This window comes from Macaca fascicularis, chromosome 17 (genome assembly GCF_037993035.2).
Source record: "Macaca fascicularis isolate 582-1 chromosome 17, T2T-MFA8v1.1".
Taxonomy (NCBI): domain Eukaryota; kingdom Metazoa; phylum Chordata; class Mammalia; order Primates; family Cercopithecidae; genus Macaca; species Macaca fascicularis.
The window spans coordinates 96,166,268-96,238,356 of NC_088391.1; the positions used below are offsets into that span (position 1 = coordinate 96,166,268).

Consider the following 72,089-nt stretch of genomic DNA (forward strand, 5'->3'; position numbering starts at 1 on the left):
TTTTTTTTTGGGACGGAGTCTCGGTCTGTTGCCCAGGCTGGAGTGCAGTGGCACAACCTAAGCTCACTGAAACCTCCGCCTCCTGGCTTCAAGTGATTCTCCTGTCTCAGCCTCCAGAGTAGCTGGGATTACAGGCCCTCGCCAACACACCCGGCTAATTTTTTGTATTTTTAGTAGAGACGGGTTTCACCATGTTGGCCAGGATAGTCTTGATATCTTGACCTTGTGATCCACCCACCTCGGCCACCAAATGTTCTGGGATTACAGGCATGAGCCACAGTGCCCGGCCATTTGTTGGTAAATTTTATGTCTTCATATTATTGAGGGCATTGTAATTTAGTAAAATCTTACAAAAAATAACAAATAACTGGATTTTCTCCTTCTGATTTTTATATAAAACAGACACGTGCCAAAGCAACATTATGTTATGTTTTATTGTAAGGTTTTGTAATATTAATACATTTTTTCAATATAATGTTTTATAATTTTTATTGTATAATCTAAGAGCCATTAGATAATTTTAAATATTTTGAAACTATAACAATAAAGATTATTCAGTTGTTCATAGCATGGCTAAGTTCAAAACCAAGGAAATGTAAATGCAGTTACTCACAAAATATAATCAGCCAAAATAAAACATGTTCATTCCCTCTCTGTGAGGCCATTGTCTCCTGATTTTTTAATATAATCAATAAATTATGATTAAATATAAATCGCCACATGCTGTGTAATAAACCCACTACGGCAACTAAAAAAATTATGTCATTATATTTGTTCTTATTTTCCCTGTTGCCCAGGCTGGAGTCCAGTGGCACAATCTCGGCTCACTGAAACATTGGCCTCCTGGGTTCAAGCGATTCTTGTGTCTCAGCCTCCCAAGTAGCTGGAACTACAGGCACAAACTACTACACCTGGCTAATTTTTTTGTATTTTTAGTAGAGAAGGGATTTCGCCATATTGGTCACACTGGACTCAAACTCCCAACCTCAAGCGACCTACCCACCTCGGCCTCCCAAAGTTCTGGGATTACAGGCATGAGCCACAGTGCCCGGCCTTATTTTCCCTTTTTAGAGCAAGGGTAAGAATGGTTTTCACAACAAAATTCTATTCTGTCAACTAAACTAATATTATTAAATTATGTTTGTTGAATACGTTAATCATTTTTACTTCTAAATGTGGTTTTTGTGGAATGATTAAACCTAAATTTCACAGAATGCAATTAAGTCTTAAATCAACATGATATTCTAACCAGAAAATACTATGTATTTTCTACTTTATATTCTGTATATTTTAACTGATTCTATTGATTTTAAAGATAGCTATGAATGAAAAGGATGAATTGAAAAGCAATATTAAAAGATGAATAAAATATAATAATGAACTATTTGTTAACTAAGACCTATCAAAAGGTTATGGTAATATCGAACTTCTGACAGAGACCTTGGAAATATAAGGAATGTTCCTCAGCTGTGCACACTTGTCATTTCTTTTTATTACAGTGCACACTAACACTTTTTTCTATTCCTACCATTACATTTTAGTTAATAGAGCTATATTCGATTTCACAATTTAATGATGTATATTTTATCATAAAGAAACTTGATTTTAATACAATTGGTATGGTTAGATGCTGAGATTTTCTAAGGAAAATGTCATCTTGGAAGGTTGTGCATTTAATCTGGAACCACCTGCTGAGTTCTCAGGGGTCTACTCGATGATTCAGAAACCATTTATCTGATTGTTACGAATATAAGAAAAAGAAGAGGGAACTTCATTACAAGGTATCTTTCTGACTCGTCTCCCTTAGCTGATACATCTAAAATGAGCCTTGGGGATAAATATTTGAAATAAATGTTAGAATTTATGGAAACATAGTAAAACATAAGGCTAGCAGAATGTCTTTTTTGAGTCTTTCCTAGAAGCTCTGAGGTTAAAAAAAAACCCAAATAAATAAAGGTATGCATTATATTTTGGTAAGGAAAATGATATCCTTGTGGATACATCTTAAGAAATTTGTTAAACCAAGTATATTTATCCAAGATCCAAGGTATCTTGCTTTTCTCTAACTTAAGCGCGTTACACTAATTTTAGCTATGTTTTATTCTCATAGGAATTTTCAAGATATATAGAACTCAACTACTATAAAAGATCAGGATAGAATGAAAATCACTGTCTTTATAAGGCAAAAGGATGGCTCAGTCATTGGCAAGGACTTAACATGTGCTTTTTATATTATGGTTTCCTTCATTTCTCATGTGTCACTCCAAAAATTTTATGAGAATATTACTTATACTATCAAAACATATCCTCAGTCAAGATATAACTTTTCACGGGATGGGCATATATTTCAAAGTTCCCCCTATTGATCCTGAAGCATGTCTCCATATGCTTAGCAAATCTAGCCCTTTGCTAGGGAAAATAATGCATCAACTGCTGGAAACTTCTTTTTCCTTATTCAATGTGTATTTGGTCTGCCTCTCTCTCCCGCTGTGCATACAGATTATTCTGCTGCTAATGCTTGACATGCTGTCAGATGAGTTGAAATAAGACATGATACATGAGAAAGAGAAGAAGACATAACCGGAAGGAGAGCATCCAAGACAACTCAGAAAATAAACAGGAACCAAATCCTGCCCGTGGTCTTGGAATCACCTGCTGTGAATGTCTGTTTAAACTATCGTGGACTTGTGTTGTCTACATAAATGTACTGCAAATACAAAGTTTACTGGAAACGTGATTTTGAACCTTGCTTTACTTAATGTATTTTTTTGTTTATTTTACTTCAAAACTTTTAATAGACAATTGAAGCAAATTTACTCAGTTTCAGAAATCTGTTACAGTTTTTGAAGCAATCTTCAGATCTTTGGATCAAAGTTCAAAACTAAATAAGACAAAATGTAAAATTATTTTTGAAACCTACCAAGAATTCAAAACTAAATAAGACACAATGTAAAATGATTTTTTAAATCTACGAATCATGTATGAATTGGGTTGATTTCAAAAATCACTCATTAGGTGGTTTCGAATTAAGCACAGCAGTACAAACAAACAGTAAACAATGTTCTGATTTGCAGAAACTCACAATTCACTTAAGGGGTAAAACAAACAAAATATAACTATAATAAATAGCATGTGATTTGACAGTCAGCTACGTATCATTTTCCTCTCCTTTGGCAAATAGCTGGGTCATTCAGCCATGCAACTAAACTAGTACCCAGTGGATCGTTGGAAAACTTTCCCAGTCTAAATTCAGTTACATTTAGTAGCTCTTCATGTTCAAAAATTATATCCCTGATCCAGCATTAGTACCAGATCTTCAGACATCTTATTTCATTAATAATATCTCACTTAGACTGTTTTCTACCAAGCATATTTACTTTCAATTGGCCAAACTAACATGAGAATTGAAATATGTTTTATGAAAACTATTGGCCAGTCAACATTCAATATATTATAACTTGTATTTACCATTGAATTATTTAATGTAAGTTATTAAGAACATATTATATTTTGAAAACTCCTTATAAAGGGTTACAGAAGAAATATGTGTACTCAAAAGTAATGTAGGCATGAAGCAGGACAATATTTTGGATTTAGCATCTGTTTCTTTTCTGGGTCAACCTGTGTGTACCTAAAATTTTGTGTAAGTGACAAATAAACACTGAAATAAATTTAATATTTTTAATTTGCCATATACTATACTAATAAAATGAAGCAGGTAAGAGTCTTCTATCTGAGGACTTTCAAAAGTATTATTTTTATTTTCTTTTTTAGAATAAGACAGCGTTTCACTCTGTCATTCAGGCTGGAGTTCAGCGGCAGAGTCACAGCTCACTGCAGTCTTAGACTCCAGGAAAAACGTGATTCCCCCATCGTAACCTCTCTAGTAGTCGAGGGTTATAGGTGTGCACCCACAATGGGCTAACTTTTAAAGTTTTTGTACAGATGGTGTCTCTTCATGTTACCCAGGTTGGTCTCAAACTCCTGGGCTCAAGCAATCCTCCCGCTTCGGCCTCCCAAAATGCTGAAATTACAGGTGTGAGCCACCATGCTTAGGCATACTTTTTATTATTATTTTTAATATACACAAACAATTTTTAAAGCTTCCCCATTGTGTAAGCTAATTCCTGTCCTTTGTCTCCTAGGCTAGTTCACTTAGTCTCAATTATTAACATACTGATTCTGCTTTCAAAACAAAACTCACATACAACCCTTCCCTTCCACGTTTGTTCTAAATGAGAGCCTTCTCAACTCAGGATGAGACTTCAGCAGGAGTTTCCTAAAGCACCTGTCCATCTATGGTCCCTACAGCAGTGATCTCTGATGCAAACACCTTTCTGTTCCAGGCTGACAATGGGGAGCAGGCCAACTTCGGTCACAGCAATGTGGAGATAAGGAGCACTGCGGAAAGCTGAACCGACTGTTTCTGCCAACTGTTGCCATGTGGAATCTATTCTACCAGATCTTTGCAGTTTCAAGAGACTAAATCTTCTGTTTGTTATGGACCTGCTGATGTTAGCATTCGGTTTTGTTTTTTAATCAAACACTCTACGGACTGCGGCATATCTGGAAATGATAGCTACCAGTTTAATCTTGCCCCTCCCAGACCCCCTGCTTCAGATGAATATTTTCCAAACACTCCTTTTCTCTGGGTCAGATAGCAAAGATTCCTGATTGAAATTTTCAAAGGCTTCAAACTCAGCCCTGTTATTTCAGTGTCCATGGCATTCTGTTACCTGACCTGATAGTCTCTGTGCAGAACTTCCATTTCCAGCAGTTGATGTCATCTTCTCAATCCCAGGTGATCTCCTCATGTTAATTTTTCACCTATGTTTGTTTTCTTATTCTCTTCATTTTTTTTTCTATAATAACCCCCACTCCCTCCCACCTCTCCATTCAGCAAATTCTTATCCTTGCTTTTAATACCAATCAAATGCTTGCTAATCCAACCCTTCTTTTACCACATCTGACTCTTCTTTTCCTACATTGTTGAAATTCCTTTAAGTCTTATTTTCTGGAATATATTCATTGACATTTTATAGAACCATTGAATTAGTAAATTTGGTTGGAATGTAGGCCAGTGTAGTCTTTTTTGCCTTTAGTTTGGCCTAGGCACAATAATTGACTTGTAAACACAAAAAATTAGAGATACAGGTAGGATTCAGATCCTGCTTATATAATTGCTTCTTCTACATTTCTTGACTCATCAACAAGATTCAAAACTTCTCAAAGGCAGAAACGATGCTTTGCATTTTTATATGCCTTTTATAAAAAATACAAAATGCAAACTGGCTGTATTTTTTTTTAATTTTAAAAAGCTAAAGAATTGTTTAGACTTTGTCCAAAATGGAAGCATTGATATTCCATCACAGACAAATAATAAAGCTGTGTTCTATAAAGCAGCCGAATACTGTGCATCTGTGAGCAGATTGCTTGTTGACTTTTCTGCTGATTTACTCTGCTTTCCCCACCTGTACTTTGCCAAATCCACCTTGACATTGCCCTCCCTTCTCACATGCAGCAAATCCAGGTGCCGTGTCTCTCTTGATTAAGCCCATAAATATTGATTATGCAGTTATTGAAATAACTGATGCTGATGTCAATGTCATCCTAGGCAACCATCATTATTTGACTACAGTGGCTGAGATGGGATTGATCTATTTCCTATCACTTTACATAGCTAGAGTGGCTGTTTCATCTGGAAAGCTAAATTTCTAGATATGGCTCACTATAGGTTTGTTCATGCAAGTTATAACTGTCCACCTCGTGTTCAAATATAACATTTGTGATAAATGCAACACATATACAGTTATGAGACACTCAAATGAGGCCACAATAATACAATTTTGGGAAACTGTTTATTTGTAACTCATTCAGTCTTTGTTTCTCAGTACAAACAAGATGAGTGAATTAATCCAGGCTGTTTAAATATCCTCTGCCTGAGCAATATATAAATACAATACCTTACTGTGATATATGCAGTGTATTTTCTTTCTTTACACATGCACACACACACACATTGTATACAATATTAGTGCATAAATGATTAAAAACATGTTAATCTGCTTCTCTCCCTGTTTCCTTTCAGTACATAATACAACTTCACTACCACTGCCCTCCATATGGAAATAGGCTTATTTTCTCACCTAAACAAAACAAGGGATGGACACAGTGGCTCACCCCTCTAATCCCAGCAATTTGGGAGGCTGGAGTGTGGTGGATTACGAGGTCAGGAGTTCGAGACAAGCCTGACTAACATGGTGAAACTCCGTCTCTTCTAAAATTACAAAAAAAATTAGCCGAGTGTGGTGGCACGTACATGTAATCCCAGCTACTCAGAAGGCTGAGGCAGGAGAATTGTTTGAACCTGGGAGGCAGAGGTTGCAGTGAGCCAAGATTACGCCACTGTACTCCAGCCTGGGCGACAGAGTGAGACTCCATCAAAAAACAAAAAAAAAAAACAAAAAAAAAACAAGGGGGAATTACAGCTAGAGAGACTTAGATTAGATAACAAAAAGACTTCCTGGATGACTACACTAATCATCTGAAAGATCACCTAAATAGTAGCTTTCATGCTCTTGATGGAGATTAGTGAGAAAGACACAGTTAACTTAAGAAATTCCATTCTCTGTGATTGCTTATGCAAAATCACATACCTTAGTATTTCCGTGATGGAGCCAGATACATTTTAAAGGCAACTTGCCATTAAATAATGGGACAAAATATAGATTTCTTTTTTTAAAAAAAAACAAAGTTAAAATGAAAACAAAATAAGATACAAAAGCAAGGCCTTGTGGCCTTGGAGTGAGCTTTAAGAGTGCCTTTAGATCCTATTGTTATAAAAAGTGAAAAGAAACAGATTCTGTTTCTAGGCTCACACACCTGTTATTCTTCCCCATTTTCCCATCACGATGTAAAATATGAACATTCTACTGTTCTCAACTTGAAGCTGTATCAGGGAAAATGGAGACTTGTGCGAAGCCTCCCACTCCTTTTGTTAACCTGACAAGTGCCACATGCTGGAGCTAATATGCTCTTCTGTTCTTATCTCTCAAAATTCACATGTCGGAGAAAACCAGCACACACTAGAAAAACAACCTGAATTCTGGCCACATCTCAAGAGTTAAGATAGGCATTAGTTTCTGCCTTAGAATTTCCTGACCGGGGAGTAAAAATGCCTCACTTAAGCCATGCTGTCATTTAGATGAGTTCCATTGTAATGGCATATCTACAAACCAACATTTCTGAATAGGTCCTTGTTTCATTTGGTGCTTTCCTGAGGAAGTTTTATCAGTGCTCTGATGTACAGTAGCCTGATAAGCCTTTATTTAGCACCCATATATCACTCCTCAACCTTTAGGGGAGACTGCAGGCAGCCAGACTTTCACCCATTTGGGCAATGATGGTGCATCCACCACTAGTTGAAGCAGATTCAACAGATGGTACCTCTTCACAGAAACTTAGATTTTAAGCTTCATTAAGATTTCTCTACCAAACACGTCACTCTGTGAACTGTCTATTTATAAGTGGGAAGGTTTGGAATCTTGTAAACTTAGGAATACTCATCAGATCATCTCTCTCTTCTCTCTTTCTCTCTCATACAGAAACACCCCCCCCCACACACACACAGAGCACACACACGAAATCAAATCTGATAAAATTATAATAATTTATATTAACACATTTCTTAATAAGAGAGAATTACACCAATACATATGAGAATTAAAATCTCTAGAGAATGTTGAGCTTTAAAAAAAATTTCATTCCTTTATACTGACTTTTCCTCCTATCTAAACTATTTGTATTTTAACTGTGTATCAATGTATAATGCTCAGAAGTGTTAAGCCAAATTTTTTTGTGATTTGGCACATTATTAAAATCCACATGAAAAACTCTTAGAGACACAAGTGATTCATTACATAGAAATCATTGTATAAAATAAAAAAGATATCAGGTGGACAATGAATACACTTCTGTGGTTCAAAATTCAATTTGAGTCTCATATCACTTGATGGAACCGCTGGAAGCACTTGGAACATTATCAGAATGATCTTCGGTTGCATTATGAAACAAATGTACTGGAATTTTGAGATTTCCTCAATCCTCAATTTTATTCTCTTAAATTTGGAAATAGGCAGCACTCTTCTTAGAAGAAACTTTATTGGAATGTGACCTTGAAGAGTAAGTGGCCAATTTCTAAACCGTACAGGTGGAGGGGCTTTCTGGCCATAAAATACAGCAAGATCAAAGTGCAAAGATACCAAAGAGAATGGTGTATTCAGAGAACAGGCAACATTTCACACACGAATGGCAGTCTACTGTAGAACAAGAGTAACATTAGGTCCCAAATCTACACACGGTGGTTGGTCCAGATTGTCATCCCTCTGTTGAGTCCTGTGATGGAGATTTTGACTTTATTCTGTTCATTGCAGAGGGTTACACTTCTTTTTAATTAGAAGATCTACTAAGAATAAAATCAATATCACCTTGGAATTTATGAAAAATGCAAATTCTTGAGCCCACCCCAGTCTTAATCAGCATGTCTAGGGCTAAAGCCCTGGATTCATTTTGAAATAAGACCTCCAGGTGAATCTAATACACCGTGTGTAGGGGTTTGTTTATTCAGAAAGCTAAAACCAAAGCAAAATAAGACCATTAAAGACCTTGTCATAAGCTTACATGTGGATTTCCCATTATTTATTTTGAGTAAGTATAAAGGCATTTGTTTGAATGAAGTATCCATACTTGCATCATTAAATGTGTCTACTTAAACTAAAATTACTCTTTCCTTAAATGTAGATATTATTCCTAGGAGTTAATAATAATTACAATGTTTATGAGATTTTAGCGGGTTTGTCTGAAAAAAAATAATCTATGGAAACCGTGCGTGTGTGTTTGTGTGTGTGTGTGTGTCTGTGTGTATCTCCACATTTATTATTTAATTATTAGAAATAAGAGAATGATGCCTTTCACGTCTTTGAAAATGAACATTTATATTCATCCTAGTTGGTGATGTCATCACCAAACAGTAGCAAAGTTTCAAAATCTAAAGTGGCCACAGGAAAGGTGTTAATAGATCTGGTGTCAGAGTTTCTCAACAGAGGAGCTATCCACATTTTTTGTAGGTCAAGATCTAATTTTTGTTCTGTGAGTTGAAAAAATGTTACCATAGTTGCCCTTATTCACTAAATTCTAACAGCATCTCAGGCCTCATTTCACTCAGCATAGGCATCTACATCCAGATCCCTCTGGAAGGGTGGGGTGGAAAGGACACAGCAAAGGGCACACATGGAAAGAGCATGGTGGTGGAGGATCCACTGGAATGCTCATTGGAAAATGTGAGCATAATTTTCTGCCTAATGCACGCGCACACATACACATACATACATATATTCCATGGTTTTTCCTGAACCCCAATATGCCTTTGTTGCATCGCTTATAAATGTACAGTTTGGATAGGATGACTGCTGTTTGCAGCGCACACTTAGCACCTTGCTTATATCATGGCACAAAGTAGAGACTCAGGAAACCTGAATTGAAATGATGTGAACTAATGTGGCATCTGCATCTTGACTCATACAATTCGTCTTATGGCAAAACCCCACATCTACAAAAACTATAAAAATTTACCGGGAGTGGATGCATGCACCTGTAGTCGCCAGCTACTTGGGAAGATCGCTTGAACCCGGGAAGTTAAGGCTGTAGTGAGCCATGATTGTGCCATTGCACTCCAGCCTGGGCAACAGAGAGAGACCCTGTCTTAAATATGTATATAGTCTGTTGGGTTTAAATCAGATTACTGAAAACTATGTGCCTAAGAGATGACTACTTTTACTTTGATGACTTTGAATGAGTTCATTTTTCATGGTTCAAAACTAAACACAAATTAATTTTAAAAATTTAAAAGAAATAATCGAAACATAGAAGATAGGAAACAAAGATATATTTTAAAAGATATAAGATTTGATGAATTTTGTTTTAACTTATTTGGAAACATGTCAAATATTAGATGGGGCAGATAAAATGAAAGTTTGTATAGAGAAATAGATAGTTTAAGCATTAAAAAACGATCATTGGAGTCTCAAAATCAGATTGTTGTATGGTGGATTCCTCCCAAATGTTAAACATTTATCTAATTTACATCTTATAGAAGGTGCTCCTGCAAATGAGAAAAGATCAGAAACTTTCACTCTATTTTATCAGGTTGGTATAATGTTGATTTCAAGATCACTTAAGATACATGCAAGAAAAATAAAACATAAGCTCAATATGTATATGAATGAATCTCTATATAAAACGTTTTACTTAAAACAGTAACGTAATAACATATATTTTTAAAAAGCTGTTTAGAAATACTGAAAAGCAATAATAATAGTAATTTAGTAGTAGTAGTAGTAGCAGTAGCAGTAGTCTAACAGCAAGAACAGATACATTGACCAGTGGAATGAAATTAAAAATCCTCAGAGACAGATGTATATATATATGGAAACTAAATATATAATGGAGTAAGGCCAGGTTACTTAGTAGAGGGTACATAGAAACCATAAATCACTATATGTGGAGATAAATGAAAATGGACCCCTAACACTGTATAAACATTTGGAATTCAGCAAAGATTAAAGACTAAAATGTGAATGGTTAAACTATAAATTAAGGTCCTACACTGTTATTAATAATACAAATATTAATGCTTATGATCATAATAATGTTTGGAATTATTTTATCTCCAAAAGCATAAAACATAAGGTAGAAATAATTAATGTTACTATGTCATAATTAAGAGTTTCTGCTCATTGAATCTTTGCCTACACCTTTGGATGGTGGCTGCTCCTTCAGCCAGAATTGGAAAGTAGATGAGTTAGGGATCAGGCTGTGAGATTAAATCCTAAAAATGTTAAAACCCACCTTCAACTGCACTGAAAGTTTTGTTGATTTTGTAGATTTTCAGAGAGAGTGGAACTCAAAAATAGAATACAGCTCAGCAGCTGATAACTAAAATAGCATGATAATGTCCATTCTAACATTAAAATTTTGTGATTTTTAAGACAAGCACACATCTGTATAAGACAGGTATGAAGGTAAATGAGGGTAGCAGAAGGAGTTAGATGTCAAAAGAGTACAGAGATTTCTGCTTTTACAGAACATGTTTGACTTTGTAATGAAAGTGAAGTAAAAGTGATTGAAGACTGAGCCATCACTTTCCCCCTCCCTATCTGGGTGACCTGTGCCAGATTACTTTCTCCACATAATTGCTTCATCATCGATGTTCTGTGCATAGTTCTTTTCTATCTTACATGGATCCTCTAAATAACGTGCCTTCCAATATGTATTCGGTGACAGCTCTGAAAGTTACAAATATATTTCTAATTTTATATAATTAATGGTTCATTTATGTTTATATTTCAACAGGGAATAATTGAAATATGGAAGATTAAAACTTGACGTCTCTTGAGAAGTTTATTTTAGCAACACCCATCATATTCTTGGTCTTTAGCTTTACTCAGTCTTGTACAAAACAAATAAATCAACCCCGATAAGTTATAGATCTTGATCATGAGCATAACAGGAAATAGATTTGAGAATGAATTGTGTTGCAACAAATCTTCAAGTATATGTTTACAAATCTGTGTGCTCATATTTGAAAATTCGTGTATGTTGTGTGTTTTTGTAGATGTGAGCATATTAAAATTGCAGGCAACCTCTGTGTATGTACATATTGTAAAGCCGAAAAGGAAAATGAAATGAAAAATACATCTTAGAAAGTATATTTGTTCATAATTCACAACCACAGGAATAATTAGGCCCTGATTTTGACATGTCAGAGGGTAAAACGATGTCAGATTTTGTGAGTTAGAGCTTTAGAATTAAGCTTTCATGCACTGCAGGCTAAGCAATAAACACCCACAGAGGAGAAGTTTCTAATTTTGGTTTTTATATTAGTATCCCAGGCCTCATCAGCCTGTGGGAAAGAGAGATAATAAAAATAATGTGTACTGTTTAAGATTATACATTTTCCAGTTCTCACATATTTATGTCACCCTAATTTTCCATCAACACTCTTGACTACACTTTTATTACAGAAATTCTGTCACCAATGAAACTTACAGATGCATTTAAAAAAATACTGCCTCTTCAGCCCATGACACGTTAACATGAAATTAAGGTAGGGCAAATATCTGGATGGAGATTCAAATGCAATTAACATAATTAACAAGAGAAGGGATTTAACAGCCCTAAGAAGTGGAACTTGCCTGACTGGTTCTTGACTAGAAGGCTTCAGGTCATCTTGACTAGAACGAGGTAAAGAGAAAATATTAAATTAAACAAAAACTAACTTCTGTGTAGACACTTTCTTCTCTTCTCACTGTGTACACATTTTATCCATTCACTGAGCTGCAAGGCCCATTGCCAAGGTGCCCTCCACAATCCTGGTCTCACTAATGTTTCTGAAGGTGGGAGGGACTATTTTTCTTGTTTTACTTAATTCAACACTTTAGTATTTGCTCTCATTTCTCTAAAAATCATTTCCACGTTCTTTGGTGTATCCTCTCACTATTAATCTAACTAACCTCTTTGTGGAAAAATATACCTTGTAAAGCTTTTGTATCTACCACAGAAACTATAGAATATCTGATCCACGGTGAACACTCAGAGGATGAATGTTGTGAAGAAATAAAATATCTGTCACGCCAGACCACATTCTATCTATAATTGTTCCAGAAAGATTTTGTTAATATCACTTTTCCCATACTAAAGTTATGTAGAAGTATGTATCGGGGGAGAACAAAAATCACAAGTCTTACTGGCATAATTTTTCTCACAGGTAAGAGAAAGTAAAATTGTCCCCAGTATTAAACAAACTGGAAATTAAATAGAACATCTAATACTTAGTAGCATTCCATAGGTTCAGTAGACTCTACCTTATTCTTTACGTGCTAAGTTTCCACAGATATATGGAAAATACGGTTTTTAACGTCATTACTTAAAAGTAGTTGGAGTTTGAGCTTGGAGTTCAGCAGGCCACATGGTAAAACCTACCAGATAACGAGTCTTCTCCTGCATTTCTCCTCTCTGTAGTACAATAGCATTGGTATTAACTCAAGCTTGATGATCACCAGCACTTGGTAGTAATTCAAGGTATTCAGTATGACTCAAGTCTTTTAAGAAAGGTTCCACCCAAACTAATGGAAGCAGGGATTATCTCAGCTTTTCTGTATTATCAGTCATCTAGAACTGAAGAACTATAAATAATTCTGTGAACACACTGCATAAAAACATCACTGTAGTATACGAGAATAAAATTGCACTTTCTCTATAGATACAGTGTTGATCATTAAGGTCTCCTAAGGGTAATTAAGCAACACTAAAATAATTTTTTGGAGAAAACCAAGGAATGTCCTCATTTTTTTCCAACTACCAGATAATAATGATTTAGTTTGGCCAACAGCAGACAGAATCCTGACTTAAAAGATGCACACTATAAAGATTATATTTCACACACATGCTGTTCACATCTTCTCTTCCTTCTTCTTTTTGTCTTCCTATTGATTTGAAATCTGATGAAAAAATCTGCTGTTTCTCTGGTCTCTTAGTCACAGGATTATCTCTCTTCCAACCTTTATAACAAGGCCCTGCCACTGGGGATATCTACCAAGAGAATCCCTCCATAAGACAGTGACCCACACTTAAAGGCTGGCAACATTTGAATTCTAGTGATCTTTTAAAAACTGAATATATAGCTCATGCCTGTAATCCCAGCACTTTGGGAGGCTGAGGTAGGTGGATCAACTGAGGTCAGGAGTTCGAGACCAGCCTGGCCAACATGGCAAAACCCCGTCTCTACTAAAAATATAAAAATTAGTCAGGCGTGGTGATGTGGGCCTGTAGTCCCAGCTACTCGGGAGGCTAAGGTGGGAGGATAACTTCAGCCTGGGAGTCAGAGGTTGCAGTGAACTGAGATTGTGCCACTGCATTCCAGCCTGGTGACAGAGTGAGACCCTGTCTTAAATAAATAAATAAATACATAAATAAATAATAAAATAAAAACTGGATATGAACAATTTTAATACGTTAAAGATGACAATTAGATTGTCATATTTTAAACATAAAAATTATACCATTGAGAAAAAATTTAAAAATATTATTTGAAACTTAATTCTTAACTGTTTGATCAGAAGAATAATAAAGGAAGGAAGTCACCTTAGCCTTCAGATGTAGGGAGTTATTTCTTAGTGGCGACAAGTGGGCACTGAATGCATTTTCAAAATAGAAATCCCAGAGTACTGAACTATGGCAGTAATATGGAAAACAGAACACAACTTCACAATCTGTTTTGATAAGACACACTCTCTTACATATAGTTTAATCTAGTTTGCATGGCTTCTCATAAATGTGTATTTAAAGAATCTATTTAACCATTTTAATATAAACTTTTATTTTAATTTCTCTTTCTCTTTTCCCTCTACGTATTTCTTTAAGGCATGTGCTGTAATATATTCTCATATATTAAACAAATGGCAAGTGAAAATAATAATATGCTAAGATATATTTTATGGTGTAATGCAGAGAAGAGAAAGAATGCTTTAAAAGTTTTCAGAAACCAAACCACTGCTGAGTATTTCAGTAAAGACACACAATACGTTTTTTCAGACATAGTCCTTAAAGCAAATTGATGACAGAGCACAGGCCCATGGAATTCGGAAAGATACACGAACCGTATCAAGATCAATCTTCTCCACACCAGACCATCTCTAAAGTTTCTTTACATTTTAACTTTGTGAGTTTCTTGACATTGTAGCAGCCACTATTAAGCTGGTGATGGTAATGTTATTAAAGTTATGGCTATGAGAATCACCTCTCAACTAAGTTGAGAAACAAAACTGGGGAGTTAAGTGGCTATGAAACTCAAATGTCTATGTTTATTTATTCCCAATGTCATCTGCAGTCGTTATCAAAAAGAAATGAAACAACCGTATGATGACAACCAAGTAAGTCCACTCCTATATCCATCCAGCTCACACTCTACCTCTGTCTCCACTCATCTTGAAGAATGTTTAGATCTAGAAGTGATAGCTGTGGTCTTCCTGTCCAAGTATTATTATTGTTATTATTTATTTATTTATTTTTGAAACGGAGTCTTGCTCTATCGCCCAGGCTGGAGTGCAGTGGCACGATCTCGGCTCACTGCAAGCTCTGCCTCCCGGGTTCACGCTCTTCTCCTGCCTCAGCCTCACAAGTAGCTGGGACTACAGGTGCCCGCCACCATGCCTGGCTAATTATTATTATTATTATTTTTTTTTTTTTTTTGTATTTTTAGTAGAGACGGGGTTTCACCGTGTTAGTCAGGATGGTCTCGATCTCCTGAACTCGTGATCTGCCCGCCTCGGCCTCCCAAAGTGCCAGGGTTACAGGCGTGAGCCACTATGCCCTGCCCTAAGTATTAATTTTTTTAGGAAAAAAACACAACCAAACAAATAAACAATCCCTTCACAGTTTTATAATCCACAACTCTTATGAAAAAGTGGTATTTAAATATAATACTAACAACATATAGACTAGTCAAGATATATAAAGAAGGCATTTGTTCATTTATTCATTGTTAGCTTATACTTAGTCTGGGTAGACAGTGGAGAATGAAGGAGTTCCTCAAAAACTTTGCAGTCTGGTGAGGAGTAGATGAAATGATCATTAATACACAGGGTAGTAAGTGATGAGACACAGCCCTGAACTGGGTTCTATAGAAAAACACAGGCGAGGATTTAAATCACCACATTGACATTTAATATGAAAGGAAACAAAGCCGTCTCATTTCCAATAATGCTCTAGGTCTTCCATAGAAAATGTAAGTTCTCCAATACTGCCTCAAGTACAGTGACAGTGGTATCTATAGGTAGACATTGACCCAAACATTCTTGAGTGACAGTTTACACCCTACTGAAAAACAAGCGTTTGATCTGGTAGATGGTGCACTTGATCTAGTGTAGACACGTAATTGAGGGGAAAAAAAAAAAATCAAGCTAAGATACATGGAAGACTCAGAGAGGGTTGAAAACTATTTTGTAAGAGTTTTCTTAATCACAATCACTCTGTAGGGGTAGCTAGTAGTAAAAGTGTAAGTGGTTAAAATATGCTTCTTACATTGCTGCCTTTTTGCATTTCTCTCCCAGCTTTTGAGGTCCCCTCTCCTCTGCTCCCCACAAGTTCTTCTCTCTGACAACTCATAACTGTCTGCTCTGGTATTCCACCCAAGCACATTTTCCTTTTATGCCAAAATAACTTCTCTCCATCAATCACTGTAAAGACTTCTATTTCCTTAATGGAAATTATATCTGATGTTTGAAGAAAAGTAATCTGATTTTTAAGCCATTTCATGCTAAAATAAAGGTGACTTTTCTGTGAGGCTTAAAATATTCCACAGGGTGGTTGCATTCTAAAGAGGATGCTTGTGGACATAAATACATTTTTAACTGGAAGAATTTCTTCACAGAGGTCAAGAATGACTGCATTGCAGTGGCAACCTCCTGATGTCTGTAAACCGGCCTACATTTGGCTACAGGGAGGGCACGTGTGTGGCCCTGCCAGTGTCCTCCAATCCATGAGCTCACAGTGAGATAGCGCTAAGCGTTCACTCAAAACTTGTTATGTGTTGTTCAAACTAGGGTTGGAGTTTTTTGAAAATTATAAAGCTTTTAGTCTTTGTAAGGAAGTCAGCATTTCTGAATATATTGGGCCTGGCCACATGAATGTCCCTGCTGAACAAACTCTGGATTGTCTTTTTTAGAGGTGGGGGGGCCTAACACAAATATCAGATTCAGTGAAAGCTAAGAGGACTCAAAGAATTTAGAAACACTAATACACTCCTAGTAATGGTTTATTACAGTGAAAGGCTGCAGATTAAAGTTAGTAGTGGAAAAATGTACATAGGGGAGGGTCCAGGAAACAGCAGACGCAGCCTTTAGTTCTCTTCTTCCATAACATGTAAGTGAAAAGAAACAAATACAAGTTATAGACTGTCTTTTAAGATGTTTTTCAGATGCCAACTGCTCCCACAAAGTCACCATGGATCAAACTGTGCCAGAGTTGATTGTTCTTTGAAATACGGAAGGAAGCTTTCACAGTTTTAAATGTATGGCCTTGTATTATAATTATGTATATTCTTATTTTTTATCCTTTGCTGGAGTGAAAGGTCCTGAAGGCATGAAATCCAGCTGATCCATCTTAACTTGCTACCATCTCTGCCCTTATTCACGGCAGGGGATCCATCAATATATGTTAATGAATATAACAATATAATTATCCTAATTTTTTTTTTTTTTTTTTTTTGAGACGGACACTCGTTCTGTCCCCCAGGCTGGAGTGCAGTGGCACAATCTCAGCTCACTGCAACCTCCACCTGCTGGTTCAAGCGATTCTCCTGTCTCGGCCTCCTGAATAGCTGGGACTACAGGTGCGTGCCACCACGGCCGCCTAATTTTTTGTATTTTTAGTAGAGACAGGGTTTCACTGTGTTAGCCGGGATGGTCTCAATCTTCTGACCTCGTGATCCGCCCGCCCCGGCCTCCCAAAGTGCTGGGGTCATGGGACATGAGCGGCCTGGTCCCCTAATTTCTTTACACCAATCTGTTAATAGAAGCTCTATTATTTTAGGAAAATAAACATACAGTGCAAGCTGTTAAAATCTATCTGTGACAAAAATCAAATGGATGATAGAAAAGAAAAAAAAAGACTAGAAAAATAAATAAATAAAATAATTAAAAAAAGGAAAAATGCTAAAATGAATGATGTAGAAAGATACTTTGATAGAGGAAGTCAAGGGCAATAAGGTAGTTGAATTGCAGCAAAACTTCTTTCGATGCGTTTCTTCCTCTTCTACTTACCTCACATAAAGAAAAAAACTTAAAGCATAGGGAAGTCCAAAAGGTAGGCTAAGGCCCTCCCTGTGACTATATAAATGCCCTGGGAAGAAGGAATACAGTATTCGTGTCTTTGATAGTACATGGTCAGCTCTTACCAAACGAAGGTGAGCAAGTTGGAAGTTGAAGACACACAGTTTGAAAAGATTTTACCTCTAAACCAGGCTTAGAGAAAAGATGGTGACAAGTAAAAGTTATACATAGTTTAATAGTATACAAGATTTTATTATTTAAACTTCACCTAAGATAAATAATAAACATGTTTGATTACTTCCATCAGTCTAAGAAAAGAAGATTAACACATCTTCAACTTTTTGTATAAGTCATTCAATACGAATGTTTCATGTCCTTTATGAAATACACTAAAAGTAGAAATCTAAATGATAAAATAAATGGGGAATTAACATTAATAATTATCGTATGTTCTTCAGAAACAACATTATAATAATATCATTGTAACTATAGGATAAAGCAATAATATCTTCAATAAAGCCAAAGTGAGTGAAATGTGTTTCAACGTTTTAGAAAATTTTGGTTTAATACCCTGAGATACAGCAATTTAAGGATTAGATTTTCAGTTTAATATATGCCAATATTTGGCTTTAAAGATTGTCAAAATAAGAATTAATAGAAGAAGTTAATCAGTAACTGCAATTATAAAATCCCTGTGTTAATTTTTCCATTGCACTTGGCAATTTTTCAACCCTGCTTAACAATTTCATTTGTTACTTGGCTATCAACTTTTAATCTTTTTCGATATTAAACTGTCATTCATTTCCACTGATCTTAAGTTGTTATTTTTTTAACAAGAAGCTTGAAAGCCCATTACCGTTTTAATTTTTAAGAATGTTAAGCAAGTTTTAAAATATGAACATTTGAGAGTTTTATAAATGACACATGCTATTTTTTAGGTCTTGAATTAATAACCATAATATTAATTTGGGGTGATAGGGGTGCCTGCACATCTGTGTTGCAATCTCTCTCCTGGATAGCATATAAATTATAACATAAATGACTTTGGTGTATTGCAATGTTTGCAACTATATCCTAGAATGTTCATTTAAATTATGATTATTAAAATTAATAAAAGCTTATATTTACATAATGGTTACATAGTTTTAGGCAGCTATCTAAATACTCTACATTAACCAACTTAGTCCTCATGAGTTCTCTCTGAGGCCAGTCCTATCATTGTTCCTGATTTACAGGTGGAAGAACCACAGTTTGAACTCAGAGAGTTGGCCCCTCAGTCTTGCTAGCATCAATAGCAGCCACTGTCTCTAGTGCTCCAGATGAAGCAGTGACACCTTCAGGGTCGCATCTTGTAGTTACCTCCCCTGCCCACCAGGTGCCTTGTGCTATTAAGCAAGTCATTTGTGCCTGGAAACTGCTTTCTTTAGCATTTGTTTCCTTTAGTGTTCAACGAATTAAGGGTGCTGCATTTATTACCAGTCATATCTTGCAAAAAGCCTAAAATAAAATATTCATGGAATAATTTCGACAAAAATTGAGTGAGTTCCTACTGTGTGGCGGAGGCTGTGTTAGACGCTATAATTTAGCTGAACACAAGATATACAAATCTCCTCTAAGAAAATTGTATTCTACTAGATCTGCTTTTAAAAAAATCCACATGTCTAGCAGACCTCTCACACTATGTACTTTGTTTTATGATTTTTTCCTACAAATCTTCTGCAAGGCCTGCTACACACCCGCCAACATAGTTTCTTGGCAACATAATGCATTTAAGTTCGTAGCCATATGCTTATTATGTTCTATTTTAGTCACATTTATAGTGGCAGACAAAAGATAATGTTTCCCCCAAAGCACTCAGTTTTTGAACTTTCTCTATTAAGAAGGACACCCATATCCATCATAAAGTTTAACACAATTTTGTAAAGTCCTCAATTGAACATAACAAAATTCTAAACATTGTGATAAACTTGTCAAGGTTTGCTTTCCTCATGATGAGTGCTTGATCTTTGCGGCTGTTCCTTCAATCTTTTGGTCACCCCTTTCGGTCCTGTACTCTTCGGAAGGAAGTCACTCTGTGCTGCCCAGGAATGAGAGTTAGGCTCTGCCTCTTTCAAGGCAGGGCACCCACATAAATTATCTGGATTCTTCTGCACACAGGAATGAACTCTCCCCCATTGACTTATGCATTCTGTCATTCATTTAAATCAAAATGAATTCAGAAACATTTATTTTGGATTTTGGGTTATAATCTAATACTACTGGTTTTGTTCTGAAAATTTTCCAGTGTTGGCTATTAGGAGCTCTTTCAGTTGGCTACTATGCCCTGTGACATATCCCATGTCACAGGGGTGGCAAAAATGGCAAAACGTAATAAAATATATTGTTTTACTCAGTTAAGTTGGTAAATATAGTAATAAATACATTTTATATTAATAATATTAATATTTACAAAATACTCTGCTTTGCATAATCCTACTACAAATCAGAGATGGGGGCAGATATACTATCTACTTTGCAAGTTAATTAACTAGTTTCTTTAGGAATGTTAAGTGATTCATCTCTAATCATGCAGAAAGACCACAAATCTCTACGCATCTTTTAATGAGATACCTTTCCCCAATATTTTTGGAATGAACGCCAGAAACAAGAGAAAATCATGCCTGTATTCTCTTGTTATGAGATTAGATAACTATTTTCTGAATATTTTCAAAAGTAACTATTTTTAATGTTAAATGCATACAAAATATATTCCTAGCTTACAAAAAGCTATCAAAACAATTGTTGGACATAATGTTCTATGGAAGTTCTACAGCTAGACAAAAACTCAAGTGTTGCATAATATTTTTAGTTGTATCAAGATTTCAGATCAATAATGGGACTATTATTAGTGCTATACTATATTTTAAACAGAAAGCAGAGACCACTGAACATTTTGATGTTGCTATTATGGAATATATTCCTTCTACAGAAAGGTCTTCTGCATCCAAAATGAGTTCATTTTACCCATTAGTGGAGAAAAACCCATTTTGCCTTTCTTTGGGTTCATTTTCATCTCAGAGAAATAATACAAATCTTGGCCTGCAACATTTCCTGCGGCTTAATAACCAGCTGGACCTCAAGCCATCACCTCCTCTCAGGCAACCATTAGTTCCCAGGAAACACTCTGCCTTGATCATTATTGCATAATTAAGACCATTTTGTCCTCCTTTAATGTAGCATATCAATTATTGAGGAGAAATACAATACAGGGAAAAAAAGTGATGACATTGCTTTATATTTAAAAAGAAGAAAAACGAAAATGAGTAATCCTAGACGCTTAGTTTAATAACTGTCCTTCAAAAGAAAACCAACATCCAAAGTAAATTGCTAAAGAGCTTCTTATTTCGATATTTCTACTTGCAGATAATTTGGCAAAATGGATAAATAACAAATAATACAACAAAGGGGATATTTGTCCTCAAGGAAATTTTACAGAATGTTCCCAAACCTTGGTGCATGTAAGCTGCAGTGTCGGGAATAATCTCCAAATTCAAGTTAAGTAGGCAAGCTAGCAGCTGATGGAATATTCACATAACATCCTGAGCCCTTTTAGTTACAAAAATTCAAAGTAGACCTCTTCTCCTTTGATTTCTTCTTCATTATAATCAGTGGTTTTATTTTGCATAGAAAAGGTGAGTAGAGAAAAGGGACCCTATTTACCCACATGCATCCCGTGCAACAACCACCTCTGATGATTCACCCCCCGCCCCAACCCAGAGGAAGTCAGAGAGCAGGTAGATAAAATATAGGCGGTTAAATTATTCACATACTATTCTTAAGCAACAAGGGATATGAAAACGTGCGAATAGTTTGTTTTGTTCTTTCTGTTCTTGTTTGTTTTTTTGTGGATTTGTTTGTTTGTTTTTTGAGAAGGAGTTTCACTCTTGTCGCCCAGGCTGGAGTGCAGTGGCACAGTCTCGGCTCACTGCAACCTGCGCCTCCTGGGTTCAAGTGATTCTCCTGCCTCAGCCCCCCAAGTAGCTGGGATTACAGACGCTCACCACCACATCTGGCTAATTTTTGTATTTTTAGTAGACACGGGGTTTCACCATGTTGACCAGGCTGGTCTTGAACTCCTGACCTCAGGTGATCCACACTCCTCCGCCTCCTGAAGTACAGGGATTATAGGCGTGAGCCACTGCACCAGCCTTAATAGTCTGTTATTGTAACAGGCTCTGTAACTATCTCCTTTCATAGTTCCCTGGAAATCTTCCTCTGTCAGATGTCTTCCCTCCCACCCTCTAGCTGAACAGGGAACAGGTTGGGAAATGGGATATCTCCATATGGGCCAGAAGAAGGGGGAGTAGTTTTAGACTGAAATAAAAAAGGAAAAATAAAAAAGAAAGAGAGGAAGACAACCAAAATGATTCTTTTATTTACAAAAGTGGGCATAAGCTTCAAATGAACAATCTCATTAAATTATTCGATGAGTCAATTCTGGCAACATATACAGTATACACTGTGCAGGTTTATATTAAAAACTCATACTCATAAACATAAAATTCTGGTATTTTTGCTTTGAGTACTGGAAAAAAAAAGGAATTATGGAACAGCGGTTTAGTGTGTTACCAACAAACCATAGTGCTAACGAAAGTTACATAGACTTTTTGCACTGGAATAATCTCAATATTGGCATAGGTAAGGTTACGTACTGGGGGCCTTGGGCCATTTCCAACTGTGTACTTAATTTTTCTGGCAGCTTAAAACTATAAAAATATCTAGAATTAGTTGCTTCCTCAACAATGTTTTAAGTTTTATCTAAAACAATCAAAAAATGTTTTAAATGGGACTACATTTTGAGTAGGCATCTGTTAGGTGAAACAGCCGCAGCCGCCATTCATGCAGGAAGAGGGCGCCTTTCTTTCCTGTGCTCCACTCTGTATCCTGTTGTCTCTCTAGCATCTTCCAGAAGGCCACATTTATTCATTTATGTTAGAGCTTGGCCACTGTGCTTTTGTATTTAAAACTGTTGGTATAGTGTTTAAAGCAGTTTTGTTACAAATCCATGCAGTAATAGCTATTAAACAATGGATTCTTAGACGGATATTTACTTGTATTATTGCAGCACAACACATTACCTTGTTGACTATTACCAAAGTGTGTTAAAGAGACTGTAATTTCTTAATATTTTTATTGATAGCTCATCTAAAATTGCTTTGGTGTTAATACATGTGCTATAAAAAGTAGCAGATAGTTATGAATATTCTTATTTGTTTCGTTCTAAATGCACGTGTATTCCTCAAAACTTGGATGCTCAATGATTCAGCAAAACTGTCCAAGGATTCAGTAAAACCCAGTTCCAGGAATGGTAGCCACACCTTTCCTGCTGGATCAGATTCCATCAGGTCCAATCCAGCCAGTCATATATGATGATTCAATTTTACCTTTTCCTCTCAGTTTCTTTCAAACATGACTATGAGTTCAGCAGGCAATTTACTTTGCCCTCTTAAACTCTGAAATCACAATCTGAATATCCACAGCCTATCTCTTAAGACAGCAGAATAATCTACAGCAATCACATGTCCCTCACAATATCTGATTGGATATTCTTGGATCATCTTGACAGCACTTGCTCCTTGATTGAAACTTAAATGCTTACAATCACAGTCTCTTCATACTTTCACTTTTAACCAGAATAGATAATTTGAGATGTATCCTCCCAATGGTCAATGCTATATTTTAATCAAATGACATAAACAAATAGATATAAACAGATCCATATGGAACTATCTGTATTGATAAGAATATAAATTATAGGCACCAAAATACATTGCCTAATATTAATGCTTTTCTTTTCTTTCTTTTTTTTTTTTTTTTTTTGACCTATTATTGGAAGCTTACTATATCCTTCATCAGCATCACAACTTATATCGTGGTGTGCAACCTGGCTTGTCCTGTGAATGTTTTTGGTACACTGTGTTGTCCACTAATGGTGATTCCACCATGTTAAAGTCCACCTCCTTCCTTGAATCTCAGCCAAACCCAACATCTTCCCTAGCTCATACACAAATCTCATTGCAATTTTATAGAGTCCACTATGTTTAAGAAATAGAAAAACAGAATTAGAAAGATTCACTGTACTCTTCCTAAAGGGGGTAACCTGTGCATATCCAGACAAGCTCAATGTGTCCAAATCGTTTAATTATCAGAATAGATGTGTTGGTCAAGACCCAAAACTTTTTAAGCACCAATAAGGATTAAGAAAATAGTTTCATTTGCTGTGCAGCTCTGTGGTTTAATAGAGCCCCATTTATCTATTTTTGTTTTTGTCCTCTGTGCTTTTGAGGTCTTCCCCATAAAACGTTTGCTTAGAACAGTGTCCTGAAGTGTCTCCTCTGTTTTCTTCTAGTGGTTTTATAGTTTCAGGTCTTAGATTTAAGCCTGTAGTCCATCTTGAGTTGAATTTTGTGCATGGTGAAACATAGGGGTCCAGTTTCATTTTTATGCATCTGGAAATCCAATTTTCCTGTACACATTTTTTTAAAAGGATATCCTTTCCCCAATGTATGTTCTTGGCATTTTTGTCAAAAATCAGCTACCTGTAAATATGGAGGTTTATTTCTAGAGTCTCTGTTTTGCTCCATTGGTCTCTATGTGTCTTTTTATACCAACACCATGCTATTTTTGTTACTATAGCCTTGTATTCTGAAGTTAGGTAGTGCGATGCCTAAAGCTTTGTCCTTTTTGCTCAGGATAGTTTTGGCTATTTGGGCTAATTTTTGGTTCCATACAAACTTTAGGTTTTTAAATATTTTTTCTGTGAAAAAATAATGTCGCTACTTTGATAGGGATTACATTGAATGTGTGGATTATTTCAGATGACAAGATCATTTTAATAATATTAAGTCTTTTCATCCATGAGCTTGGGATATCTTTCCGCTTGTTTGTGCCCTCTTCAATTTCTTTTGTCAGTGTGTTTTAGTGTACCTTGTAGGTATATTTTACCTGCTTAGTTACATTTATTCCTAGGGTATTTTTTATAGCTATTTTAAAGAGAATCTCCAAACAACCTGTTGAATGGGAGAAAATATTTGCAAACTATTCATCTGACAGGTGAATAATATCCAGAAAATACAAGGAACTCAAATAGCTCAACAGTAAAAAAAAAAACAAAAAAACAAACAAAAAAAATCCTCACAAATCCCACAAATAATCCTATTAAAAAGTAGGCAAAGGACATGAGTAGACATTTCTCAAAAAAAATGCATACAAATGGCATAACCACTAAGTATATAAACGAGATGCTCAACATCACTGATTATCAGGGAATTGTGAATCAAAGCCACTACGTGACATCACCTTACCCCAGTAGAATGGCTATGACTAAAAAGACAAAACAATGACAGCTACTGGTGAGGGTACAGAGAAAAGGGAACTCTTATACACTGTTGGTGGAAATGTAAATTAGTACAGCCATTATGAAAAAATACTATGGAGATTTCTGAACAAAATTAAAAATAGAAGTGGCATAGGATCCAGAAATCTGACTACCAGGTATTTATCCAAAGGAAAAGAAATCCATGTTCCACAGGGAAACCAGCACTGGCTTGTTCACTGCAGCACTGTTCACCATTGCAAAGATACAGAATCAGCCCATGTCTCCATCAATGAACAAATAGATAAGCAAAATGGAATAGTATTTGGGCACAAAAACATTGAAATTATGTCATTTGCAGCAATATAAATGGAACTGGAGGTCACTATGTTAAGTGAAACAAGCCAGACACAGAAAGACAAACACCACATGTTCTCACTCATATGTGGGAATTAAAAATGAAATGTTGATCTCATGTAGGTAGACAATAGAATGATAGATGCCAAAGACTGGCAAGTGTGTACGGCTGAGAGTGGGGAATGAAGAAAAGACGATCAATGGGTGCAAACATAGAGTTAGTTAGAAGGCATAAGTTATTATTATTTTTTTTTCTTTGACACAGACTTTCACTCTTGTTGCCCAGGCTGGAGGGCAAGGGCACAATCTTGGCTCACTGCAACCTCTGCCTCCCAGGTTCAAGCTATTCTCCTGCCTCAGCCTCCTGAGTAGTTAGGGTTACAGGCACCCACCACCATGCCTGGCTAAATTTTGTAGTTTTGCAAATACAAACATTTCACCATGTTGGCCAGGCTGGTCTTGAACTCCTGACCTCAGATGACCCACCCACCTCGGCCTCCCAAAGTGCTGGGACTACAGGTGTGAGCCACCACACCTGGCTAGAAAGTACTGGAAGTTCTAATGTTCAATAGCAGAATAGAATGACTAGTTAACAGCAATGTATTGTATATTTCAAGGCAGCGAGAAGAGAGAACATGAAATGTTCTTAAAACATAAAAATGCTAAATACTGAAGGGGATATCCCAAGATCCTGATGATAATTACACCTTCTATGCCTGTAACAAAATATCACATGTACTCCATAAATATGTAAAATATTCTGTATCAATAAAACAATGGAATGATGCAGATAAAAGAAAGAAAATAGGCTGGACGTGGTGGCTCATGTCCCAGCACTTTGGGAGGCCAAGATGGGCAGATCACGAGGTCAGGAGATCAAGACCATCCTGGCTAACACAGTGAAACCCTATCTCTACTAAAAAAAAATACATATATAAAAAAATTAGCAGGGCGAGGTGGCACATGCCTGTAGTCCTAGCTACTCGGGAGGCTGAGGCAGGAGAATCGGTTGAACATGGGAGGCAGAGGTTGCAGTGAGCTGAGCCTGGGTGACACAGACTCCATTTCAAAAAAAAAAAAAAAACAGAAAGAAAGAAAATAAATGTATTAACTTAATGCTCACAAAGTTGTGTAATCTCAGTTAATCTTTTTTCATTTCAAATATTGTATTAAAATATTTTCATATACAAATATATTATTTACCATTTATCTCCTAAATTTGAGACTTTAAACTCTCCAACTGTGGTCTGTTTTTTTTGTTTTTGTTTTTTTGAGGCGAAGTCTCACTCTTGACCCCCAGGCTGGAGTGCAATGGCGCAGTCTCGGCTCACTGCAACCTCTGCCTCCTAGGTTCAAGGGATTCTCCTGCCTCAGCCTCCTGAGTAGCTGGGATTACAGGCGCCTGCCACCACACCCAGCTAATTTTTGTATTTTTAGTAGAGATGGGGGTTTCACCGTATTGTCCAGGCTGGTCTCGAACTCCTGACCTCAGGTGATCCACCCGCTTTGGCCTCCCAAAATGCTGAGATTATAGGCATGAGCCACCGCGACCGGCCTCCAATTGTAGTCTTTAAAGACTTACTTGTAATATGCTTCCCAGCTGAATAACAGGGAGAGTTTAAAACAAATTCCTACCAGTAAATATTTTTCTAATCTATAAAACGGCATAGCATTTCTTAACTAAAATATAAACGGATCCTATTTGAGCACAGAAGGGGAGAACATATCATTCAGTATATTGATTAGATATTGCAGATTTTAGTAAAATTGAAGTTTATTAAAAATATATACAAAATATCAACTTGAAATACATTTAAATGAGATGTACTCTCTCTTAAATAAAAACGATGTTTCTTGCACCCCAAACAGCATTTCCTCTGTTTTAATGGTTATTGATTTCATCAGTGGTGCTGGTCAGTTACATTACGACTATAGCTGAGTTATGGCAACTCATAAAATAACCGTAATTGAGAGACAATGAGCTTTCCAGATATTCAGTGAGATGCTTCCTCTTGGCAAAACAGACGATATTTTCCGGGTTTGGCTGCACTGTTCTTTGTGTTTAGGTATTGACGTTCTGATAACCCTAACTTGGCCTTGCTTAGTAATAAGAAAAAATATCCTTTGCCATTTTAATGTAATGAGGTTAGGGGGAAGAAGAGAAAACCACGTTTAAAAGCAGACCTCATCAAACTACAATAAAATATAAACTACTAAAAGTCTGGCTATCTGATAACCAAAGGCGTAAAATAATCTTTTAACATTTTTACTTTGTTTACATAGATGCGAGAGTGCTTTAAAACCATACTACCATGCAGAGCTGATGTTCATGCACGTGCTGGAGTATGTTCTGATTCGTCAGTCTCCCATGATATTTGGTTGGTATTTATCCCTGTTCCAGGTGTTGAATGTCTGGAATAGCATTCCTGCTTTGAAATATTTTTTCAAAGTGTAAGAAACAAAACAACAAATAGGGTGTGATTACCCCACTTCTTCCCCCAGACTCCCCCTTCCTCACACAGTTCATGCCGCATGCCACTTTCCTGGACTATTGGAAGTACCTCGGACCTTGCCTCCCCACCCTACTCTGGGCTTATCCGGTCATCTCCCATGCTGCAACCTGACAGAGAGCTGCAAGTTGCAAATCTGATCTTGTCACCACCACTCTCCACACTAAATCCCTCTAATGCCTCCCCCATTCTTTTTGGATAAATTCCTTCTGCTTGCATAGCCACATGCTTGTCTTCTTCAGCTTCACCTCACACTGTGGTCACCTGCCTTCCACTCACTCGGGGACTTCTCTCCATTGAAGAAGATCTTCTCCCCTGTTCCAGGGCTTTCCCGCTGACGGTTGTATCTCCCCCATACCATGCCCAGGTGGCCATCTCATCCCACAGATGTCTTTCAGCTCCATCAACAATTATTTGGAAAGGCTTCCTTGATCCCCCAATTTAAGCCGGTTCTCTTGATGTAGGTGTCTTTCCTTCAGAATAATTATTTACATTTGAATCAAGATATGTTAGTTAATGTAATTATTTCACTATTACCATTTTCTACATAGCATTGTAAGTTCTATGTGAGCAGGGTTCTTGAAACCTATAAATAGTTTTGATCATTACCGTAAACTCAAAGCCTAGGACAGTGATTGCATGGGATAAATACTTAATATATTGTATCAAATAACAAATGTTTGCCCTTATGTAAGCAGAGTAACCTCTGCTTATAAGTTTTGTAACCTCTTAATTAATTATATGTTTCATTAAAAGTGCTGACTCTTGTTACAAACACATTTTAAGTTGTGTCACTGTTGGTTAATTTATCCAGTTAAATATATTAATTCTGAAATTTATTTAAAATCAGAAAAATCATGATAATATTTATAAATAACCAATGACTCATAAAAACAAACAGAGTGGTATCAAGGGAATATCTCTACCTGCAAAAAAACAAGCAAACAAATAAAATCACATTTATCAGCTTTTCTATAAAGAGGTTTGTATTTAAATCTAATTTTAAATTATGATAATAATGGATTTTGAAGTGTTAAACAGAAATCCAAATATAGGTGGTATTTTCCATGCTCCTCAACTACAAAATTTAATTTTAGAGATGGCTAACCATCTATGAAGTGTTATTGGATTAGCGTGGTAACATTATTATGAAATAGAGTTTTTCTCACTTAAAATCCCAAAAGGAGCCCTGAACAAGTCATTTTTAAAAGCACACAAAAAATTACTGAATAATATTTTCACAAGAGTTAAACTAGATATTAAGTATAAATGAAAATCTTCAAACATGTAATATATTAAAGTAACTTTTGTTATTTAAGCATTGCCAATAACATGTCAAAATTATTCTGACTTTTAGATTTTAGAAGAATTAAGTAAAAGAGATCAGCCAGGAGTTCTGTGTAACTTTGTGTAAGTTAAATTTCATCTGTGGTTTCCATGTCCAAAATAGAAATTTGAAAGATCCAACAGACCTGAAGATACACACCTTTAAATGGAAAAATGGTTGCTCTTTGTTTAATATTTGGTAAGATTTCAAAGTATTGTTTTTTCTTACATCTAAGTATGAAAGATTCCATCCAAACTTTGAAATGTCTTTTGCCCTCATATATGAAAATGTGCATGCATGTGCATTCATGAAGGGGAGAGAAATGATCGATGCTCTAATTAGAGCTGGCACAAAACCCGGACTAGGCAGCTGCTGTGAGCTTTGTCATTACAATTTTGACGTGACATATGATTTGGGAAATGTTGGGAGCATTCGAAGGCTGCCCCATCTAGGCCCCAACATGCTCAGCTCCAGACACTACCCCCACCAAAAAAGCATCACACAATACCACATAAAATTATTCAGATATGTCCAACCTCTTCCATCACGTGGTTACTCCATACAACCTCAATAGATTCTCTGGCACCTGATCAATTTTGAGGCACTATTTGTCAATCTAAAGTGGTCAAGAACATGATGGCTACAACCCCTTGCTGTTCAGTTGCTTGTCTTATATTCAGATAATTTTTCAAAAGAATGAACTATTTTAAAAGGTTATGTTTTATAAAAAGTCACTTGAAAGTGGGATAAGATTTTCTATCTCAAATCGTTCCTCTGCAATTATAAGTAGCAAAACCTGAAGAGACACAGGTCTTTATACTGACTTTAGACTCATTCTGTTTAGATAACTGTATCATAGAAGTATTAGATCAACAAAGGTTTGAATCATTTCTTCACTAAGTTTCACCCTCCCATCAAAATCCAATGCTCAGCTCTCAAAGTTAGCAGGAGATTTCAATGTCAGCAGAGCAATGATTTTTGTGCCTACAAGTTTTCTTTCCTAAGAGAAGAAAAAATGGTAACTGTTAATCAATAGAAAATCCACCACCAGTGGAACAAACGTGTGCTTGCTAAAGCGGCATTTTCAGAACTCACGTTGAATCTTGAGCACAGAAACAAAGGCCTGTGCCTAGAGGCTCCTCCAGACCTTGTGCATTCCTAGAATCTTACGGAGCTATAATCTCTTTTCCATAAATCCCCATTCCAGAAGGTCTTTATTCCTGAAATTACATTACAATCTCTTTAAAACCAGATTTGGAGAGATGGTATGTGGAAATGTTTCAGTGAATCCTTGGCTATCTTTACATTTGTTATGAATGTTCCCTATCTTTGATATTTAACACACAAATGGAATTTATTTCCACACATTTGGCTGGCTTAATTCTGGGCAGAATTATTACAAGTGAGAGCTTAAGGGAACTATTGTGTTAAAAATGTTATTGGTAACATTTTTGTGTAGACTCTCATGAAGAGGATGTGTAGTCTATTTGTGGATGAAGAAGATGGTGAATATATGCATGAATCAATAAGGAGAGAGATACAGAAATGGTTAGATGTTCACTAAGGCATTGTTCATCTTGGGAGGAAGTAGCAACAAATTAAATTACTAGCCACTTACGAGTGATTAATTTACACACTGAAATATTACAGACTCATTTAAAGAAATGAATGAATTTGTGTACAACGATATGAAACAAATACCTATAGGCCCAGAGACAGACCTACTCGTATGTTGCATAAGCATAGACAAACGTTTAACACAATACACATCACTACTTAATTTCAGAGAGTAAGATAATATTAGAATCTATCAGTAATATTTGAATTTGTTTTTAAGAGTATATCATAACTATTTAAAAATAATGAAGGAAAAACGAGGAACATGCTATGTCAAGGACAGCTTGTATATTATACAAGCACAGACCTGGGGAACAGGGCGTCTAAAAACTTAAGGTAGCAGGTGGGAGGTAGAGCCCTAGACACAAGAAAAGAAACTTCTTCCACTGAAGTTTCACTTGATCTGGTCTTGCTGCATTTATAATGTACAATTGCACAATGTAGTTAAAATATTCCCTTACAATGAGAAGATACAACCTTTATAATAAATAAAAAATCAAGTCTACTACCATGTGTTAGCTGATTGGCAAATAACACTGCCAAAAGTAAAAATAAAAATAATGGATAATAATAGTAATAATAATGCGGTTTTTTCTTCACTCAAACTAGCTTCCAATCATTGGAAAATATTCTGTTTGTCTTTGGTGTTGGTAACAAAATACTAATATTGACTGAATAATTATCTTTTTTATAATATTTCTTACGTTTTTCTTTAACATTTAATGTTTTTATTCTTTTCCTAAGGGAAAATGCCTGTGGACTTTGAAAGTCAAGAACTTCAGATAAATATCTATTTTTTAAATCTCAGTTTTAATCATATCTTTTCACTGGTTTTTTGACTGCTGGCATTTATATTTGCTTTTAGCCTGGAATAATTGCTTCTTGTTTAAAATCCTCTGAATTTCTAAATTGAAATATTGGATTACTGCTCACAATGAAGGTTTGGAATTTTCTTCAAGATGCACATTTTTCTTTCTTTAACCTTTAAAGAAACGAGTTGAAGCACGTCATGGTATGTATTTCTACAGCAACCACTCTGCTTCTGCAATTTCAGACACTTTACACTGTCTTTCAAGAATAAATATCATTTGAGAAAGAGTGGCGGGGGTAGCACATCTCTCCAGCCTCAAACTATTCCTTCCTCAGGGCAGAATTTCCCCGTCACGCTCTCTTGTCATCCTCACCTTCTTCTTGTCTGAATTCATCAACATTTCAGCCAAATTACTGTGCTGCTAAGTCACTGGGAAGATCAGGACCCCACACCAAGATGATCACCTTAGAAATGCACAAAACCCCTAATGGGTAAAGAGAGATCAAATATTTCAGATAGAAAAGTGGGATGTTTTCGTAGATAGGTAGCCTAAATGTCTACTCCGATCAGGAAAACTATCTTAAGCAGAAGTTATAATTTGCCTTAATAATGAATCAAAAAGTGAACGCCAAAGTATCTGCCTTTAGTCAATTTAAATGTAGCAAATGAAATATGACTTAAAACAGGGTCAATCTTGAATACAAAATACCGACTTTCTGAACACATACAAATGTTTCCATAAATATATAAAATGTATTTGTATTTCATAGACAACAAAGGTACAATTTAAACTACATTTGTTTTTGCAAACACCTAAATTTCATTATCTGCCATTCATTAAGAAAAGGAGTTGAAAGAAAAAAAAACTTTAAACACTAATGTATAATTGCAATTTTGTTTTAGGCAACTGTGGAAATGGCATTTTTTTTTTTTGTATATTTGTATAGCACAATAAATGTGTAGCCCACAGCCAAGGGGATTGCATAAATTTTCCCCTGGCATAGCTACTATTTCCAATCACGCCCAAGAGGATATTTTATCTGCTTTGTGTATATATATACATATATAATATATATGTAATATATGCACACATACATCTTCAACATTTGTTAACATTAACATTTATTTTGTTTCCTGTTATGCATGTGTATATATGCTCTTATTTAATAATGTTAGTTAACATTTCCTTTTTCTGTAAATAATGATAGTATAATTTGAAAAGTCTGGCTCAATTCCCAGACTTAGGTCAGGCTAATATACTAATATATTTAGACCAGCTTACTGTTTTATTGGACTTTGATGTTGAGCTATATTTTTTGAAAGAGTATTTTTATGTTGCAAGTTCCAAAAAAGATCCTTAAAAAGACAAAGCCTTGTTTTCTTTTTATCTTTAACTGTAATAAGCAGTTGGATTTAATTTTGAAACTCCCACAATTTGCAGCATATATATTTTGGATTCTGTGGGAGGCTAAAATTATATTGGGCATGAGGAATTGTTCCTATCTTATTTTCTGGCATAAAATCTTGTTTTTCTTTATTGTTTTTGTATGTCTCAGAACTTCAGAAAAAGGAAGAGCATGCATCCACAGTTAAAGAAAAAGTAATTATAAATTTATAACATCACAAGTGAACCCAACCTACTTCTCCTAATATTTTTGGTTTGGATATATTGCTAAATAGCATCATCGTTCTCTTAGACATGAGGTTGAAAATTTCTGGGTTACTGTTGACTTCTGTCTTATTCCTACTTTTTTAAGTCCTTTTGTTTATTTTTATTCTTTCTCTTATCACAGATTCTACTCATTTTTGTTCCTCTGTAACTATTACCTAAATACATTTGAGTTTCCTAATTGTCTTTTACAATTTACTTTCTTTCCTCTCCAATCTGTCATTAATTTTGAAGCCAAAACAATCTTGATCATAATATTTACTTCATTTTAATGATTTCTCATTGTCTAGTGTGTTGAGTTTGAGGAAGAATGCCGGTGTCCTCTCTGTTACAGCTATATCTTAAAATTACTTCAGTGATTTTTAAATACAACAATCTCTGGACCATAACCTTGAGACTCTCATTCATTATGCAAGAGTAGACATGGGTCTTTGAATTTCTAACAAATGTCATTGTGTTTTAATTGTGCTAATGAAACCCTGCACTGGCAACCTAATAAAGTAGCCTACAAATAACTGGTAATCAATAAAATATTTGTGGAACAAATGAATTATTGATTCTTTGTATGAATAGCGCATTCTCAAGTAAACACCTGAACATCAACCTCTCCCACCCCATACCCCTTTTGAATTGTTCTTCATAAAACTTACTCCTGTGTGAAAGCATCTTCTGTGTGTGAATTTTTACTGTCTGCATCACCACATGGAATGTGAGATCCCTGAGGGCGGAGACTTGTTTGTTTTGTTCACCAGTGTCTCAGTGCCTGCAATAGCACCTGGTAAATCATAGCGTCTTCTGAAATACTTTCTGAATGTATATATGAGTGCTAGGAAAAGCCTGAACATGGTAGATAAATGAGAAATCACCACCAGAACACCAAGTTCCTGGCATACAGTTTCAAGGTCCAGCAACATAGTTTCTAAGAACTAGCTGTTCTCTAGATCAACTATACAGATTAGCAAGTCTTTTAACTAAGTGTTGAGCACAGCACTGCTCTGAGATTTAGCACCTCAGTTGACCGTGGATTGCTTCCAGAGATGGACTGTCAAATAGGAAGACTTTCTGCAGTTACAGAAATGGTCTATGTCTGTGCTGTCCAACATGGTAGCCAAGTGTGTGTGGTTATTGAGTACTTGGAATATGGCTAGTGGCACTGAGGAACTAAAGTTTTAATTTCAATTAATTTAAATAGCCTTAGGTTGCTAGGGTTTACCGTATTGGACAGTGTAGTTCTACAGTTATTCTTGTCTCCTCATAGTCAAAATTATCTTATGATGCTATCATAACCTAAAGATTAGCCAGGGACTCTATCATGGCTATGGCAGTCATGTCCTGTGAAAAATTCCATTAATGGCATCCACGTTTTGTGATGTGTAGAGCAAAATCTCAGTCTCCCTGACTAAGGCCCGTTCCATGTGGATACCTGGCTTTCTCCCTCGTCTACCTCCCTCAGTGGAGAGTCCGCCTGCTGACAGTGCTCTCCTTAGGTGCCTGTCTCTGGCTGTCCTGGGCCATCTGCACAGAGTTGTGCATGAGCTCCACTGTGGGAAGTCTCTAGAGATGAGCTGAGCTTACCCCACACCAACTGAAGGAGTCTATCTTAGTCCTGAAGATCCCAAGTCATCCTCATATCCCCATGAATGTGAATGGAAGCTGGGCCTGCTCAGAGAATCATCAGGGCTCTTCATTGTGGCCTGGAGCCGACTGCCAAGGAATGCCTAGGAACACACTCAGTAAGAGTGCTGCCCTCAGGCCAGACCAGACTTGAACTCTGCAGAGAAATCCCATATATATGTCTGCAGTTGCTCATTTGGATGCTGTAAACTTAACGTTGTGAAAAATATAAACACTTATGTTATCCAGTCTCTCTTGGGAAAATATGTAGGTTTAATCATTCCTGAATTTTCCTTAGTTCACACAGATTTATGTCCTAAAAATTGGCATTGGGTAGGTGTGTCAAGTTATCATTTTAAAAACATAGAAGCTTGAACAAGACATATCACTCTAGTCTAGAATGTCTATATGCAGAGTATCCACAAAAGAACCCAACTTCAAAATTCCTTCATGTCTATATGCCTTCAACATTCTTTGTCTTCAACGTTCTTTCATGTCTAGAATATCTATATGCAGAGTATCCACAAAAGACCCAAACTTCTTTCATTTAAAGAACCAAACTTCTTTAAATAAAAATGACTAGCAATAATGTAATATTTTACCATTTACGAAGAGTTTAACGATAACAATATTCATCTTGAGTTAATTTCTCATGAATAACATTCTCATTTCTTAACATTTGCTGAATGGAAAGCCAGAAAGTAGAGTGAAGCAAGTCATGTGTGTGTGAGTAGTCATTGGATACATGCGTAACAGTGAGCAGGTTTATCAGCTCCTGCCATGGCGCAGTGTTCTGATTATCTTTTGCTGCATAAGAACTACACCCCAAATTAGTGGCTTCAAGTAAAAACTTACTATTGTATAGGATGATTCTGTTGAGCCGGGATTTGGAAAGGGCACGCAGGAGGTCTCATCTCTTCTCATCTCTGCTTCACAATGCCTGTAATTTAGCTGGGAGGACCCAAAAGGCTGGAAAAGCTGATGGGTGCTGTGTCTCTCCAGTCTTTTCAGGCAGGCAGCTTGGGGTTTCTTACAGCATGGCGGCCTCAGTGCAATCTGACATCTGCATGGCAGCGCAGAGCAGCCACGGTGAATGTTCCTGGAGACAGGAAGTGGAACATGTCAGAGTGGGAAGTCTGAGCCCAGTATATGGTTCAGCCTTACTTCTGCCATATTCTGTCAGTCAAAGGAGAACCTAGCCAAGGATCCCTCACGTTAATGAGGAGGAGACCTAGGCCCTCACCTCTCCCTGGGAGAAGGATCAAAGAGTTTGAATCTTGAATTCCCAGCAGGCAGACAGTTTTCCATTGTTATAAACCACCTGCCCTCACTCCATCTGCCTGTGCTAATTGTTTGCTCACAGGAATTTGTTTTGCACTGTGTAGAATTGGGATAACTTTGTGCTTATTTTGCAGTTAAAAGGGAGAGGCTCTAGGTTGGAAATTTTTAAAAAGCAAAGGTTTGAGAGCCAGTAAGACCTGGAGTGAACTCTCCTGTCAGTTATTTGCCAACTGTATGACAGCCATTTCTAAAAAGAAATGCAAACCTCAATATCCTCATCTATAAAAATAAAGAAAGAAGACTTATCTGGCTGAAGTATTGAGATTAAAAATATGACAAGTGCTAAACCCCACACATATTATGTGCTCCATTGATGTTGCTTATCCTTTCTCCCTTTTGCAGGACATAAAGGAATCTGAACACGACTGATATTTTCTTTAATTTTTAGATCCAGATATACATTGGGTAAAACTTCATAGGTTTTCAAAGGAACAGTCTTCTGAGCAAATCTGAAAACTCTCAACTCCATTGCTATGTTACTCTTTATATTTATATGAATTTAAATTCCTCTAGAAGTTAGATAAAACTGTGGTAAAGCTACATAATACTTTTGACATGTTTTCAAGAGTAGACAAACTTCAATTAATTCGTAAGATACAGGAATACCATTTTTCCAATTCAAATGCCCCTCTTGGTTTCTGGAATGTTAATAACCATTTACACTTACAGTTCAAACAATGCAACCTTGTAAAACATACAGAACTTACGAAGAGATACATAACTCTTTTTATGAAGCAAACAAGTAAATTATTTTCCTCAATCCCATGATTTACTTTTGTGTAGTGGGAATTTAAGGCAGTAGTTTTGTCTTCAAGTACCAATTTTTCCATACCTATAGGTGCAAACCCAAGGTAGGTCTCACACAGCTCCTCACTTAATAATCTGTTAATGTTTAATTCTTTATTTTTATTTATTTATTTATTTACTTACTTATTTATTTATTTTGGAGACAGGGTCTCAGTCTGTTGCCCAGGCTGGAGTGCAGTAGCGCCTCAGCCTCCCAAAGTGCTAGGATTACAGGCGTCAGCCACCACACCCAGCCCGTTAATATTTAATCTCCTAGAAGGTGATCTTTTTTTTTCTTTTTTAAAAAGAGACAAATTGCAGCTCCTTCTCTGAGCTTTTCTAAACTATAGCAGACAACTTAAAATCTGACACGCCAAGATATAACCTTGTCTTAGTTTTCTATCACTGCTATAACAAATTAACACAAATTTTGTGGTGAAGAAACCCACACATTCATTGTTTCATAGTTCTCATCAGGCCGACAGATGTCTCACCTGGCTAACAGCAAGGAATGGGCAGGGCTGCACGCGTTCTGAAGGCTCCAGGGCAGAGTCCATTCTCTTGCCTGTCCCAGCTTTCGGAGGCCGCCTGCATGCCTTGGTTCATGGCCTGTCCTCTGTCTTTAGAGCCAGCAATGTTGCTTCTCTGACCACTCTTCTTCCAGCATGCCCCTCTCTCAGCACAGCGGGGAGTCCTTCACTGATTATAAAGATGCCTGTGATTACACTGGACACACCAGGATAACCAACGTCACTCTCCACCTCCAGGTCCTTAACGTTAGTCACATCTATGAAGTCCTTTTGTTACATTAGATCATATATCCACAGGTTTTCAGGATTAAGAACTGGACATCTTTGGGGGGTGGAGCAAAGAAATTTCTGCCTACCACAGCCCTTGACAGCATAATTAAAACATTGATTTTCATAAGATTTTCCTAAACTGAATTTCATTTTGCCTCAAAGGTGCAGATGGTCAGTCTTTGAGTGCCAAGTTTAGATGCTCATCTTATTTTTAATTTCTGACCAAGATTGATGATTACTTGAATATGTTGGCTACCCAAGTAATTTTATTTACTTTTACTAAAGAGGATAATTGTATTTCAATTAACAGATTCTCTTTAACAACAATAAAAAATTACAAATGTTAGCTGAGAGTGACAGATATGAAATAAATTTTAAAAGTCTAATCAATGCCTGGTGGAATAATTTGTGAAGCAAAATAATTAGAAACAATTTTCATTGAAAGGCATGCCGTATGTTAATTTCTTCCACTTAGCCTTGAACAAAGCTAAGGATGCTGGAATGAAAACAAGCTTATTGTCTTCTAATGATGACCATGCCTTCCCTTCAGAGATTTGTCCCTGGTTTGTGGAATCACAATAAAATATTATGAAAATAATTGTGGGTAAACAGGGAGAAGCCAGACATGAAAAGAAGTGAGATCTTGTCCATATATCTATTTGCATGCAAATCTTGTTAGTTGTAAATAGACATGAACAAGAAATGGGGGAATAGCAGAATAATTTTTCCAAGTGCATTTTTTAAAATCAAATCAATCCTTACTTTAAAAATTAATGTAAAATTAAGAAGGCAGCAGACATCAGTATGTTTCAGCATATATACAAGCAGAGGTAGGCAAGGCATCTACATTTTCTCCAAGTAGGAGAGTTATCATCTCATTAGATAGTCAAGCACTATACCATAAGATTCAATAATATTAGTGCTAGGCAGAACACTAAATTCAAAGTAGCTGGAGGACAGAAATTTCCTTCCTCTTATCATCATCCACGCTTTCTTAACTGCTTAGGTGTGTACTGTTAGTTCCTGGCTGCATTTTCTCCTCTTCAACTTACAAATTTTTCCTGTATTAAAACTAATTCGGCTCTGTCATATTTTATTTGGGCCTTATTTTCTAATAGCGACAATGAGTGTAAAAGAAATTCACATTATCCAATCCTATTTTATTTCTTTCAAGTAGTCACCAAATCCACAAAAATGTAAGGCCCAAAAATAATGTACCACTGGTGAAAATTTTAAACATTTCTGACACATAGATGAGGGGGATATATATTTATGAAGTAATGAGCTTATTATAGGGGACCAAGTTTGATACTTTCTCTGCCTTCACATCGTTGTGAGAGTTTAAAGATTTTACAAACTCAAGGTTATAAATTACTTTCCAATTATGGGTTCCCTACTCTGAAATAATTAAAGTAGATTCAAATGGTCTTTTTGGTAGCATTCCTTCTTTCTGTCATAGCACTAATAAAAGCCCTAAATTTGTCAAGAAAAAGAAAACGGAGTATCAAGTTGAATTTTTTGATGCGCAGGGGAACCAACTGAAGAATATTTTTCTAGCAATTGTCTAATTTACTTTCATCATATTTCTAAACATTCCAAAGCAATATTTAATCTTCTGACAGTTGTGTTTTCTCAGTCTCTATTGAATGCAAAGAGAATCACTCTATGTCTTTTTTTATTCCATATTGTGGGTTATTTTTAGTTTTTTATTTCTTGGATGATTTCTTATTGGCTTTTACAATAAATTCTAGCTACTGGATTTTTACTTGGTTAATCTTCCTAACCAAAATTTGATCTACCTTTTTTGTCCCCAGACTGGACATGTTTCTTAACTGGATTAATCATCTCGCTCATTGGAATTTTTTTGTTTTTTCCAAGAAGAGACTAGAGTTACAGTCTTGTTATATCTCTAATCAGAATAAACTATCAAGATTAAAATAATTGCTTAAGGATAAACAAACAGAATTTCTAATATATAGCAGGTATCTTTGTTATAGGTTAAGCAGTCTGTCCTCACTGAAAATGCTATTATTTTCCAGTTTTGGGGAAACTGGAATTTCTCTGTGTAGCCATGCTGGCAACTTGTCTTGGTTTCTTTTATTTATTTTTTTTACCCCCATGACTAATAATTGTGAAGTGCCTTTGACACCATGCCTTTTTTATCATTCTCATTTTTAAGTCAACTAACAGAATACCAAACAACACATTCATTAATATTATCTACTATTTATTACATATTTATAAATTATAGAAGTTGGACTGGTAAAAGTAAAATTATTTTAGAAATCCTACATATATAAAATAAAACAGCTCACCCATGTACCCTCAACCAAAATATTCTATTTTTATTCATTTATTTATTTTAAATTATTTTGAGACAGAGTCTTGCTCTGTTGCCCAGGCTGGAGTGCAGTGGTGCCATCTGGGCTCGCGGCAACCTCTGTCTCCTGGGTTCAAGAGATTCTCCTGCCTCAGCCTCCCAAGCAGCTGAGATTACAGGCCCGCACCACCACACCTAGCTATTTTTTTTTTTCTTTCTTTTCTTTTTTCAACACAGAGTCTCGCTCTGTCGCCCAGGCTGGAGTGCAGTGGCGCGATCTCGGCTCACTGCAAGCTCCGCCCCCCGGGTTCCCGCCATTCTCCTGCCTCAGCCTCCCGAGTAGCTGGGACTACAGGCGCCGCCACCACGCCCGGGTGATTTTTGTATTTTTAGTAGAGACGGGGTTTCACCGTGTTAGCCAGGATGGTCTGGATCTCCTGACCACATGATCTGCCCACCTCAGCCTCCCAAAGTGCTGGGATTAGCTGTGAGCCACCGCACTTGGCCATTTAATTTTTAAAATACTGTTTGAAAATTGAGTTGAAGCTGTTATACAGACAATAAGACTGTGTGGCCAATGCACTTTATATTGATCCAGGTGAAGGATATAGGACTGGAATAAATAGTATGAAATTTGGACTAAGAACCAGTTACAGGACAAATAACATATTAGCACAGATTTGATATGAGATTTACCTAGATGATACCAAGAGGGCTTCTAGGAAATTTTCATCCTTTCATACAAAAATTAAATTGATGGGTTCAGAATTTCAAATAAGTTTTCGCTACTTACTTGAAAATAAGAAAGGGAGCGCTATTTGTCTAGAAAGTTGGTTATATTACATGATAAGGCATTTAAAAACATTTCGTGGTAGCTTATACAGATATATCATGAACATAAATCAAAGATTTTACTTGATTAATAAGAGAAACAATAAGATGTTACAACCGATTCAAAGGCAAATTTAAAGTCATATATAAGTAGAACTGGTCGATTCACAGAACAATAGTCCACAGCATTCTCACTGGACACAATTACTTTGCATTTTTCTGAAAGAAAGTCAATTGCATTTATGCCATATTTTTAAAATTTTACAAAGTTGTAAAATAGCTCAAAGATGATGAAAGGCAGAGAAATCTTGGAAGCCTCTGCTAGTCACGTGATTTAGTAATATTTACAGCTCATTTCAGTCTTTCACAACTTTCTCCTGCATTCACCATCACACTCCATTCTCTTTCCACACCAAAATAAAAGGAATCATTTAACCCTATCTGAGATCTCATAAAATACTAATATAACTTAAGATCCCCTCGAAAAACTACCTTGTGGTCAGCACAGTAGGAAAGGCCCCTTGATGGGGAAAAGGAAACTTCCCAACACTCGCACAGGAAAGGGAGGAACGGACCATTTCATCTTGAGGTTTGGAGCTTTGGAAAGGCTATGCACGTGTTACGTAAGTATGGTATAGGCAATCCATTTCATGAGGAATCAAGAATGAGGCATCACGATTAATTTTTTCTTGCCATCTTAATATTTTTGTTTTACTGTAATTAAATAACTCAACATATAGTCCGATCCAGAGAGAGAAGCCACCCTTCCTTTGGGCTTAATCTCAAAACACAGACGTATATATTTCAATTAACAGATGACATTTGAATCTCTGAGGGAATTTTGTTTTAACCAAAAACCTCTGAAAAATTAAGTAAAATGGACAATTCCTACAATCGCTCCACAATCACTAAACCAACATGTATGTTAAAAGATGTGATAGAGTTAATGTGTATTATACATCCACTTAAATACTGTTGCAGCAAAGGAGACAGAGAGAAGAAGAGAGAAGGTAACAAGGAAAGAAGGATGGAAGAGAGGGCATGAGGACAGTTATTTGGAAATGGCACAGAGGCATTTACAGAGATCATTATATCCTTGAGTCCTTTACCTTCCTCAGCCCTACGCAGAGTATATATCTTCTTCGTTTTAAACTTTTAACCAGGAGAAAGCTAAATGCTAATCTTGGAACTTAAGAAAGCAACTTCTCTGGGCTTTTTAATATTAGATTATATTTCATGTTGAACTTTTCTCTAGCTCAGAAATCATTTGTCTATTACACAGTAACCATTTTAAAACTTTCTTTTTTTAAAAAAGTATCCACTGGCTTCTTCCTATTTTCTCATGCAGTAGTTTTTCTTGTATTTTGTTTTATATAAAAATTACTAGGAAAGTTTGTTGAATTTTCAGATTTCCAGGCCTCCCATCATCAGTAAATCTGGATCACCCTCAGCATATCCATCTTTGTCAAGCATCTTTGGTGATAATGCTGTGTGCCTCTTTAGAACTACGAGGCTATTGAGAAGGAAATATGTGAAAAATAAGCCTGCCCATATACAACAATAACATGGGAAAGGAACAATGTAAATTTCACACTGCCTACGTGTGTGTGTGTGTGTGTGTGTGTGTGTGTGTGTAGGTGTTTTAAATATAAAACACTTAAAACTATTTCCTGGATTATTTTCAACTGTTAGACCTAGTAGTGAAGCTCTACCAAGTTACAATATCTGATGCTATCTATCTGTCTTTTGCCTATGATAATTATTTAATTATCTATTCACTTGGGTAATGGGACTTTTTCCCCTAAATAATGCTGTTATTTTCTTTATGTTAGGCTTTACGAGTGTAAGCAAAATTGCATTTTGTTAACTTTTTTAGAATAGTATAAACATTAAGTTAAAATCAATAGAAAAATGTTATTTTTAAAATTGTTCTGAAAATAATTTTTAACCAGATAATTTAATGTCAACTTTCATGTTTTATCTGAGGCTATTTAAATTTGTCATTTACCATATTCTTAAAGTCCTTTAGTTTGCCATGCAAAAAAAGTATAGCCAGGCAGCTAGAAAATGGAAAAGTCACTCACTGAAATTATATTTATAGGCATAGCAACAGAACTATTACAGAGTAATTCCACAGTGATTTTTAGTCATACTGATGAGCTATAATCTGTCTATAAAGTAGTAGAGGCTATAGTTTATTGGTGTGAAGCAAAGTTAAATTTAGATGTGGTCTGTAAGAAGTTATTTCTATTCATTTTCAATCTAGAGTTCCAATCAAAGCTGCCTAATCTTTGTACTACAGGAAAGCTACTTAAATAAGTTCTACCATCTCTAAAAGGAAGTGAAATTATTCAACTTCCCTATCAAACTTTCCTTTGGAACAAGGAATTAGGCAAGAATACATTGTAGGTATGATTGTGTGAAGTTTCATGCTAGAAGCTTACCTGGCCAGAGAGTTAGACTGTACAACTCTGTAACAGATGGTCTAATTTAAACTATGTATATATTTTATTTTTCCATGTTGAGTATTTCTATGACATCCTATTTATCAGGTTATAAAATTTTCCATGACAACTTTTATTATTATAAATAATGAAATTATTTATTTATACTGAATGAATCTTTGATACATTGAGAATAATGCCAATGGGCCTATGATGTTTCCCAAGTCCTTCAATAACTATCTAAACCATATAATTGCAGGCACCACATAGGAAGACAGAAATTGTTTCGATTTGCTAAACATCTTTCAAAAGATTTTACTCAAAACACTGCTTATTACTAGAAAGTATGTCTCTGTGTGTGTGTGTGTGTGCGCGCGTGTGTGTGTGTGTGCGCGTGTGTGTGTGTGCGCGTGTGTGTGTGTGTGTGCGCGTGTGTGTGTGTATTTTAAGAACATGGTCATTTGTAATACATAGATGTCATTTTACTAACGGCAGTATTCTGCTTCTTCAAGATTATCTCAAGGCAAAGGGCAATAGATTAATCAATAAATGACAATGTTCTATCAACTTGAATTTTAAAATAAAATCAGATATTGCTACAAATTCATAATCAATTATTTCACAGTGAAATTAATCGGTTTAAGGGTTTGGGGATTGACTGACTAAAGCCAGCAATCATGTGTATCTAAAACAAAATCTGACATGCATAACTTTACAATTATCTGAAACAAATCAGCTGCAAGAAAATACTCCAGGATGGAAAAAGTTAAAATTGCAATTACTCTTTTCAAGTTGGAATTGAGAATTGGGGAAGAGAGGAAGTTGGAGAAAAGCCAGAGTCAAAATTTTGGTGAGAAATAAAGAATAGTTGAAGGAGTGTTTTCACAAGTGTCCTTAAGGCTTTGAAAATGTCATTCCTCTTCTGGAAATCTCATGACTTTTAAAAAGTAAAAGACAAACTTTATGATCACTCTGAAATTAAGCAGAAGATTGTATTTCCCTCTTTGAACACTCAGCTCATTTTTTTCTAGACATTCCAAGGTGATTCTAAATGGCACTTTGCACTGTCATTTTAAAAGAATTTCTCAGATATTTGCTGGGCACTTTATGGAAGGAGACACTGAGGTAACGATGTTAAGCTGCACACTCATAGAGAGATAAGCAAGCAGAAGTTAAGTCAGCCTTAGAAACCAGATCTCCAGACTCCTGGGCCTTCATTCTTAAGCCACACTCTCATTTAATATATCCACTGTGGCTTTTACCGTGACAAAAAACGTAATTGGATCCATGAATGCAGAGCTGTGGAGGGCACTATTAGCATTACACATTATCTTTCATCTTGGAATCTCACAAAGCTTTATTAAACTGTTCAAAAAGGAAGTGTTATTGTTCCCAGGTACCTCTCTCTCCCCAAAAGATAGCTCAAGTGGATTTATCAGGTGGCTAAATGCGCGTACTAAAGAGGTTAAATTTAATTCAGGAGAGGATCTCTCCCTTAGGAACACAGAAGCTTTTGTAGTGTTGGTGCCAAAATGGTTCTCTTGTCAGAGGAGTTACGTCTTACGAGATCCTCTAAGCACATTTACGAAAGGAGAGGAACTTGACCACAGAAACTGTGTTTGATACATTCGAGCAGCAAAGTAAATTTTCATTCCATGGCATGCTGTAATGGGGGAAGGTAAAAATATCTCAGATTGATCAACTCCACTAAATTATATTAATCGAAGGCTGTATTTATGAAGGTAAATTAAAAAAAAAATTAGAAATAATCTGAGTTATTTAGGGTGAAGAATATTACATTATGAATCTTTAAGGCAAATTGAAATCCAATCATTTCTTATTTAAAAAGTTTAATATATAAATACTCTCAGTTATAGTTAAGACAGAAAGTAAGATATTGGTAGTGTCTTTATTGGAATATCTATTTACAGAACTTAGGAGGAAAAATGTGTGTGTAATGGCTTCAATTATTCACTTTTATTTTGTGTGTTTTGCATAAAGAAAAACTAAGAACTGCACACTAAATTTTTATGAATGCACACACACACACACACACACACACATATATATATATATACCCAACTTTTTAAATGGGTGATGATGATAGGGGAGAGGACTATTAAAATAACTCTAAATAATATTTATTGTAGTGTCTCATTCTCATACTAATTTATTAAAATTTTATGTCAATAATTCTCCACATTAATATATATTTTTTCAGGCTCTTTCAGAGACATTTTTACTCATGATTTGGAAAAACCAACAAGAGAAGAAAAAAGAAATTCTTATCTGAAACTTGAACTTATCAAAACTCACTTGTCTAGAAATTAGCCTGGGAATATCCAGGCACTGGAATTTCTCACTTTTTTTCCTTCTCCCTCCCAACTTCAGTACTGAGATGAGAAAGTCATTTCCAAATGTCTATGTTTTGAATTTTTAAATAGACCAAATTTAGAGTCATATAAAGATATAATAATTAGCTTTCTTAATAATTTTCACCCAGAGGTACTCTTACAGAGAATAAAAACAACAGCAGCAGCAAAGCCTTTTCCTCATTCACTTGTACCAAAAAACGAGAGTCTGTTAAAAAAAAAAAAAAAAATTACATATGAGGTACTACAAAATGGGAGGTCCACAGGCCTAATTCTCCCTCTGGGTGATTTATGATGTGGGTGTAAAACATGAAGTGGGTGTTTTAAAAAATAATAAAAAGAATCCTTCCTTTATCTCATTCTAAATCTGATGAATGGCTATAAATAGGGCATGAAATTTGGGGCCAGCCACAGTTCCAATTATTCCTAATTTCCTTATACCCAACGCATATGATTGAGTTAGAGTACCTGGTGAGTACTCCAGCTCAAAATGTTTGAGTCTCAGCATGATTCCAGTCCCTGCCTTAGTTTCTCCAGGCTCCCATTGATTGGTGTCAAGCACAGTTCCCTCACCCCCTATACAGCCCCTGTATTCCCAACTCACCACCCGCCAGGGGCTCCTGTCAGCACCCAGGAGCGTTTTCATAGCCCTCTACTGCTTACAGTTACCTCTGTAAACTGTTCTGAGGATCCTCAGCAACATCCTGATGAAATTTGTTAGTAGCCACAGGCTAGTGGAAGAACAACATCACTCTTTTATTTTCTCCTGTCTGCCTCCTGTAGTTCTCCCTATAACCTGGTGGCTTACATCTTTCAATCAGGCTCATTTTGTATAAAGCAGGCCTTTATGTCAGAAGCTGAGACCTCCAACAGATGGAACTGAAAACCATCCTGCTACCAGACCTCGGATCCAGAAGGTCAGTCTTGGTGCTTGTTTTTCCCAGAGTCACTGAGGCTCTTCAAGGCTGTGACACCTTACCTTTGGTGCAGTCTATCAAATAGAATTTCTACTCTCCCTAAATTATATTTCCTCCAGTGCAGATTAATTAGTGATTTACTTCTGGGTTACATACCTAAAATATATTGGTTATAAAAATAATCCTATGCAAATGCCAGTCACATAAAAATGAACTGAATGTAAAAATTAGAAACTCACCAGGCACAGGGGCTCATGCTTGTAATCCCACACTTTGGAAGGCCAAAGTAGGAGGATTGCTTGAGCCCAGGAGTTCAAGACCAACCAGGGAAACCTAGACCCCATCTCTACAAAGAATTTAAAAATTAGCCAGGCATGTTGGCACATGCCTGTAGTCCCAGCTACTTGGAAAGCTGAGGAGGGAGGATCCTTTGAACACAGAAGGGATTCTTCAGTGAGCCAAGATCACAGCGCTACACTCCAGCCTGAGTGACAGAGACAGTCCCAAGTTCCTGTCTCAAACAAACAAACAACCTATAAACTAAAACATTTAAAAAATTTACTTATGACAGAAAAACATGATTTGTGAGATAGGTATCTATCAGGTATCTACCAGAGCAATTTTAATTCCTAAAAATAGGCACATAGTTTTTTAAATAATAGAATATCATGAGAGTCATTTCCAAAAGGCATGATTCTGTGTCTTGAACATTAATTCTTTTGCTTGTAAAATTTCATTAAAAATTTATTTACCTTGTTATGTTTAAGACTTTGCCTCAAGCCAAAATAGAATCTATCATTTAAAATATTTTTCAAAAGATCTCTACTGTGTAGTATTATTTAACAGTCTGTAATGATAGTTAATACTATGAAATATATTTGGTTTCTTGGTCATTTGTGACCATCCAGTTAGACAATTATTTTCAGCCAAAGCAGCCCATAGGAAATTTTAAGCTGAGTTTTCTTAGAACAACATCTAACAATATAGCTGCACTTCAATGAAAAAGGATTGTTTCTTACACAAATGTACGTTATACAGATGTACTTTTCTAAAAAACCTTTTCTTCAGATTCACCAGGAAGATTACGGTGTGTTTCTTTAATTAGAGGATTTCTGCAATTGTGTGGTTTACTGGTCTGTACAGGAGCTTCCCTTAGTACATGTTCAATAATCAGTTGGTATTGAGGAGTGCTGAAAGCTGTGCTAACTTCTCAACTGAACAGAGCAGATGCATCCTCACCCATTGGTACTTTTACAAACTAGGACCACAGCAGCTTTTCTCAGCGGCTCCTACAAAATTCCAAGGAGAAAGGGCACTCTGTTCTTTTCTGTTCAAGAACAGACTTGATTACACGTTTTGGGGCATGGGGTTTAAAGGAATATAGGAAAAGGGAGTCTCCAGTTGCCTACATTTAGAGACTAGACCCTTCTCTGCACTTTCCATGGAAGGATAGTGTGAAAGATATTTTAAATCAATTGATTTATCTTGCTTTATTTATGAGCAACTTGACTCCAGCTATATTGCAATGAAAAAGAATTTTAAAATGGCAGAAACTCTGATTTGTCCTGTGCCCCTTCTTCTAAATTCCAGGAGTCTATGTCCCTTAACAGTAGGACTTTGCTTTGCTATTTCTTTATGCCAAACACCAATACCAATGCCTGGCATATAACAGATGCTCACCTATTTGTTGGCTGAAAAAAATGGGTGATCTTCAATTTTTAGTCAAACTCACCCACTCTTGTCTCCTCATTTGCATTGTTTTTTGTCTCACAGATTGATTATCTCATTAATTCATGTATTTGTTGATTCATCCATTCATTCAACAACTATTCACTGGGCACTAACATATACTTATGATTTGTTCAGAGTTCTCAGAATTCAGTGGTGCACAGGACCACTTATCTTTATCTCTTTACCTTCGCTGTAAATTTCTCCTCACCTTTTAGAACACAGCCCCCATCTTACCATTCGAGGTTGCTTCCCAAAACAAGTACATAGCTTTGTTTCTGTTGGTATTGTTTCTTGGTTTTTTAAAGGGTTTTTGCCAATCACAATTAAAAAAAAAAATAGGAAAGGCCAAAAGAGCAACAAACACTACAGAAGTGTAAGAATGCTAGAAGGTCCTATCAGTATTGTCTGTGATCTATAATTCCTGACACCTTTATTGAAATTCTTTAGGACTTTATATTGGCTTCTTAGGGCTGACATAATACACTATTGCAAACTGAGTGGTTTAAACCAGTTTCAGTCAATTTATCGTCTCACAGTTCTGGAGGGTAGAAGTCTGAAATTAACACACAGGCTGGTTCCCACTGGATGAAGAATCTGCACCATGCTTCTCTCCGACCTCCTAGTGGTGTCCAGCAATGCACCACCTTCCTTGGTTGGCAGGCACATCAGTCAATCTCTGCCTCTGTCTTCACATGATCACCATTCCCTGTGGCTCTGCTCCTCTTCCTAGAAAGACATCACTAATATTGGATGTAGAGCCCACTCTACTCTAGTATTACCTCATTTTATTTAAGTACATCTACAATGACCCTATTTCCAAATAAGGGCACATTCTGGGGTTCTGGAAACGACATAACTTTTGAGGGGACACCATTTAAACCAGTAGAGACTACTTTTGTGAATTTTAAGAAACTCATAGGAAGAGTTTACTTCATCCTATTTTTCTCTGATGTCCTCTTTAGCAGAAGCCTTTATAAAATCCTTTATCTATAAGTACCCCTGAAAATAAAGTAGGTCAGAATAATAGGTCATTTTTCAATGACAAAATATTTTATAACACATAGTATTTATCATTTTAGCACATAACAATTTTCAGCAAGTAACATCTTATAAATTGAAATAGTAAGATTAAAATTGCCTGTCATTAAAATTTCATTTCTTTTTCTTCTAAATAAAAATGGATGATTTTAGTCCTTTGGAGGCTGTCATTTTCTAAATCTGTATTTGAATAATGGTAGATTGTGGTAGTGAAATGAGCTATGTAAAGTAGCAGATACAGTGTTTTACCTTTTCTGGCTTGTGTAGTACATGGAATTTTACATGTGTTTTTGGTTCCTAAGAGTCATTGAGGAAGGAGAGGAATGTCAATGGTAGACATTTACCACTTGGTTTTGGTTTGCTAACACCTGTATTAGGGTTCTCCAGAGAGATGGAACCAATAGGATAGATATAGATGACAGATACATGGATGGATGGATAGATAGATAGATAGATAGATAGATAGATAGATAGATAGATAAAGAGAGCATTTGTTAGGAGAATTGGCTCATTTGATTACAGAGCCTGAAAAGCCTCTGGACAAGGCATCTGCAAGCTGGAGATCCTGGCATGTGATGGTGTGGCCCTGGAAGCCAACCGTGTAACTCTCAGACCAAGATCCAAGGAGTAAGAACTCAGCTATGGGAAGTGCGGTGCTAGTACACTAGTCCTAGAGTCCAAAAAGTAGAGTTCTGCTGTCCAAGAGCAGGGAATGAAGAGTAAGTTCCAGCCCTAAGAAGGAGAAACACACACATTCTTTCCTCTATCTTATTGATCCATCTGGGCCATCAGCTGATAAGATGGCTCTGCCCACGGCGAGGAGGGATCTTCCTCAGTCAGTCCGCTGACGCAGATGCCGAAGTCTTCTGGAAACATCCTCACAGAAACACCAAAAATCATGCTTTACCAGTTCTCTAGGTATTTCCATAATCCAGTCCATTTGACATCTACAATTATCACAGCACCTAAACCAGCCTCCTCTTTGAGCAAGATCTCCACATGTTAACCTAGTAATGTGAATCTCCATTTCAAACAATAGTCTTCTTAGTATTGAACTCCTTGGAAACCTTTCTTTACAGGAGGTAAAGGTACATATTAATAGGGCCATTGTGTTTTTTCATTTTGCTTTATAATAGCAATAGTCTTGGGCACACTTTATTCAAAACCCAGTGTCAGGACCGGTGAAAATAGTTGAACTAAAGTATTTCATTTATTCCTCCCAAGAAGTCTGGTGAACATGCCATTGTCATTCTACTTTAAAGAAGATTTGGGGTCTTAACTTTGTTCTGTTGGTTGTTAACAGTACCACAAGTGAGTGGAGGAGTGCGGATTTGAATTCAAACCCCTATAACTCCAGGGACTTTTGTCTAAACTCAAACACGTACTGTCTGTCCCACTCTCTGAAGTGGCTATTTCATATATGTTTTTATTCATTAAAACTGTGATCCGCCTGTCCAAGCCCTTATATCTTGGCAGACATCCTTTCCTCCAAGATCAAAGAGAAAATAAAATCCATAAAAAACAGACTCCCTTAATATCCCAACCTTAGGATCCAGCGTTTAGCTCCATCTGCTCTTATCTTTCCTATGAGGAAAACTCATCCCTCTACCAAACCTCTGGATATCATCCTTTTCTGTGGCAGTGGAAACAAACTATTGATTCAAATTTTATCTCTCCCTTGTATCCTTCTCATCGGTATTTAAATGTGTTCTAGGCTCTAACATCTTAGTAACAAGAATCCTTTACCCTTCGGCTAACAATCTCTCTACTCTCCTCTCTTCCTTTAGAAGACAAACCTTTAAGGCTTTTAATACTTGCTGTATTAGTCTGTTCTCATACTGCTAATAAAGATATATCTGAGACTGGGTAATTTATAAAGGAAAGATGTTTAATTGACTCACATTTCCACATGGCTGGGAAGGCCTTACAATTACGGCAGAAGACGAAGGAAGAGCAAAGGGCAGCGGTCAAGAGAGAGAGCTTGTGCAGAAAAATTCCCCTTTATAAAACCATCTGATCTCATGAGACTTATTCACGGTCACAAGAACAGCACAGGAAAGACCCGACCCCATGATTCAATTACCTTCCACTGGGTCCCTCCCACGACACGTGGGGATTGTGGAAACTACAATTCAAGATGAGATTTGGGTAGGGACACAGCCAAACCATATTACTTGCTACCTCTATTTCATCGTTTCTCAATCAACGTACTTTCCTTTGTCTCATGCCTTATTTAACTAAATTCTTTTTCATTAGTCCATAATGTTACTTCTGAATCGAAGTGGTGGCTGGCTCCTATAGTCACAGCTACTCTGGAGGCTGAGGCAGGAGAATGGCGGGAACCCGGGAGTCGGAGCTGGCAGTGAGCCGAGATCGCGCCACTGCACTCCAGCCTGGGGGACAGAGTGAGACTCTGTCTCACAAAAAAAAAAAAAAAAAGTGTGTAGTACTATCTCATTATGCTTTCATTTGCATTTTCTTAATCACTAATAATATTGAGCATCTTTTCATATGCATATTCTCTACCCATATATTTTTTTCAGTGGTCTGCTAAAGCTTTTGTTCATTTCTTATTGGGTTTTTTTCTATTATTGAGTATTGAGGTTTCTTTATACTTTCAGGATACAAATCTTACATTAGATATATCCTTTGTAAATATTTTATTGTGTGCCATGGAGAACTGTCTTTTAATTCTCTTAACAATGACTTTTAAAGAGCAGAAGCTCTTTTTCATTTGTTATTTTTTGTTGTTGCGATTGTTTAATTTTGATGAAGTCCAATTTATCACATTTATTCTTGCATGGATCAGGTTTTTTTCTGTGGCACCTAATACATCTTTACTTAACGCTAATCCATGCAGATAGTCTCATATGTTTTCTTCCATGAGTTTTACAGTTTAAGACTTCACACTAACGTCTATAATCCAACTTGAGTTAAATTTTAAATGTGGATCAAATAACTGTTGTGTAATGACTACCCAGATGTTCCAGCATCATTGTGGAAAATAAGATATTGCTATTCTCCCTACAAGTTTTCTTTGCCCCTTGGCCAAAATCAGTTGTCCATATAGGTCTATTTGTTTTTTTTACTCTCTATTTTATCCTATTGATTTATTTGTGTATCTTAATGCTAATACCTGTCTTAAAATTATACTTATTCCCAGTTTTGTTCTTTTAGAAAAGTGTTACAGCTATAATAATTCTTTTGCATTTACACAGGAATTTTAAATTCAGCTTGCCAATTTCTACAGTGTAGCTTGCTGGGATTACATGGAAGCTATAGATGAATTTGGGGACAACTGACATCTTAAGAATACTGTCTTCCAACCCATTAAAAATGTATCTTTCTGCATTTATTTATTTAGGTAATCATCAATTTTTCCTTAGTGTTTTCTATTTTTAACTGTGTGAAACTTTCACAAATTTTGTCAGATTTATCTGGAAGTATTTTGTATTTTTTTTTTTTTTGCTATTATAAGTACCATTTTTAAAATTTCAATTTCATATTGTTCTTTGTTCTTGTATCAGATGATTTTAATGTTATATATTAAATTTGAATTTTGAAACCTCACTAAAATCATACATTAGCTCTTACACCTTTCTGTATGTTTCATAGTTATTTATACAGTTTATGATATTGTCTACAGATAAAACCAGCTTATTTCTTCTTATCCAATTTGGATGCCTTTTATTTATTCCTGCTTTATTACTATGAAAGAAAATGTCACTATCAAGTTAACTAGAAATATTGAAAGCAGACAATCTTGCCTTTTACCTGAACTTAGGTAATCCGGGGCAATGATTGGGCTCAATGTATTTGCTTATTTTTCTGTCCGTGGTTGCCTGATGTTTTTTGTCTTTAAAACCATCATTTCAAATGTTCTGTCTGTTTCTTGATGGTTTGTTTTTTTCTTATGGCAGAGTTAGGCTGGTCCTTTTTGTTCATATACGTCTGAAATAGTCCACATTGTCCTTTAAAATGTTTAATGTTCATGTCAGGATTTCTTCTATTCTGACTAAACATTATCTGGCTGAGGAAAGTTATCTACTTGCATAGCTTTGATTATAATTTGAATAGAAATGACTCCCACACTTATGTCTCTAACTCAAATCTCTCATTTGAATTCTAAAGGCATTTTTAACCACCAAATCTACAGTTCCACATAAAAATTTCACAGACAGATCAAACTTGGCATGTCAAAAAATGAACCCATGCTCAACCCACCACTTACTTGGTCCGTTGGATTTTGTGTCTCAACAAATGGCATCATCATCTGGAAGAAACCTGGAAGTCAGCCACGACTCTGCTTCCATCCCTAAACTCAGACTTAATCATGAAGTCCTGTTGAGTCTACCACCATAAATATATTTTAAAACCTTTACATGGTTTCTTTCCACTACCCCTCATCTCACTTCCTTTCAAAAATCCCCTGTTTGGGGTTAAACTATATCCCCAAGAAAGATATATTGCAGTCCTAATCCGTAATACCTACGAATATGACCTTATTTAGAAATAGGATATTTGCAGATGTAATCAGTTAAAATGAGGTCATTAGAGTGGGCTGTATTCCATTATGACAGGGGTCCTTGTTGGAAGAGGAGAAGAGTACAGAGGCAGACACACACGGAGAAGAGAAGGTGAGGACATACAGGAAGAGCGCCATGATGATGGAGTGATATGGCCAACAAGCAAGGAGCTCCATGGATTGCCAGCAACACCGGAAGCTAAGAAAAGGACATTGAACAGATTTTCCCCTAAAGCATTTAGAGAGAGCATGTCCTGCTGAAACCTCCATCCCAAACTGGGAGAGAATAGATTTCTGTTATTTTGAGCCACTCCATTCACGTACTCTGTTGTAGCAGCCTAGGAAACAAATCCACTCCCATTTCATCACCTGATTTCAACAAGAGCCACTTAAGCTCCTGTGTGCCACCAGGTATTGTGCTTAGCCCCTTCACATGCTACCCCAGGCAGGAGTCAGAGTGGTCTTGTAAAAAAGCAAATTGGAAGGTGTCATTGCCCTTCTTCAAACTTTTAGTGGCTCCTTATTATTTTAAGGATGCTGTCCAGGATCTAAAACATGGTCTAAATGGACCTCAGTAATCTGCTCTCCATTCTTTTCTTCATATGCGCCCACTCACTGGAGTGTTTTCTCACTTCCAAAGTATTCTAGTCTCCCTTGCTCCCTAGTTGTCCCGCACCCTGTTCCCTCTCCTTGGAATACTTTTTCCCCCAAACCCTCCTGCTTCATTTGGTTAACATCTGTATATTGTTCAGATGACACTGCCTCAGAGAAACCTCCTCAGAGAAACCTCTCCAGAATATCTGATAACAAAATTGCATGTCTATTTCTGGGCAGCTCTCTCACCCCGTTGACCTATATAGTGTCATATGTGCACCATACAGTGTGCAATATTTGCTTGATTTGTATAATGAATAAGATGTAGTACAAAATATTCTTTGGATGCAGTATTCATGAATGCTCTCAGTTTCCAGATCTCAGTATCTACTATTTTCTTTCCTCTTTTTTTTTTTTTTTTTTTTTTTTGAGGAGTTTCGCTCTTGTCACCCTGGCTGGAGTGCAATGGTGCGATCTCGGCTTACTGCAACCTCTGCCTCTCAGGTTCAAGCAATTCTCCTGCCTCAGCCTCCCGAGTAGCTAGGATTACAGGCACCCACAACCAAGCCTGGATAATTTTGGTATTTTTAGTAAAGACGGGGTTTCACCATGTTGGCCCAGTTGGTCTCGAACTCCTGACTTCCAGTGATCTGCCCACTTTGGCCTCCCATAATGCTGGGATTACAGGCATGAGTCATGGTACCTGGCCTCAGTATCGACTATTTTCATACAGCTTCTAATTCTTCATTCTCTCCCCTCTCCATTACAGATCTACATTTCCAAACAATTCCATGGGTAACCTTAATCATCCAAACCCTAAAACCTCAGAGTATTGGATTACGGTGGTCAGGAATTAGGGTAAGAGGAGAATGGAGGAAAAGGAGAGAGAACAGAGAACCCATGAAAGCCAGAAGAGGGTAGGGAATAACACAATTTTGCCAGCTGATTTTGAAAATACCTGGAGTCTCACATATATGCAATTATTGCTCAATTATTTTGCACATGAACCAAATCAGTAAATGGACTGGCTTCTGCTCTTCATCCATTCCTCACGGTGCACTCCTCTCCTTCCCCAGACTTTTGCTATTGTTCTATACTAAGGCCATGTTCTTTTTTTAAAAAAGTGATCTAATTCATATAATAATATTCTGATGATGGAGCAGGAAATGATGTGATTTATCCTGTATCTTTATCAGAGCATCTGAGTTCTGTGTTCTGTAAGAGACGGGACTGGCAAAAACTTTTAACATTCACTGCCTTTGGAATTTACATTTTAGAAACCATTTCCTCTCCCTGATACCTTTTCCCTTTGTTCCTACAAAATATACCTAAATGTGTTAAGGCAGAAACTCTAAAATTATTACAGGAGAAAGAAAAAAAAAAACAGTTTGTAAGAAAATAATCAAATGCTAGAGGAAATAAAGTAAATAATCATTACTTGAAGTGAAAACTAGAAAATTAACCAATTTTGAAAATATACTAAATACTATTTTAAAATAAAAGTCTTACATAAAATAGTGAATTCCAAATACCTTCTTTTGTTTGGGCTAAACATAAAATATTTATAGAAAATTGATCATCAAAGTCCTGTTTCTATAATTGCCTGACATTTATTTCAACATTTCTGATACAGCAAATGGAGTGACCAATGTCAACAGGCAACATTTAAAAAGCCATTTCTTTGAGATTTAGAATACTTTTGCCATCCCTGGGGACATGCTTTGAATCTGGCAGGAACATTAGCTGATCATGCTACTTCAATCTGACAGCTTCAGATTTTTAACAGGGGAAAAAGGCAGAACTAATGGATGTGAATAAGCTTAAAAGCACGGGAACTTATCAATCACTGTAAACAGCTGTATTTTGGGAAGCTAACAGAGGTACTTCTAAAAACATAAAAAGTCAATAGATATATTTCTGGCAACTAATAATTTCAATCTGGTCTTCTCCATTTGTCCCTCCTCCAACCCCCAACCTGCCTACCTTCTGTTTTGTTTTGTTTTTTTTAAAGTATAATATTCTTGTCAGCATTGATTAACATGAAAACATTCTCCTCACATGCACCATTCTGCTTTCCAGAAGGAAATAACACAGTATCTAATTTTATGAAAAGATAACTCAAAAGATGAATGAAACAAATCAAATTATTAACGTGATTATAATCGTTTTCATCCTGTTCTGATTTTTATAATAGAGGACGTGTACACACAATGCTATTTATAATTGGCACATTATTGGGTAATGACTATAACTATTTATCTTTTTGTTCAACCTCAGGCATATAACATCTTACGTATATATTTCAAAGAGCTTGAAAACACAATTATCTGTTTTGCTTTACAATTATTTCAAAATATTCCACTATTGTATTCCTCCACAGAGGCCTCTAACCCTTTATTTTCCAGAACAGATTCGCTTTTGAAGAGATTACTAGTGTGACAATGTTTCAAGCAGCACAATAAAACCCTGTTTCCTCCACTGGAAAAGTGAAAATTTAATTTTATTCTCTAGCCTTCTAAAGGATTAGGTGAGGATCAGGCCAAGTCATTAGACATTAGAATCCTATGAAGAAAATGTCCTCAATATGGAGTCCTTAAGGATACAAACTTGTTTCAAATACTGTGATGGTAATTTCTCACACTGAGAAGGTACTTTTCAATCAACATGACTTGACTGTTTGGGGTAGAACTTGAAAGGCATCAAGATTAATTTCTTTCTATGCACAAGGCACTACATCATTTGCTAAGGATAATAGGACCCACAACACAGTCATGCTCTGATGAACTGACTATTCACCAGGAGAGACAAACAGTGTGAACACACCTATTGCATTACAGTGTGGTGGAGCCCGGATACTGTGGGTGGTACTCACAAGACGGTGTGATTAACTCTATTACTTAGTGTGTCCAGGAAATTTGTAGGTTGGAGGTAATATCTGAGCTGGGATTTTTAAATGCGTTATTTTCCTGGTAGAGAGAGTAACATTTGCATGTAAGTTGGATGTCAAGTTTAATGTCAGGTTTAATAGCACGAGGTCTGAAGCCAGCTGCCTGAATTTGAATTCTGGCTCCAAAATTATTTAACTGTGTGACTCTGCAAAAGATAGTTAACCCCAGTATTTCAGTTTCCTCATCTGAAAAATTAGGTTTAATAATTAAATTTACTCATTTCAAAGCCTTCTGTGTTCACATCAGGTTTGAATCAGGTCTGCTGGGCTTTTCTGTTAGATCATATTCCAGCAATTGTTTTGCAGACAGAGTATTTTATCTGTATTTTTTAATGTTTTTCCCCTCAAAGACAAGTCAGATAGCTTTCCCCAATAAGTAAAGTCATATAAGCCCAGTTTTTAAAACTTCCTGAATAAGCTAGACTTGTTTAATGTAAGCCTTACAGAATCTGTGGATAAACATCCTCAATTCTCAGGCAATCCCCACAATTCTTTATGCTTTTTCACAGTCCTTCCTTTGAAACTATATTTAAATATATAGTTGTGGCAGATAGACCCTAAGGTGACCCACATAATCTTGACTTCTTGGTGGTCACACCTTTGTATAACCCCTTTCTCTTGAATGTGGGCAGAAGCTGGGACTTCTAACCAATGGAACATGGGAAAGGTGATGAGACGTGACTCCGGTGATGAGGTTACATTATCCAAGACTTGGCCAACTGAGACCAGATCTCCTTACAGGCTTGAAGCAGTCATCAGCCATGTTGGAAAAGTGCTCATGGCAAGGAACTATGAGAGGCCTCTAAGGACTTCAGGCAGCATCTAGAATGAATGTGGACGTACTACTACAACCAGCAAAAAGACCAGTCATGCAACCACAAGGAATGAACTTCTACCAAAGCTGAATGGGTTTGGAAGCAGACTCTTCCCAGCCAATCCTTCTCATGAAAATATAGTCTGGCCAACATCTTCACTGGACTCTGATGGACTCTATGCCTGGAACCCAGCTGATAAGACATGGTAATACGTTTTATAAAATTACATTTTTATGAGGATTTGTTACACAGTGATAGAATATAATACCACAGGTAATCAAAATCCTCTCCTCTTGTTTGGTAATATTTCATCACTAAATTATTATTGAAAGTTACACATACTGCTTTGGGAGCTATCATCATCAGTAAAACAATGGAAATTCAAAAGTCCTGTGAAGTTTTTTGAATAGTTAGCGAATTTATGAGGGAAAATATTCAAGTATATTAATTTATCTCAAATAGTAATGACGTCTCTCCTTGCCATTGTTATGGATTTATGGATTTATGTATCTGATACATGTAACATTACATTTTCAATCAATACTATTGATGGACCCTTCCCTACTTTTATAATTTCTAACTATAGTTTTAGGGAGAATACTATTAATTGAAGTATTACTTTTATTTTTTCTATAAATTCCTCTAGAAATATGTATTTCTTATGTCCTTTCTAAGGTTATTAACAAAAAGAAAATAGTATTTCTGAATTATAATTCACTTTCCTTCAAAAAATAGTAACTCAGTGTCTAATAAGGTATAGCAAAAAAGTTAAAAGGACTCATAAGTTTATTTTAAAATACCTACTCTGAAGCAAAACTGACTTTCTATTAAAAATAAAACAAGTTTTCTTATTATTGTTTTGTTTCCTTGTTTTTAGGTGATAGGATTGTATTTGCAACTATCTGGTCCATAAGTGATAAAATGCCATTTCCATGCACCCACCTGGCCTGTGTAACTGGGAGAACCTCTCTTTTAATTAAATGTGCTTCAAGTTTTAACAACTGACTTGTGTTAGTGATATGATTGATCTGCCTGTGACTGTCAAACAACACAGATGATTTGCATATCTCACTTCAGCAAAGATAGATGCCTCATCTTGGGATGAATTACAGTTAATTCTTCTAGAAAAAAACAAATAGAAAGAAAAGAATGAAATGTTCTGTAGATATGAAATGAAGTCTTCTGCCTTAATGGAATTGTATCATTATAGATAGCTTACTTAGTACTGAGAATGTAATGTTACAAATGAGGCCATTTATTTTTACTCTGATGTATCTGAGATTCAAGTTAAATAAGTTACTTGGATTTCATTTAACCTGATAGGAATACATTCACATGCTGATAGCTCAAAATCAGCACGTTAGAGACCATGGTCAAATGTTGAGTCTTTAGAAGTGACTTCCTGTGATCAAGTTCCAGTTCTCTCTCTTACTTTCTCATTGTGTAATCTTGGCCAACTGTCATAATCTCTCTTAGCTTTATAGAGTCGAAGGTGGTGTTTAAACGAAACAAAATATTCACAGTGCTTAACACAAAGCCCTCCACATATAAACCCTCCGAACATATTCATTATCATTAGTTTACATAGAACTCTCTCCTATGCAAATTAAAGCAGATTCACTAGAATGTCTTTCTTCCTCATATTTGTTTTTCAAATAATTAACCAAGAAAATACATTTTACAAGTTTGGACCATCAGGTTTTTTTTTTTTTTTTTTTGAGTTTTTGTTTGCTTGTTTATTCTGTTGTTGTTAAGCAGCTTAGAAAAAGCAAATATTCAATATGTAGGTATATTCTTAGGAAATCTTTAGGTTGATCTATGATTCCACATAAGGTTTAAGTCAACAAATTCACTTTTAACTTACAATTATCCCCCATGAAAGGAAAATATGAAATATGGATACAAGGATAATAGGCTAAATGTCCAGGAATGAAATGGAGTACTGAACTCCAGATCCTCTGTCAATGCTGGAGGAATTGGAGAGCAGTTTCATGAGCTTTAGCAGAAGAGACGTTCACATACCATACTTGGTTATCTTTGCATGAGATTTTGCAGTAATAGAGTAAATTTCTGAGATGGTTCTTTATAATTCCTTAAGATAATTTCTATTAATTCTCTTAGGAGTTTTTGTTTTCTGACACTGGAACATTAATGGCCGATACTGGGTTTCTGAATAAAAAATACTTTTTATCAGAAATATAATTATATACGTAAAAAATAAATTGGTAGTTTTTTTGTGCGCATTAGCAATGGTGGAATCATAATATTGGACACACAAATATATCAGCACTTAAGAGTTATTCAACATATCTTAAGTTTAAAATTATTCTATGCGGTCAGAGTCTATCTACCAGCTGTATGCAATATCAATATGCATATGCACAGTTTGTACAGTTAGAATGTATATATTATACTCAGACATGTATATTATACTTAAACATACTATATATGTACTAGTAAACAAATATGTAAATCCATATAGTCCAAAGATACAGAAAGAACATAACATACATACAGAGTCTTAACTATGTTGGAAGTGTTACTGGAGCACAGATTAATTCACACACAAAAATAACACTACCTTTTAGATAAAGCATAAAGTTGCCATTAAATCAAAACGTAATATTATTTGTCATATAAAATGGTTATAAGGAGAGGTCATTCTTCCTATAATAAATATGAGGTAAGCTAATAACAGAAATAATAAATGTGAGTTCAGTCTAATGTGACAACTTCTGGATTTTTAGTAAAGTATTGACATTGTGTAGTCTTTTAGGGAACAAAATAATATCCTTAAAACTTTAAATCTTGTGATACTGCTTCTTAATTGCTTCTGTAAGTTTAAAATATTTGGGGAAAGGAACGATAACCATATCTGTTCTTTTTATTTCTGAAGTTAATTTTATTAGCTAATATCTCTCCACTCTTAAAATTAAATAAAAATATACAGAATTGATTTATACCAAAACTTTTGTATTTAGACTGAACACATTTAGAGTAAGAGAGTGTGAATCGCTTTATAATTCTGTATGACTACTCCAAAAAAAAAGACACCCAAAATACAAGAATAGGCTGGGCACCGTGGCTTGTGCCTATAATCTCAGCACTTTGGGAGGCAGAGGAGGGTGGATCACTTGAGGTCAGGAGTTCAAGACCAGCCTGGTCAACATGGTGAAAACCTGTCTCTACTAAAAATATAAAAAATTAGCCTGGTGTGGTGTCACATGCCTGTAATCTGAGCTACTGGGGAGGCTGAGGCAGGAGAATCGCTCGAACCCAGCAGGTGGAGGGTTTCAGTAAGCCAAGACCATGCCACTGTACTTCGGCCTGGGCAACAAAGCTAGATCCTCTCTCTCTCTCTCTCCCTGTGTGTGTGTGTATATATATATACACACACACACACGTATATATATATATACACACACAAAAAAAATATATGAATATATATATTCACATATATATTCATATATATGTATATATATGTATATATATGAATAATTTAATGAGTGGATTACTTTCAAAGTGAGAGTTAAGAAAGGTAATTGAAGTAAACTAATGTCGCTACATGTAATGCTTTTGCATGTAGATCCAGTTTCCATATAATCAGCATTATTAGGCAATAAATGACATATCAAAGTGCTTTTCAAGATTTGTTGAAAAAGAAATTGTAACTATAAAGATTTCATCCTCAAGATATGTATTCCTTATGTTTCTTATATTCTTCATGTAAAATTTTCAAACAAGTCCTCAGGCTCAAATATATGACACTTTTTATTTTTAGTAATGTATAAATTTAGCAGTAAGAGTATATTAATATCATTATTCTTTATATACATGGATATAATATAATCTAAATGACAAGACCAAGCACATTTTGAAGATAAGCTAATATACTCAAAAATGTTATTCATAAAACTATTACATCTATCTATTTTAGATTTCACTCCAGGAATACAATTCCCTGTTGTCTGTTATTTCTAGGTATACACTAATTTTTATTGTAAGTCATTTATATACATAGTAAATTATATAAATAGGCATAAAAATAAATGGTTATATACAATCTTTCTTTTTTTCTCCACTTCTTCTTAATGTATATGTTAGTTTTCTCTTTAGGTATATATTTTATAAATGCTGGCTCCCACTTTATTTTAAGGAAGTATAATGTGTTAGTCACAGATGTAAGGAGAAAGGATAAAGAAAAACTATCAGTATGTAACAAACCTGCACATTGTGCACGTGTACCCTACAACTTAAAGTATAACGAAAAAAAAAAGATCAAAGGATTGTTATGTAGGAAATTACAGTCATTTTCTGCTGCTGGATTTTGGTATAACTACTAAACTTTTCTAAATCAAACTTTACTTAGTTATTTAATCAAGATAGTAAAATTATTCATCTCATGAATCAGTAAATGAGTTAAAACCTGAAAAATATTTTGGCGCAGCTTAGTCAATAGAAAAAACTCAATAAATGTTAGAGGCTGTGGCAGGATTGCTATATGCTATATATTAGGAGTTAAGAGGCACGGTGCTTAATAGATTGGATATGCTACTTTGCATCATGCTTAGAAGGTTGACTTGTCCTGTGCAAAAATTTATATAAATATAAACCAGGTGTCTCACACTTATTCAGCCTTCAGGGGTGGGTCATGCTTCCCTTTAATGCCTAAATACCAATAGCCCATGTCCTTTTGTGTATTATGGCAGAAAATCTAGACTTTTATGGGGTTTCTCTCCCTGGGTATTTCTGAGAATCCCTATAAAATGCTAGTATGTCCCACAACTTTTTCATAGTTGCTGCTTGACCTTCAGTGAGCCAACTGATTCCAGACGCCTGTAGCACTTTTCCACACTCAAACTTTGTGGGGTTTTTTGTTCTGACTTTTTTTGAGCACACGCTGTCCCTTCCCACGGCACAGCACCACTGCTAGGCTGCATCCAGCCTTGGCCCTTACCTCCCCAAATTCAGCTAAAATCAGACTTTCACTATGCATGCCCTTAATAAAAGCTTGCAGGGCACAGAATAGAAATTCATGCAGAAAGCTTTGTATTTATGAAGTTTTCAGTGAATAATACTGCTTTATACATAACCAGGAAACCCAAAGGCTTGCAACAACAGCCATTCCCTGCTCATGAAACAGCTGGGAAGCTTTTGGAGCACTCTGGGTATGTTGGGATGGGCTGGGTGTGGCTCTAGGCTATGGCTTAGGTCTAGGTCAGCTGCATGCATCTTCTCATTTGGGGACCTGTGGTGGCATGAAGAATGTTGCTCTGACAAATGGCAGAGGCACAGGAGGCCAATCCAAATCACACACGTTTACTTAGCGCCTCTGCTCATATTATGCCTGCAAAATGTCTGCTGACTGATGCAAGTCTATGGCCAAGACCAGAGCCAATGGTCAAGGAAAATGTGCAATTGACATAAATTCCTGGAGGCTCTGCAAGGTCACATGACAAAGAGGAGAAGTGGCAGTCATCCTGTTACAGGAGGAAGTAAAGAGGAGCATAGTAAGCTGGTCATCAGGTAGGACTGCTCATAAACTTCATAAGCTAAGCACTCTCCAAAGGAGTTTCAGTAATGGTCATTTCCCCACTGCCTGCAGTTTGATTGCATTTTACAAGAGCCAGAATCCTGGTGAAGTGCCTTTGACAGATTTCTTACCAGAAAGAGATGTGTAGTGCCCAGAGAAGGGGAGAAGGGTAAATGGTTTCCTAAAAGAAATAGTCTGCCAAGATAGAATTCTGCTAACAATAAGGAAAATATTTCATAATATTTAACAAATTATAAGACATGTTTTAGTCCCAATTTTCTCAAAGTGCCATGTTCCTGGAGGAAAAAAAAAGGACCTTTCCCTTCCTCCCTCCCTCTCTTCCTCCCTTCCTTCCTTCCCTTCCTTCCTTCCCTTCCTTCCTTCCTTCCTTCCTTCCTTCCTTCCTTCCTTCCCCGTTCTGTATAATCAAATAACCCATTTTGTTTTTTCCCCTCTGAACCAAAGTCACAGTGAATTCCTAATCATGTATTCAAGCTGCCTCTATGCAAAAAGGTAGTATTTCCACAGGTGTGAAGTGGCAGTCTTCGTTTACTTCCAGCCCTCAATATATCCAAATATCGGGAGATCTAGTCTCAGCCAAGGCTCTCCAATGCAAATACTAGAGCTGCAAAAGTGTTTGCCTAATCTAAGAAACCTCAGAGGTAATTAGACAGATAGAATCTAGGAATGGTAGGTGAAAACCTAATGATACATGTATGATAACTGCAGAAATTTTCCACTGGTAACTGGAAAGATTTTTGTTGCTTTTCTGGATTTCTTAAGAAATTAGTCCATCCTTAGTCCAGTTACTCCAATGGACAGGCTACCTGCACAGAAACATTTAATGGAGCCATGGGTGAAAGAATGAAGAAAGACCGCATTAGAATGGACAATTCTGCAAAGATTAGGAGAGGCTGGTGAAAGATGAGATGGATGGTACTTCAAGTAAAACCTTAAGACGAGTTTATGTCATAAAAACATGTTTGCAAGTCCCTGGTTATGATCTTGGCAGCTTGAGTTTGTCGGATATGCCAATTTGCATTAACCGAGGGTTTATCGCTCTTTACACTCTCAGTGATACCTCAACTACCTGAGATAGTCATGACGGGAGAGTTTGACAGTAACACACTGAGTCTGAAGTCCAATTTTCGGTAAAACACAATGAAATATATACTAAAAGATGTTCAACCCAGGCCAGGAAATTTAACAAATACACAAAATTGTAATAAATTAAAGACATTTTATTTACATTTTGCTAAATAGTTAGGAGTAGAAAGATTTGTGTTTATGCATGTAGACACTGGGGACAAAGTCAGGGGTGAAAACAGCAATGATTAAGATTTTTAAAAATCAAGGTCTAAGATTTAAAAGTAACATACAAGTGAAACACTTTGTACAAATGTGATTATTATTAAAATGATTTTTAGTAAAGATTAAATTGTGTTAAGAAGAAAAGTACATTGCTCACGCAGTTATATTTTTTCCTACTCATAGCAAAAAAAAAAAAAAAAAAAAAAAATGAAAAGAGAAGAGTGAGTCCTGATGTCATTCAGTATCAGTCAACTCAGTAAACTCCAAGCTAGTTTTGCCAGAATCTGACACACTTACAGGGAAATAAGAAAATCATAGTTTTTGGACCGAAAGCACAGGAAGTGTCACAAGACTTGTTCTTAAAACCTCCTGCATGTGTGGTTCAGATCTACCTAAGACTCAGCTCTGGAGGAAGCTAGCCGGGTAGAAAAGGCGGAGACTCTGTAGGAGGCACGGATGGTCTCTGAAGGATTCTGCATATGACACTCAGAAGGAGAAACAGTAAAAAAAAATCACATATCATTTATTTCACAAAGGCGGCACAGGTCAAAGTCAGAGAAAGGTACAGTTGAATTGAGGGAAAATCATGTTCTGAGTAAGCAAGAAAAAGTGAGAATGGGCAGTGAGGAAAATCCAAGAGCTCCTGCGTAGGGAAAAAAAAAATCCATTTTGTTCTACTGTCTCCAAAGACATCTTCTTCAAAACTAATATTCACTTGTATAAGAGGCCAGATGTTCTTTGACTATATTAGTGGGACACTCTAATGGCTGATGAGAGAAATAGGTACACAGCTGAGTCCAAGTTGAAGAAACGCGTGGTTTCTTGGGAAACCTCCGTGGAAGGGGCTGCTCAGTGGAGCCAAGCCAATAACAAGGTAATCTGGTGAAAATCAACAGTTAGTTGTGCCTGACCTCGTGAAAAAATAAAACTGCATAAAACAACAAAAAGGCATAAAACAGAAATTTGAAAACACAGAAGTGAAGAGGTTGTTCTCCCATTAATTTTCAAGGGGATAAGTAACGTGTATTTCTAGATAACAGAATCCAGACTTTTCCAGTCGCCTGCAGAGAATGTGGTACATTCCTCTCCTTACAGAGGCAGTGCCAGCCCAGCTGTGTGCAATCTGATGCTTGCACAGCGATGGACATGCAACTTGCATCAGATAGGACCGATGAGAGCTTTCACTTGTGTGCAAGAGCAGTCTTCTCCAAACTGTGGCACTGTACTTTAAATTATTATTCTCCCTTGTTTGTCAAAATATCCATGTTCGACAAATGTGTTCTTTGGTCATTTTCACTTCTTCCTCCACACTCTTGCTTTTATGGTTGTGTACTCTCTCTCTCTCAAGTTTTTAATTAGGTTGGTGCAAAAGTAATTAGTTGGTGCAAAAGTAATTAGTTGGTGCAATAACTTTTACACCAACCTAATAGTTTCTTAAGTGGACTTGTCAAGATGTTTTCTGTATCTTTTTCCCCACTTCTACACAATTTCACATTAAAGTTGATCTCAAATGATCCTCCTTTTTGTAATCATGTTTTTTTTTCTCTCCTACTCTAGCTAATATTCCTAAGAGAGAATATCAGTTTTCACAGTTGATCACCCGTTGACTGTGAGCTGAAGGGCCCCTGCATTGTCCATTGTGATATCCCATGGCAAATTTTAAAAGTGACAATTTTATTAAAAACCAGGAGAATAATCTTTGCTTTATTTGTATGAAAATATGATAAATGTAGGTGATGCTGTACTTCAGAAACTCTTCATGGTTTTTTTTTTCATTTGTTTTTTCCATAGATGGGATGTGATAGCACATCTCTCTGCATGGTGATTCATTTCTTATCTTTAAATTCCATGTGACAGAAAATATTCTTGTTATAGATCAGCTAGGGCCAGGGACATTCTCAAGTGTGACATTTAGTGCCCACAGTGTGTGGGCACACTTAACAGTTCTTTCCCAAAATTTCATACAGTTTCTTATAATCGTATTAAACATGCTTTCTCATATAAATGTCTAAATTAAAATGAATCTACAATCAAACTCAATTACGAAGAAGAGAATTAGTATGTAGGATCACTATTTGAAATTAGAAATGTAGTGGATATATATATATATCCACTACATTTGTGTGTGTGTGTGTGTGTGCATTTTTTAAAATCACCCATGGTGCTTTCTTCTCTGGTCACCAAACCTCAATTTTTCTCTGGAGGAAAATATAACAATATTAATAGATATACATTAGACTAATTATTTATTTGGCTGTGTACACACATGTGTGTATAAATATATGTTCATATCCATATATCCTAGTACATAATATTTAAAAATGATTCTAGTCATTCGAAGTAAGAATTTGTTAGCCCTAGAAAGCAGTAAAGATATACAAAATTATTTTTAAACTGCAAAAAGTGGTAATTCATACTTAAATGTCTTGAATATTTGAAGACAAAAATTGTCATATAAGGATCCTGCCTGTGCTCTAAAAAATGTCTATAAAGGAGTTTGGTACCTCTTGTGTAATACTGTATGCACTGCATTTTGTTACACTTATTATACAAATTGAAATGAATAATAATTTGCAGTTTTACATCACATGAATATTTTCTGTATTCTCCAGCAGTAGTTAATATGCTAACCAACTTTACTGAAAGGCATACAGATGTGGAAGAAATCTATCTGGGGACTTTAATTATCACCTTGTCAAATTCAAATTATTATCTTGTGAGTTCATTTCCATAAAGTATCCCCTTTGCTGTTCCATGATTTAACATGTGTCTACTTTTAAAAAAATCTTATTTGTAACTATCTGGAGGCTTTAATCCTTTCAAAGAAGATAGTTCCCTTTCAGACTGCGATATTTATCGTAAAGTATTTGGTCAAATACATTTTTGTAAACACTTCATTTTGGCAGAAGAAAGGTCTGTGCAATGTATCAAGTAGACTTACTATCAATAATGACCCATAAATCAGACTGAAAACTACCTTTTTAATAAATAATGTCAACCTAAAGGGGATACTAAAGTGAAGACATTATGATCAACTCTAAGCTCTAATGTGAAAGATCATCAGTGCTGCATGGTAGTTTATTTCACAAGTTAGAAGATTAGACTGGCTCCAAGAGTAAGAAAGGGTGGGCCTGCCAATTTGTGCTGATATACATATCCCGTATATGTATGGGAAATGGGAGTAGAGGCAAAATAAGTAACAAAATTGATGTATCTCTTCTCAGGTCAAAGTCAATACATTTTCGCTTGGGGTTAATTGGGGGAAAGGAAAAGTAAAGGCTAATATAATAGAAACAAATTCATTCCCTTATTCATTTTTAAAGGGATAGAACTCAATAAAGTGATTTAATCAGAGTTTATAAAGACTTAAAAATACTTCTTTTGAATTGAAATTAAATGTTAGTACATATTTGAAATCACTGGACAGCTTTTATATAAAGTTGAATAACAATGCTTTGTTTTGACTTACAGGCAATTTTAAAAGCTTTCATTTAGAAGAGTTACTGTTATTAAGGGATACTCTCAATAATTATTAAAATGCATTAAAGTATATCTTCAAATATTTTAATAAGCATTGCAGCTAATAACCTCTATTATCACCTGTCATGTGTCCCAACCAAAATTTACTGATGAAGGAATGAACACATGTTATGTTTGGCTAATGAGGTGGTGGCAGTGACTTAGCAGCTGAACAAATGCTCGAACTCTCAACAGATCCTCATTCAGAATGTATCTCACCTCCAGGGGTCCATCACAAGGCCGATTTCCTTAGGTAAGTCAATGTATTAAGACTAGAGTTTAATATTATTAGAGAGTAAATGTAAGGCAAATACTGTTTTACAAAGGAAAATAAAATGTCCCTTTGAACAGGGTCCCTTAGAACAAGTAGAAGAAAAGACCAAACAGACTTAAGTTAGGAAAAGGCAAATCAGTCAACAATCACATTACTATAAAGCAGACATAACCAATCTGATTATCTTCCTACAACAGAACATTGCTGCTAACACTTCCATTTCACCGGTGCTCTTTAGTGGTCCTGATTAAATATACAATTCAGAAACATATCTTGATATTACCTATGTTTAAAGTGATAACTCAAAGTAATGGAGAAAATATTTTTTTAAATCGTCATTTTTTTAAATCATGTTAATCGATTAAAAAGCAAACCCAGTATTCTAGAGCACTCTTATGTTAAAATTACAATACTTATCTTTTCATGGTCTTTACTGGACAGAAAAAATCAATGTCTATTATTTATTACCTGCCTTTTCATGATTTTTACATTTTATAAGCTTGTTGACCTTATAGTTTCTTTCCTACATTCTTGAGAGTTTGCCTAATTCTCTCAAATATTGGTAGATTAGTTGCTATGCGTATTTTCCCCCAGCATTAATGAACTTACGAAGATGAATGAACTCCTCCTCAAGAGGAGCCACAGTTAATGTTGTCACCATGATTGCAAAAGCCACTATTCTGACTAAAAGGTCAACCAACTCCCCTACAATATTGCATATCAGCTCTTATTTCAAATTAAAAAAAAACCAACAACACAAAAAACTGTGTTTTTACAATTTAAAAGTAAATCAACCCCCAGACCACTCTGCAACCAAATTTGTTATATTTTCCAAAAAGAATCTTTATATAAATGTTAAAGAAAACTTTCTTTTTCTTACACTTTTGTGTGTCATGTTCTGTGTACCTTGCAAATGAAATTCCCTTTTAAAAATCCTGCTAATCTTCTTGATCCCTCTCCTCATTAATTATACCTCTTTTCCTCTATCTCAAATTTTCTAGACCCTTATTTAGTTCCTCCATGTTTCTTCTTACATTACTGGTGGGAAAGCCATTATTCCATTGTTTTGCAACACATCAAATACAGTGAATGGACCACAGGTGGAACATCAAACAGAAAGAAGCAAAACAAAGTGAGGTCTACAATCCAAAGCTGTCTGTTGCTGAGACAGAGTTCGAATGGGTCACACCGCAATTCTTTTGTGTATAAACAATTTTTCATACTTCCTGAAATCAAAAATAACTGAAAATATTTTATGGGCATAGAAGAAACTTGAAATTATTTTTATAAGAAAAACAGCTGTATATGCATTTTTAAGAGCAAAAAGGCAATTTTTAGAAAGCAGAGGGCAGGTTGAATTCACTACTTTATACTTCAAAGGTCTAACAATGTTTTATCAGTAGTAGCAGGAGCTCAACCAATCATTGCGTTTTTAAAAATTTTTAAATTCATAATTGCCACATGGTAATTGCTTGTAGTGTGTTAAATATGCAGGGAAAAAATGTCAGTAACTATTAAATTGGAATAGATCAGTAACCTAGGACAACTTTGGAAATCGCTTCTAGTGGGAGGAGATGAAATGAGGATCAAAGTTTTAGGTTGTGGAAATTTCCAGGAGCCAAGCAGGACCAAAGGGGGTGAAGGTGAAAAGTACGATTTCCTTAATTGAATTTAGTCTTGATAGGCATTCGAGATATGTATCTTCCGCTACATCAGAAATTAATAATTAGAACAAATGGGTGTGTATACAGCTGAGATAAATAAAAACAGCTGTGGCTGCATCTGAACGTGCAAAAATAATAGAGCTGTCACCTGTGACTATTTTAAATTAAAGCTTTGCTAAATGCAGCCCTTTGTAATTCCCAGCCAAGTGGTACTTTGAGGGCACATGTTGGAGGACAGCAGTGAAGTGTTGAATCCACATTCAGAGCAGTCTTAACTTGCAGTTTGCCCCCCATTTCCACTGCTCTTGTGGTGTACAGAGAACCATTGATTTCAGCCAAATGACAAGCAATCATGCATAAAAAACTAGTAGCAGCGGCACCCGTGGAGTAATTCCTGCTAATTCTTTCCCCAGGCTTCTTTCTGTAAGGAAACCATTGATTTTGTTTTGTTTTGGTAGGTTTTCCAAACTGATCTCTTAAAAATGAAAAAAAAAAAAGTTTATATTCTAGACTACCGAGGAGAAGGGGCCCAAATTAAAGTGCATGAAAGTAGGTGGAACTAATCAAACTTCAAGTTTTCCAGGCAAAAATATTGCCTTGGGTTTTGTTTTGTTTAAGGGGATTTAGGGCCAATGGAGGATAGAAAAAAATGCAAATTGTTTTATATCTAAGTTATGGACTAAGAATGATATTAAATTAAGTGAATGATGAAAAGACTAAATATAACTAATCCTAATTTTATATGAGTTTAAATTAAGTGTATGGTGATAAAACCTCTAGGTAAATACAACCCACTGTAGTTTTACATTTGCTTTAAAGAAACAAGTTAAAAGCAAATATTCTGGGGCAATTCAGTATTTGTGCAGTTCTGCAGTAGCCTGATAAAGGACACTTACAGAAAAAACTAGGCTCTGGTGCAAAAGCAAAACTAAAATATTAACTGAGAAAAACAATATCTTCATCCATATGTGCCATGGGATATGAATACATGTTTTGATTTTTGAAATTGAAAAGGAGATTTGAGTCTTGCAGTTTGTCACGATTTCTTGACATTTCCTCCTTGCACCCATGTTAGAAGTGCCACGAGAGTGCTTTAGGCAGTAAACGTGGTTGGGTTCCCTCAGGAAAGGAAGGGCACAGAACAGACCAATGTCAGATAGAAACTGGCTAGTGACGGGTAGAG

The 72,089-nt window shown here is 36.0% G+C and overlaps 1 protein-coding gene across 1 annotated transcript; it reads left to right on the forward strand.

Moving 5' to 3' along the window:
* The first annotated feature begins 14,976 nt into the window (after positions 1 to 14,976).
* DAOA (D-amino acid oxidase activator) lies at positions 14,977 to 46,899 on the forward strand. The gene is given in 9 exon segments (XM_065532981.1): positions 14,977 to 14,987; positions 27,880 to 27,974; positions 33,418 to 33,461; positions 36,096 to 36,145; positions 36,865 to 36,893; positions 36,896 to 36,944; positions 42,187 to 42,351; positions 44,698 to 44,799; positions 46,860 to 46,899. Coding segments are annotated over 9 exon segments (585 nt in total).
* The last annotated feature ends 25,190 nt before the right edge of the window (positions 46,900 to 72,089 follow it).